This window comes from Pseudophryne corroboree, chromosome 9, assembly GCF_028390025.1.
Source record: "Pseudophryne corroboree isolate aPseCor3 chromosome 9, aPseCor3.hap2, whole genome shotgun sequence".
Classification (NCBI taxonomy): Eukaryota; Metazoa; Chordata; class Amphibia; order Anura; family Myobatrachidae; genus Pseudophryne; species Pseudophryne corroboree.
In genome coordinates this window covers 256,932,927-257,005,015 of record NC_086452.1, presented here as the reverse complement: position 1 = coordinate 257,005,015, position 72,089 = coordinate 256,932,927, and the positions used below count along the sequence as shown (strand labels likewise).

Below are 72,089 nucleotides of genomic sequence, written 5' to 3'. Positions count from 1 at the left end.
GTTTCAAGCCAACACAGTATCTCAATAACCAGAGCATATGGTATGCTGACTATGCTATCCTTCCAGAATCAGCACCACATATCTCATGCTGTCCATATGAGCCATCACAAGGCCAGATTACCAGGTACCCACAAGTATCAGCCTGCTATTGCTACAAGCACATGACTACAGTAACAAAAGGAAGTATGTTTTGACTTCTAACCTTCAGCAAGATGCATCATGTAAAACTACTATAATCTGTTATAAATCACCATCCATAAATGTATACCAGAGATGCTATGCTACAGATTGTCTACTGTTCCAATTCATTACAGATTTCATAGAGTATCATCACAACCATACAACAATCACATAACTGCACAAGCATCATTAACCTTAAGCCATTTGTATCTCCAAACTAACTATTCTATGCCAATCATTTCACAACTACTTTACCACAAACACATATTTAAACTATTCTATGCCATTAAGCCATGTGTATACAATACTTAGCCTTCGTAAGATCAGTCCTGGTGATGAGCCAGCCATGCTTCTGGGTGCTAGGTAGCTGTGTGCAGCTAAAGTACATCTGCCATCTGTGGTTTTGGGAGAGTGAGCTCTAATATTTCCAGTGGATATATCATACCTGCGTTCCAGCTATGGGGGTGTGTGATCCACAGGAAGTGTGTGTCTTTCACAGCATCTGGGCTAGCTGTATCAGTGAGCTGAGCTAGATATGTGATCTTGGTTATGCAAAATGTTGGGTGATGACTAACAAATTCCTGTCTTGTGGGAAGCTATTGTTTGGCGAATACTGTCTCACTGTCCACTTTCAGTTGAGACAATGACATCTCAGCAATCATTCTTCTGGAGACAAAACCAGCCCCATTCGTAAACAAAGTGCCAGCCCTCTTCATTGAATCTTAAAGCTTAGAGTAATTAAAGGCTATTGTATTCCGTCTGCGGGAAAGAAACTGACTGGTCTTAGGTGTAATTTATTCGGAATACAATTAATCTTCAATTACTACTCCTGTGCTTAACTATGCATAAGAACATGTGAAGCCCTCCCAACATGAAAGCTATTGTTTGGGGAATCTCTAAGGTCAAAGAGCCATTTTAAATATACCATACTTTGCTGAACTCAGGGGAATATTAACTTATAAAATACATTATTTTGATTAGATATGTAGCGATCGTGTCGCATGCTAGATGCGCACAAACTCTACCGTAAATGCGCACACCGTGCGCCCGTGACGGCGAGTGTGCGCACGCACGGGAGGGTCTGTGCACGTGCAGCGGGCACACGCATGAGGTGCATATATGGCAATGTGCAGCGTGATATTTTTCTGACTTTGACAGTCCACCCTTTGGCAGTCACCAATAACTGCCACTTCCTAAAACAGTTCAAAAAGAGAAAAAATATGTGTCATATGTAAATACATTTCTATGATTGGGTAAGGGAGGAGAGAAGAAGGTAGGAAAAGGGTATGACCTAGTGAGATAGCAGAAGCATATGTGTATGAATCCATGTTTGGGGGGTCATGTATCATCGTGCCGTACGTGTTTTAAATCAAGCTTCGAGGTATTGCGAAGTATACATTTGAATTCCTTCTTATCCCGTATTACGGGCCTGTGGATGGGCTGTCAAACTTTACCGAGCTCTTTTCGGCTTTTGGTTGCAACAAAATGGGGGAGCACATTTTAGTTGATGATACATGAATGGGGGGATATGTGAGTGCTGATATCTGTGCCTATATTCCCTATCGACTATGTGTGTCATTACCTGAAGGTTGTAGAGATGAAGATAAGAAGCAATTATGGTAAATGCAGTCATAAACTATGTGAGTTTAATATACATTTGCCGATTGAGGTCTTGTCTTTTGTCTTGTCTCGATATACATGTTGACTGTAGTCTCCCGATGCTCTTGCTATAAACAGTGTGCAAAAAGCTTTTTCAATGTCCATAGACTTACAAAAAATGTTGGGCTAGCGTAAAGTTAAAGTTACTAGGGATATGGGGGGTCTATGGCATAGTCCATCAGTTTTCTGTGTAAAAGGTTGTCAAATTCTTCTTCCAAGCGGATGTCTTTGTACCTTGGAGGAAAACAAAGGAGAAATGGGTGAAAGAAACAGGTCGTGGAATCACCTTTTATCACAGCGGGGTTTCAATGGTTGGGTCGTAAATCAAATCAATTTTGTTATGCGATACAGTCATTACTTCAGGCGGTACTTTTTCAATATAACATAATCCCTCTGAGTTTGGGGCAAGCCGCTCATACGCCTTTCTCCCGCATATGAAATATGCATCATCGGGGAGAACATATGGGACTGAATATGTCATTACCATGTTACACATTTTCCATGTGAACTCTCCTAACCCTAATTCTCCCATCTGTTTAGTACACCTATCAGTTTGTACGATCTGTGCACAGTATCCTGGTGATACTTCTCCAACTCTCATGGTCCTACTTCTTAGGGTATACCTATATCGGAATATTTTCCACTATCGGCTATGTGGCGTATGAGCTCTGTATCTGTAGGCATTCTATCGGCTCTATATGAAAAGGTCACGGTTTTGTTATTCCATGACACTTCCCAATTTCCCGGCTTTCGGGGATTGGAAATGTTAAAACACACTAAGGACCTATCCACATGGTATTGGTGGAGCTTCAAACTAGGAGGACTAGAGATATTAAACCTCTTGTCCACCGGTCTCCCACCACTTAACTCAAGTACCTCCCCTATCGTTAAAGGAAATGGTACTAGTCCTGGCTTGCTGTGACCTTGAGGTACTTGAGAGCATACCCAACAGTCTGTTTGGTTTAACACCTTACCCACTAATGAGTGATAGTCACCCAATGGATGCCGGTCCATGTTAATGTTAAAACTGGACTGATATTTCTTGATGCACCCATCCTCAACTAAGTTATCACAATGCCTACAGATGCAATTTTCTTCAGCTAACAATCCTTCACAATTCCTTCTATGGTCAATGCTACCAGATCGTTTTCTGATACTCGCCTTTGCTTGGTGATTATGTTGTTCTTGGAAATCTACGCCTCCATCTCTGTCATCAGAACCTTTCTGGATCCTTTCTCTACCTCACTGGTACTCTCACCGAAACAGACTGCTCTGGTCAACATCAGGGTCAACATGAAAACACGGATCACAGTCTCTTGAGGCGAGTCCATCTTACAGGAGGAGAAAGGAGAAATTTGTAATGGGGGTACAGGAAAACAGTTTGAGGGGGAGAGAAACTTGTTACGATAATTAGTTCTCTAGTCTTGTTGTTCTTCTTGTTCTGCTGTCATCTCAAAGGTGCTGTCTCTCAGTCTTCTAAACATTCTGGTGATATTTCTTCTAGCTCAGCGCTCTTTCTGTAAGGAGAATAAATCTTGCATTACCATTTGTCCAACTAATGTGTGACATACCATCTGTAACGTTATGAGAACATGAGAAAGAAGAGAGAGAAAAAAAAAACAACGAGAGAGAGAGAACCGTTCATATATATATGCATCACATAAATCAACAATAAACAACAGAAAAAAAACATTTTTCAAACATTTTTCAGGAGAGAAAAAAAAAACATTGTCAGATCTTCCGTTCACCATCAGGCTGTCACATCTACATGTCCAATGGTATCCTTGCATAGTCTCTCCCACCAGTATTTCCACACCTACCCTTTGTATCTGGCCAGGATACATCGATGCTGGTAGGTCATACTGGGGTTAGGTAGACTTCTGTAAGGACCAAATAGCCAAATAGCTATGTGATATTTGGGTCCTGCCGATGAACGTCAGAGATGGGGAAAAGAACATTTACAGATAAATTACAACGTCTACCCGGCCGTCCTTGTGCCTGCAAGGAACTGACCTCCCATTTCATTAACTGTTACCTCAGGCTTACCATCAGTCCTAATTATCACCTCTCCTGACTACATATCATGGGTGTGGCCCAAAATTCTTCCTATGTGATCCCTGATTATAATTTGGTGTGTCATAACTTTGCTCATATCTTTGTCTAGGGGGTTTATATGAATTTGGTCTACTTCTTGATCTACAATCTCTTGCAAAATGACCTTCCTTCTGGCAATTATAACACCTTTTCACCTTTGACTTACCCACAGGGATCTGGGGCTTCTTTGTTTCCCTGCGCTTGATGATGTTTTGCTCATGCCCAACAGCGGAGTTCCTTAATGCAGTTACTGAGTTATTTCTCCAGTTAGGTAGAGAGACTTGTATACTCGTTCTTAATACTTCCTTTAAACCATTTATTAACACATAAACTGCTACTTTCCTGTAGTGTACATTTGTTTTAATATATTGTGTTCACCCTGACAGGATTTTGTTCCATTATGCTATTTTGTGTTAACTCTTTGGTGTAAGATGCATTTGTCTGTGAGTAACATACAATACCGTACTTACCTGTTGACACGACCTCACCTGACCCTCCGTTAGGGGGTTCTGCTATTGCCTTTACCAACTTGGCCGTGTCCCTCTGGGTGTCTCGTATGATGACTGCTGGGTAGAGTGTTGACATCGTGTTGGTTTCACCTTCTCGCTGGTAATCCTGAGGGGAGTTTAACATGGGGTGCGACTTGCACAGGTTAACATTTGTAATTTTGACACTTTCATTTTTATAAACATTATTACATTTGTTACTTTCATTCTTAATACAGTTACTAAGTGCATTTTTTTTATCGTACACCATCGCGCCATTCTCTGCAGCCATAATCCTCTCCATTGCCATGTCTCTCCTCCCAAGATGAGAGTCAGATATGTAAGTTAAATTTCTTTGCATTTCACTTTCCTGTTGCCACAATTTTAAATAATCATAATGTCTAATACGCCTTTTTGAAGATTTAATCAGGCAAACTCTTCTCTTTAAATTTTTTGTAACACTTCTGGGTTAAAAGTACCTACCCGGGAAAACTTCTCCCCGTCATGCACAGTCATCCTTTCCCATTCATTGCATAACATTTCTGTGTGATGACCATCCTGGTCTGTTTTCTCACACATGACCTTGCCGACCTGATTGATCGGTTTCAAATCAACCTGAACCTCGGTTGATCGCCCCTTACCTGAACAAATGGCCCCCATCTCTGCAGGTGCTGCTTTCACTACCTCTGACTTCAAATCAGGGTCTTCGGCAACCCTTACAGAAACCAAGATGCTCGGGGTAAGGCTGCGGTGGGGGTTTTGCTCCGAAGTCCGCCCACTTAACTCCCGTCCACGCTGGCCAATACGGCGACCAAAGTTCCCAGAGGTTCCGTACCCAACCTAGGGCACCTAAGTACTTCTACTTGCTCGGGCGTGTGGGAGTGTCTTACCCTCCCCAGCAAGTGTCAGTCGCTGGAATGTCCCTGAGTGATCAGGCTACTTCCCTTAAAATAAAAAAAATTACACAAATCACGTTAACAATGTGCAAGAAGCGTTCTTCTGAATTCAAGACACGCTAATGCACACAATCACATGCGGTACAATCGTATCTGCACACAAGCAACTAATCTTATGTGCGGAACGATCAGTGGAATCGAAAATTTCTGCTGCGAATTCCTTCAGCCATGAGCTTTGTTGGCCTATATGGGTCTCGCACCAACCCTCTTCGGTTGTGCTTCTCTACTTCTAGTCTGCTGTACCTGAACCTCTTGTTCTGTGACCTCCTGGTCTGTGACCTCCTGGTCTGTGACCTCCTGGTCTGTTATGTACAGCAGACTCTACTGCTCAAAAATATGTCGAGATTAACAAGGGACGCCTCCCAAGCCACCCCACTCTATCACTCTCGCTGGTGTACCTCTTTCTACTGGCCTATGGTTCCCACTTCCGTAATAAAAGAGAAATCTTATATATACACACTCTTACATTCGAACACTCTTATTTCTGTACAGAATTCCTTTCATTCAGTATTAGCCTAACCCAGAAGAATTGCAATAGAGAAGGTTTTTTTCTTTTAACTTTAAACTTTTGGATTTGAGATAGATCTGTGTTATTATCGCGTTATTTCCTTATCGTCTACTAAACAATACTATCGTGCGGTTTGTATTATGTGGGTGTATCCGTACGCTCCGTTGCGTAATATACGCTCCATGCGTCGACTCTTGTTGCGTACGCCCTGCCCTTGTGAGGACACGTGTACACAGACCAAGTACATCCACAGTAACACACTACACGTTTATCAATGTGAATGATCTTTAACAGTAATCCTTCACTGAACACCACTCAAATCTCCCTTGTATTCTAGGCGAGATTGTGTGCGTGCCTTTTACAATTATTCCCTTAAATGTTACTTTTTATCTTTTAACTATTAATAACAACAAATGTCTCAGCACGTTATCACTAGTATGTGGCAATCAGGAGAATGATATGTGAAAATACACAGATGAAAATGCAATTCTAAATTTAATCTAATAACATACATTGATGTAAGCATACGCATATAGATATTACATATATGTACCAATCACTATTCCTTATGTGAGACCTTATTCAGTGCTTTTTTTTTTTAACTAACTCTGTAAAGGCGATTTCTTTCACTGCTGGGAGAGAAAAAAAAATCCAAAGGTTAATTTGCACTTCAATGGTTATCCTATACCAAGCAGAGTTAAAGCTCTTGAAGAGAGACAGTGACAAAACAAAAACAAAAACAAAAAAAACACTACGTTTTATTTGTGTATTTCCTAAATCAAATATTTCATTTATTATTAACTTTTATTAAACTGTATCTGAACCACTTATGATTGACTATGATATAGATTAAATAAATGCATTAAAAAAAACTCATTAAATGATGATTTCTTTTTGACAATGGATGGCTGATTATTTCCTGAGTCAACTGAAAATCAGCCGCTTAGGGGAAAAAATTTTTTTCCTTCCCAAAATGGCCGCTGCTCCTCCCCCTTCCACCTCCAAGAGGTTTACACAAAATGGGGGACAGACCTTTTGTCACAAAGAAAATCATCATGCCAGCTCCTTTTAGTTATCACGCTATGCAGAGCGATTAAAAATAATTTTAAACCTATTTAAACAGACAAACCATCCAATCTGCGTGTGTAGTTGGCACCAAATAGAAATAAGAAATAATAAAACCCGATTTACAAAGACAATAGCTTAATGTTCCTACCTCTGGTTCCGGATTCCTTCAGCACTCCTTACTAAGTGAAGCAGACGCTTATCTGGTCAGCACTACGAACACCTCCCTCACTTTGCTGACCGATAATGTCTGCTAAAATTACCTAGTGCAGATATGTGAAGAGCGGACGAGTTCCCCAATTGACAAAGCCTAATATATCCTATATTAAACACTCTAAAAGGTTAAGAGACACAGTACGCAATTGGCGCACAAAGTACCGCAAGGGTACGCCCTTAGCGTAGCAGACGCTGTGCACAGGGTGTGAACACAGGCGTCGCAGACACTTACAGAATTAAACTTTAATAACTATACCTTAAGGAATGTACTTATACTGTAAACCTTTGTGCAGTGATAATGTGTAGATGTAATGCAGTGTAACCTTGTCAGCTTAAAAGCTGTATGAGCGTCTGTGACGCTCTGAGAACCCTTTAGCAATATAATAAACACTCAAATACCGGTCTAAGGTTCTAACACCTTAAAGGGAGAGAATGAACGTTCAATTGCAAAAGAATACACAATACAAGTTATACACTACCAAAATAACATAAAATACCTAACCGAGTTACTACACGTTAAAATACAACAAAGACACAATTACATTTAAGGGGGAAGGAGAGAGAGAGAATGGCTTACAACATTAATAAGAGACAAAATGTCTGCAGAGAATTTACACATGAGGGGTAACAATCGCTGCGCAGTTAGTCAATGCTGAGAACCCTTGTGTTGAGAAACTTGAGCTCACCCAGGCTGGCTGTCCCTATATACACAACACACAGCAACAGCACAATGGTCCCTACAATACCGCATGGGACAGAAGCTAGACTCCATTTTGGGAAAAACTCCCATGATTCCAAAGTTTGTAACATATGATTTAAAAGGGAATGCTAGCAGCCATTTTAGATTTGCAAGTCCAAACACATGGCATTCTTTGATAATGCATATGTTCTGATTTTACAATTCCAAACCATCTAAATCACCTTTCACAATTTCAAGCCAACACAGTATCTCAATAACCAGAGCATATGGTATGCTGACTATGCTATCCTTCCAGAATCAGCACCACATATCTCATGCTGTCCATATGAGCCATCACAAGGCCAGATTACCAGGTACCCACAAGTATCAGCCTGCTATTGCTACAAGCACATGACTACAGTAACAAAAGGAAGTATGTTTTGACTTCTAACCTTCAGCAAGATGCATCATGTAAAACTACTATAATCTGTTATAAATCACCATCCATAAATGTATACCAGAGATGCTATGCTACAGATTGTCTACTGTTCCAATTCATTACAGATTTCATAGAGTATCATCACAACCATACAACAATCACATAACTGCACAAGCATCATTAACCTTAAGCCATTTGTATCTCCAAACTAACTATTCTATGCCAATCATTTCACAACTACTTTACCACAAACACATATTTAAACTATTCTATGCCATTAAGCCATGTGTATACAATACTTAGCCTTCGTAAGATCAGTTCTGGTGATGAGCCAGCCATGCTTCTGGGTGCTAGGTAGCTGTGTGCAGCTAAAGTACATCTGCCATCTGTGGTTTTGGGAGAGTGAGCTCTGATATTTCCAGTGGATATATCATACCTGCGTTCCAGCTATGGGGGTGTGTGATCCACAGGAAGTGTGTGTCTTTCACAGCATCTGGGCTAGCTGTATCAGTGAGCTGAGCTAGATATGTGATCTTGGTTATGCAAAATGTTGGGTGATGACTAACAAATTCCTGTCTTGTGGGAAGCTATTGTTTGGCGAATACTGTCTCACTGTCCACTTTCTGTTGAGACAATGACATCTCAGCAATCATTCTTCTGGAGACAAAACCAGCCCCATTCGTAAACAAAGTGCCAGCCCTCTTCATTGAATCTTAAAGCTTAGAGTAATTAAAGGCTATTGTATTCCGTCTGCGGGAAAGAAACTGACTGGTCTTAGGTGTAATTTATTCGGAATACAATTAATCTTCAATAACTATTCCTGTGCTTAACTATGCATAAGAACATGTGAAGCCCTCCCAACATGAAAGCTATTGTTTGGGGAATCTCTAAGGTCAAAGAGCCATTTTAAATATACCATACTTTGCTGAACTCAGGGGAATATTAACTTATAAAATACATTATTTTGATTAGATATGTAGCGATCGTGTCGCATGCTAGATGCGCACAAACTCTACCGTAAATGCGCACACCGTGCGCCCGTGACGGCGAGTGTGCGCACGCACGGGAGGGTCTGTGCACGTGCAGCGGGCACACGCATGAGGTGCATATATGGCAATGTGCAGCGTGATATTTTTCTGACTTTGACAGATCCAATTGGTTTGGCTTGGATATTTGGTATGTATCACTGGACGGCGCTCTGGAACCACCAACCCAAATGGAACACAGTAGGGGTCCGATGCGGGTCCGAGCTGATGAGGTCATCAGACCCTTGAGTGGGAGGTTTGGCGGGAATTCACGAGCGAGCACACAGGATGGTAAGTATGTCTATATATTCTGTTTCGGTTGTTATATAGTAAGGTCTTGATAAAAGGGACACGATCCCTGAAACGTTGACCATCACACCGTGACTACTGTGTTTCATTTGGGTTGGTGGTTCCGGAGTGCCGTCCAGTAATACATACTATAAATATGTAATGGTTAAGCAGTGCACTCCTCCTTGGTGAAAACAAGTGCTCCTGCTGCACAGAATAGCAAGGAGGGGGAGGGGGGTTAGGCTAATTATAGGAATACAGTTGCTTACTTATGTTAAATAACGCAATGTAAATGGAGTGGTCACTAAAATGCTCTCCGTATTGTCTATTGGTCACACTAACGCCCTCCATATTGTCTGGTGGTCACAATAATGCTATCAATATTGTCTGGAGGTCACAATAATGCTCTCCGTATTGTCTGGAGGTCACAATAATGCTCATCGTATTGCCTGGTGTGTAGCGGTCACTGAAATGCTCTTAGTATTGTGTAGCTGTCACTAATATGCTCTTAGCATTTTCTAACGGTCACTAACATCTTCTTAGTATTGTGTTGCGGTTACTAAACTACTCATACTTATTGTCTTAATTAATACCTCAGTTAATTTGATTGAACTTAAGCATGGATATCCTTAAACCTGGACTGTAATGGTAGAGTTTGGAAAACTCTGATCTAGTGCTATAAGCAAAGATCTGAGGGTGCATGAAGGAAAGTCATTCTTTAATTGTTGAGTAATGTACTATATAACATTGTAGAAGATAAGGATTATGAGCATTTGGGCAGTCTAGTTCCACCTATGGTGGTCATTCCGAGTTGATCGCTTGCTAGCAGTTTTTAGCAGCCATGCAAACGCTAAGCTGCCTCCCACTGGGAGTGTATTTTAGCTTAGCAGAAGTGCGAACGAAAGGATCGCAGAGTGGCTACAAGGTTTTTTTGTGCAGTTTTAGAGTAGCTCAAAACCTACTCAGCGCTTACGATCACTTCAGACTGTTCAGTTCCTATTTTGATGTCACAAACACGCCCTGCGTTCGCCCAGTCACACCTGCGTTTTTCCTGGCATGCCTGCGTTTTTCCGACCACTCCCTGAAAATGGTCAGTTGACACCCAGAAACGCCCACTTCATGTCAATCACTCTGCGGCCAGCAGTGCGACTGAAATGCATCACTAGACCCTGTGTGAAACTACATCGTTCATTGTAATAGTACGTCGCGCGTGCGCATTGCGCCACTTACGCATGCGCAGAAGTGCCTTTTTTTGCCTCATCGCTGCACAGCGAACGAATGCAGCTAGCGATCAACTCGGAATGACCACCTATGTTCTGTGTTCAAAGTGCCTTTCTGTAAATTACCATTATGTGTCACCACCCTACTTTAATTTGATACATGCAAGTTTATGACTGATGTAAGTTATGGCTTAATGACAACCTAAATGTATTAAACGTCTTTATGAAGACATGATTCTGTTGTTTTAGCTAAGGATCCTTTGGTTCGAATACTTTTTATCTCTAAATTCAAACAGAAGTACTGTGAGATGATGCCCAATGCTCCTGATTTAGAAAGTATAAAGCTGTTGCTTCTGCAGTTGCAAAGTAAAAAAAGGAATAAGCAAGGGAAGTGCTCATTTTCTTTATTCATGGGGGTTTATTTACTACTATACGTGTTTGAGTCGGTTTGGGTAGAGTTTAGACTAATTTTTTATCGGGTGCATTTTCCTGCAACTTTTTGAATCTATCTACGGTAATTTACTAAGCTGCCAAGTTTTCTAATTTCGTATTTTCCGATGTCGATGTGATTCGTATTGTCGGGCAGTGTTTTACGGGAGTGATTAGTAAAACACTGCCGGACATAACACAATGAATCCCGGCCGGATCTGTGAGATCCATGCAGGGCTTCATTATGTGCATTATGACAAGTGATGAAAGGGTTAAAAATAAAAAAATAAAAATAGTGTGAGGTTCCCCCCTCCTAAGCATAACCAGCCTCCGGCTCGTTGAGCCGGTCCTGATTGTAAAAATACAGGGAAGAAAATGCATAGGGTTCCCACATATTTAAACACCCAGCACCGGCGACCCCAATTAACTTGCGGTTAACAGCAGACCGCAAAGTTCCCACCATTGGTTACAATGGAGCACCGCTACGCTACATTGTAACCAGTGCGCTCCTCCTGATTGACAGAGCAGGAGCACATAGCCAATCAGGAGAGTGCCATGATGTGGCACTCCCTGATTGGCTGGCGGGACCCTCTTTGACAGGAGTCACGTGGGGGTCCCGCCAGTCGGGGAAAGGGGTTCCATGTGTTAACATGGGACCCCTTTCAGTTTGTGGTTCGGGTATTTCGTTTTTTTATTTTAACAAGTACGTGGATTACAAGGAGAAAGAAGAGGACCGATCTACACAGGATTGTTTGTAAGTATATATTTTATTTACAGGTACCCCATGGATTCTACTGGAGAAGAGGACAGAGGGGCTCCGTGTCAACATAGGTAAGTATGTATGTATGTAAGTAAGTGTGCATGTATGTACATTAAAGTTGTACTTTCACGGTGTCTGTGTAGTGTTTTTTTGGGGTATTTTTTTGTAGTAGAACTACAGGTACCAGCGGACCCTTTCCCCCCGCATGCTTGTACTTGTGGTTCTTCAAGTACCAGCTTGCATGGGAGGCTTGTTGGGACTTGTAGTTCTGCTACAAAAAATAATATTCTTTTTTTATACAAAAGGCTATCAGCCTCCCATCCACCGCCCACGGATGGGGGGGACAGCCTCGGGCTTCACCCCTGGTCCTTGGGTGGCTGGAGGGGGGGACCCCTTGATTTAAGGGATCCCTACTCCTCCAGGGTACCTCGGCCAGGAATGACTAGTTGGGGATGTAATGCCAGGGCCGCAGGGACCAATATAAAAGTGTCCCCCGGCTGTGGCATTATCTCTCTGACTAGTGGAGCCCGGTGCTAATGTTAAAAATACGGGAGACCCCTACATCTTTTGTCCCCCATATTTTTGGCACCAGGACCAGGCGCAGAGTCGGTGCTGGTTGTTTAAATATGGGGGAACCCTATGCATTTTTTCCCCTGTATTTTTACAACTAGGACCAGCTCAAAGAGCCTGAAGCTGGTTATGCTTAGGAGGGGGGACCCCACGCAATTTTTTTTTTACATTTGTCACCTAAACAGACACTTTCCCACAGATAACCATGCACAGATCTCACTGATCCGTGCATGATTATCCAAACTTGCCAGGAAAAAGCAGGTGTTTTTTTTTTTTGCTGCTTTTTTTAACGATTCGCGAAAAAATACACCCGCAATTGAGCATTCAGAGACAAACACCCAAATATGAATGAACAGTAAATTCCCGTGTTGTATGAACAAACAGCAGTGTTTGACCAATGGTCTATTCATTCGTATTTCTGATCTCTGCCATGAAAACCATTACGAATAGCCCCAACACTGCCGAGATTTGTGCGTAGTAAATTCCCGTGTTGCCACTAAGAAAAAATAAATAAATCTGACAAAATCGGCACTTACATTGCAATTTGATGAGTTTGATGACGCCTCTCTCAAATCTAAAGCTCTCTCTGTACATTTTAAATCTCCCCCACTTGCGGTTGATAGACAGTGTCTAGTTAGACAGTCAATAGATAGACACCATATGTTAGACAGACATTAGGTCGACAGGGTCAAAAGGTCGACATGAAAAAGGTAGACAGTACAAAAGGTCGACAGGGTCAAAAGGTCGACATGAAAATGGTCGACATAAAAAAAGATAGACAAATGTTTTTTTTTATTTAACATGTTTTTGGACTATTTCATACCTTCTCTATCCATGTCGGCACAGAGTCGGTTATAAACCTTGTGGCGAGTGCAGCGAGCCACCGAGGCCGAAGCGTGGCGAGCAAAGCGAGCCCCGCGAGGGTATGCCTTTCTACAATTGGAGGTCCCAGATGATAAAACTATCCACAATAACCACAAAAATGCAAAAAACTTGGCCAATATTTACTAAAAAATCGAGTTTGTCCGATTTGTATTTTTTTTTCAAAGTCCCAATCCGGGAATTCACTAAGCACAAATCTCGGCAGTGTCTGGTCTATTCGTAATGGATTTAACGGCAAAGTTCTGAAATACTAATGAATAGACCATCGGTCAAACGCGGCTGTTATTTCATACAATACGGGTATTCACTATTCATTCGTATTTGGGTGTTAGTCTCTGAGTGCTCAATTGCGGGTCTATTTTTTTGTGAATCGTTAAAAAAAGCAGCAAAAAAATAGACCTGCTTTTTCCAGTCGAGTTTGGATAACCATGCATGGATCAGTGAGATCTGTGCATGGTTATCTATGGGAAAGGGTGTGTTTAGTGTAAAAACAGAAAAAAAAATTGCGTGGGGTCCCCCCTCCTAAGCACAACCAGCCTCGGGCTCTTTGAGCCGGTCCGGGGTTGACAAAATATGGGGGGAAAAATGACAGGGGTTCCCCCATATTTCATCAACCAGCACCGGGCTCTGCGCCTGGTCCTGGTTCAAAAAATACGGGGGACAAAAAGCGTAGGGGTCCCCCGTATTTCTTAAACCAGCACCGGGCTCCACTAGCCAGGTACATAATGCCACAGCCGGGGGACACTTTTATTGTAATCCCGGCGGCCCTGGCATTACATACCCAACTAGTCACCCCTGGCCGGGGTACCCTGGAGGAGTGGGAACCCCTTAAATCAAGGTGTCCCCCCCTCCAGCCACCCAAGGGCCAGGGGTGAAGCCCGAGGCTGTCCGCCCATCCAAGGGCGGCGGATGGGGGGCTGATAGCCTTGTGTAAAAAATTAGAATATTGTTTTTAGTAGCAGTACTATAACTTCCAGCAAGCCTCCCCCGCAAGCTGGTACTTGGAGAACCACAAGTACCAGCATGCGGTGGAAAACCGGGCCCACTGGTACCTGTAGTACAAAAAACAGGACACACACACCGTGACAGTATAAATTTATTAAATACATGCACACCTCCAAACATACAAACTTACCTATGTTCACACGAGGCTCGGTCCTCTTCTCCATGTAGAATCCTTGGGGTACCTGTGAAAAAAATTATACTCACATAATCCAGTGTTGCTTGTTTTCTTTGTATAATCCACGTACTTGGCAAAACAAAAAAACGGAAACCCGACCACGCACTTAAAGGGGTCCCATGTTGACCGAAAGTGACCTCACCGCTGACCGCAAAGTTCCCACCATTGGATACAATGGAGCGCATAGGCGCTACATTGTATCTCTGCCGTGTGCAGCCTCACAGACACTACAGGAGCACACAGCCAATCAGGAGAGTGCCACGACGTGGCGCTCTCTGATTGGCTGAAGGGACCCTCTTTGACAGGAGTCAGGGGGGGTCCTGGCAGTCGGGGAAAGGGGTCCCATGTGTAAACATGGGACCCCTTTCAGTGCGTGGTCGGGTTTCCATTTTTTTGTTTTGCCATGTACGTGGATTATACAAAGAAGACAGGCAACACTGGATTATGTGAGTATAATTTTTTTCACAGGTACCCCGAGGATTCTACATGGAGAAGAGGACCGAGCCTCGTGTGAACATAGGTAAGTATGTATGTTTGGAGGTGTGCATGTATGTAATAAACTTATACTGTCACGGTGTGTGTGTCCTGTTTTTTGTTGGGTAATTTTTTAGTAGTAGTACTACAGGTACCTGCGGGCCCGGTTTTCCACCGCATGCTGGTACTTGTGGTTCTCCAAGTACCAGCTTGTGGGGGAGGCTTGCTGGGAGTTATAGTACTGCTACTAAAAACTCATTTTTTACACAAGGCTATCAGCCTCCCATCCGCCGCCCTTGGATGTGGGGGACAGCCTCAGGCTTCACCCCTGGCCCTTGGGTGGCTGGAGGGGGGGGGGGGCTTGATTTAAGGGGTTCCCACTCCTCCAGGGTACCCCGGCCAGGGGTGACTAGTTGGGTATGTAATGCCAGGGCCGCCGGGACCACAATAAAAGTGTCCCCCGGCTGTGGCATTATGTACCTGGCTAGTGGAGCCTGGTGCTGGTTTAAGAAATACGGGGGACCCCTACGCTTTTTGTCCCCCGTATTTTTTTAACCAGGACCAAGCGCAGAGCCCGGTGCTGGTTGATGAAATATGGGGGAAACCCTGTCATTTTTTCCCCCATATTTTGTCAACCAGGACCGGCTCAAAGAGCCCGAGGCTGGTTGTACTTAGGAGGGGGGACCCCACGCAATTTTTTTTCTGATTTTTTAACACTTTAAACACCTTCTTAAGGTACACAATGAAGCCCTGCACGGATCTCACAGATCCGGCCGGGATTCTTTGTTTTTTGTCAGGCAGTGTTTTACTCATCACTCCCTTAAAACACTGCCTGACATTACGAATCACATCGACATCGGAAAATACGAATTTGGAAAAATCGGCAGCTTAGTGAATGATCGTATCAGAATTCAAAAAGTCGCAGTAAAATGCACCCGATACCATTCGAGTTCAAACACCCTTAAAAACGGCAAAAACACGAATCTTTGTAAATATACCCCCTGGTGTCTACCTTTATGTCGACCATTTTCATGTCAACCTTTTGACCCTGTCGACCTTTTGTACTGTCTACCTTTTTTCATGTTGACCTTTTGACCCTGGCGACCTAATGTCTGTCTAACATATTGGGGTAAATTAACTAAAATGGGAGTTCTATTTAAGATGGGATGTTGCCCATGGCAACCAATCAGATTCTATCTAGCACCCTCTAGAAGATAATACCTAGAATCTGATTGGTTGCTATTGGCAACATCCCATCTTAAATAGAACTCCCATCTTAATAAATGTACCTCCTGGTGTCTATCTATTCACTGTCTAACTAGACACTGTCTATCTTTTATACCACACCCTTGCAATGCAATGCATTATGGTTTTGCCAAGGTGCACAGTTTGCCTTGCTCCCAACTCAGCGCCCCTGTATGACTGATTGTATGCATACTTACCTACTCTCCCGGAACGGCTGGGAGGCTCCCAAAAATCAGAGGCTCTGCTGCCCCCCCCCCCCCCCCCCGCGTGAAAGAGTGGGCAAGGCTCCCAGGCAGCGACTACACCCCAACACCCACACTTAGCCCCTCCTCCCTCAGTCTGAAAGGGGGCGATGACGCTATTCAAGCTGAATCGTGTCATCATGGCCTTGCCCCCCATCCCACAATGCCGGTAATCTCAGCATTGGGTAACGGGGCCACAATGATGCAATTTTGCAGGCATGCCCCCCACTCCACCATGCCATGTCCCCCGCAATGCCAACCCGGCTGCCTCCTCCTGGCATCTGCCGAGCAGCAGCAGTAAACTGGCAACTACTCTGTTTATAGTGAGTGAGTACTGTCTGTAGTGACACAGGTGTCACAACTGAGGGCTGAGGCTGACCTGGGGAAGCTCAGACGTAGGGGCTGGCGTGTATGTGAACCGTCGTGGTTGAATAGGGTTCTTGGACATACAGGATGTCCAAGCACCGTTTGCCGGAAGGCGTGACCACAACAACGGAAAATATGTAAAACAAAGTCTGTTTTATTGAACACACAGTTAGACACCTTGGCAGATCAGATAGGTTCTACAATGGATGTGCAGGATAATATAGCAGCACAGTTCCAGGAAGCGCAGTGGTAACGAGTACTGTGGCTATGCAGGATGAGATGTGACAAAGTCCTTGCGAGACCCGGAGTTGGTAAATCCGTGGGCCACAGCTAACCACTGTCACAGGGAACGAGCTGGTACTGCAGTGCTAAGCAGATGACACTCTGGAAGCTGGGGTTGACACAAATGCACAGACGTTGAAGTGAAACTTGGAAGAACTGCCAGGGATGCTGGATGGTACCGGTGCAGAGGGAAAGGTGTATTGAACTCACCGCTGAAGATAGAGTCCGATGGTGAGTATCGATGGTGAACTGTGGTTCGATGTTTTGTGGTTGATGAAAGCGGATCGATGCTGGAACACCGCAGGAGATGGAGAGCGATACAGAACACCGCTGAGAGCTGGAAGTGACTCAGAAACACAGCTGGAAGCAATGCTGGAACAATGCTGGAAGCTGGAAGCTGGTGATGTAGTCACTGTGGAACACGGAGAGCGATGTTAGTAGGCAATAAGAGCTAGCAGTGACCTGGAACACCGCTGGAAACTGGAAGCGATTCTGGAACAACGCTGAAAGCTGGAAGCCGGTGATAGAGCACTGCAGATCACAGGACGCAATGCTGGAACACTGCTGGAGTCAGGCAGCACCGCAGGATGGTAACTGGTGCGAAGTCTCTTTAAGTGGAGCAAGGTCACAGGAGCTGGAATACCTGGAAGCACAAGCTGGAGAATCCACAAACCGGGGAAACATGTATCACTGGGTTAGACAACCAAAGCACTGACAATTAGGCAGCCTTGATGCAGGATATTTATACCAGCTGGGAAGCAGGCACTGGCTGGGTAATCAGGCAGAGTCCAGAGCGCAGAGGATAGGCTGTAAAGTGTCATGTGATGAATCCAAACATGGCTGCACCCATGTTTGCTTCTGGAGGGAAAGTCTGTTTGAATTTAGCATGTGAGAGTCTGTGGGAATGGCGGCCGAGGCCGCGGAGGGCAGGAGATGCTACTCGTTATGACAGGATGGATTTGCTGTGTAGTTGCTATGACAGTGCTGCCGGGATCACGGAGGAGAGACTGAGGCAATGATGTACATCGCGCTGCAGGCAAACAACGCAGGTGGAATCCAGGCTCGGAGCGCTGGGCCAGTCTCATGAGACATTTGGAAGGTAAGAAGTGGTGACTAATTTCCCGGATCGTGACAACAGGCTTCTGACTGAGCTGACTTGCCCTACTCAGCTGCATAATATGCGTGATAAAATGAAGAGAGATATAGTGCCAGCCAATCAGCTCCTAACTGCCATGTTTCAGGCTGTGTTTGAAAATGAATGGTTGGCAGTTTATCTCTCTACACGTTGATACATCTCCCTTTTAATCACCAAAATCTAGCTCATCTCAATGTTATACCAGCTTCAATCCCATGTCCACTCCAATGCCCAAACTCATGCACACTCCAGTGCCCAAATGTAATAACCTGTGAGTTGGGGCAACAGCAAAGATTTGGGTAATTTATCTAAGATTTAAAGTAGCTATTTCTTATAGCAAAACCAACATGGTTGCAAGTATTATTAAAAGTGCTCCTGTAAATCGTGTGGCTTATCACCAAAATCTTGGCACTTGTTGCAACTAACAGCATAATACATTTTGGCTGCCCAGATCTCACTTCTCTGTGTGAGCAATACTCAATCAACCTTGTCTGCAATTGTTCTATTTTTATGTGCAATTGTATTTGCGGGGCTGTAGAGTTTTGTGACGTTGGTGCCCACTGTTAAGTCACTTATTTGCAGACACCATACCTGTAGCTTTTCTACATGAATACTGCAAATGTAGTGTTTATAGGATATACATTTGAATACTACATACTGTATCTATTTGTGGGGAGATGAGTTGAGCTATATGTTGATAAACATAGATCGCTTTGGTTGCTTTACAAGAACCGTTATTGTAAAGATACATGGAAATGGATATAATTTAACATGTTATCATCATATAGATAATATCCCCCAAACTCAACCTTGTCTGCAATTGTTCTATTTTTATGTGCAATTGTATTCCTGGGGCTGCAGAGTTTTGTGACGTTGGTGCCCACTGTTATGTCACTTATTTGCAGACACCATACCTGTAGCTTTTCTGCATGAATACTGCATATACTGTATAATGTTTATAGGATATACATTTTAATACAACATACTGTATCTATTTGTGGGGAGATGAGTGGTTGACATGGCCGGCAACAGAAATCTCGGGGGCCCGGCACACTGACATCTTGTACACAGAGTTGTGCGTTGCCAGGCAACCGCATACGCTGCTCAGGAAGGGGAGAGAGTGCATGAAATAAATTCTTCAATATTCTGCCTCAATATTTTATCTTTAGTATTGATTTTTCACCTGTGCGATCTGATTTCATATGCTTACCCATTTTTAATTAGTGGATACTATTGTTTTGCTCATTGTTTATTGTTTCACTTTTTATTTATTTCATGCACTCTCTCCCCTTCCTGGTTTTCAGACAGCGCTGGCAACGGTGAGCTGCGTATTCGGTTGCCTGGCAACGCACAACTCTGTGTGCAGGTGACATCATCCGGCAGCGATGCCCACGTGATCTGGCCGCCCGCGCTCCCGGTTTAGGCGCTGCCTGTGTGCATAGAGAGAGAGGATGAACCCTTGGGGATATAAGGTTAGCCCAGCACTGTGTCACTTTATGTATGTAATTGTTGACGACGGGAGTACGGATCCTGAAATGTTGAAGTAAACCTGCTTGATATTTAAAACCTGCAGTGCCGTGTGTCTTTCTCCCTGGCTGGGAGTTAGCTTCTTTTGGTTTATATAAATATATATATATGTAATACCCTGAAGTTATTTAAAAAATTGGGACCTCCTTTTTTTTACATTGTGGAACTACAAGTCCCAGAGTAGATCATGGGCTGAACTGTGATGTTCCGTCAGATTGGGACAGGGAGTTTGGCGCCACTGTTATTGGAAGAATTCCCCCCTCCTCAGCAACAACAGAGCCCGGGGAATGGGAAGGCTACCTGTGAGGAGTGACATCATGTAGCCTGCCAGATAGCCAAGAGGTCCGGGTGTGCCTGCTGGGGATTGCCTGCTGTTCAGCCAGAGGGAGATGAGCCATCCGCCAGGACCGAAAGGTGAAGAGCCACCTGCCATGCCGTGGGGTTCGTCGGCGCTGAGGAGGACCGGAGACCCTGCCTGAGGAGAAGAGCTGGCCGTGTCAGTGCCAGCGGGGATAGAACGCGGAGAAGAGCCGCCGCTGCTGAGAGACTGGAGTACTGAGCTGGAGGAACCGCAGCCCATCCAGGTATGCAACGAAGACCCCTATCCCCTGGATCCGGCAGAAGAGCGGCTGCTGGAGTGGCGAGAAGTGCACAGGCACTGCTGAGGACGTCCCCGGGAAAGAAGAAGACCCCTGGCGAAGACCCCTGGTTGCTGAGTGACAACGGCGCGGACGGACAGCTGGAGTGCGGTACAGAGGAGAGGATCCCGTGACCAGTGGCGCGGACCGGTGGCTGCGGCGAGGAGAAGACCCCAGCGTGGAGAGAACGGCGCGGACCAGATCCTGCAGCAGGAGGAGGGAGACATCGGACAGCAGCGCCGAAGACACCAGAGACCGGATCGGAGGTGGCAGAAGTGCCGCAGCAGGGGGTGAGATCAATGCAACACTCTGCCCCTGTTTTGCCCTCCATTGCTAAACTCTGCATTAGGGACATATTATTTTAAATAAAGGGGGTAGGCTCCCCTATATTACCTGTGCCCGCAAGTTATGTTTGTTAAAAGGGGGTAGGCTCCCCTTAGCAGTGCCCCGCAGTACTAGTTAAATGATGGAGGGGGTGAGCCCCTCATCACCTGTGCCCGCATAATATGTGTAGAAAGGGGGTAGGCACCCCTAAGCTCCCTTGTGTCCCTTTATTTAACCCCTTCCGCTGCCAAGACTCTGCAATGTGGGGGCAATATACTGTATGCCAGAGGGAGAGCTCCCCACTAGTGCTGTGCCCTGCATATTTGTTTTGGAATGTTGTAAAAGGGGGTAGGCTTCCCCTATATATTGGAACCCACATCTGGGATTGTTTGGTAGGGGGTAGGAGTGTAGACACCCCTTGGTAAGTGCTGCGGAGATATTGAAAAAGTATTGGTTATATGTGCTCCCAGCAGCTTACATTACAGTTAAAAGTTTAATGTATTGATCTGCTATTGAGGTATGCTGGCACTTATAGTTCTCTTATGCAAGCTCCGCTCAGCAGTTATAAAGCTAATGTGAATGTATTGATCTGCTTTTGAACTATGCTGGCACTTATAGTTATTTTATGCAAGCTCCACCCAGCAGTGTAAGGCTGATGTTAATGCAATATACCTGCTACTGAGAAACGCTGGTATTTATGGTTCTTTTGAAATGCTTATATTTATTGTTATCTTATGCAAGCTCCGCCCAGCAGTGTGAGGCTGACGTTAATGTAATATCTCTGCTACTGAGAAATGTTAAGACTTAGGGGTATATTTACTAAGGTCCCGATTTTGACCGAGATGGTGTTTTTTCTTCAAAGTATCATCTCGGGAATTTACTAAACTCAAATCACTGCAGTGATGAGGGCATTCGTATTTTTTTGGAAGTCCAAGTAAAAAAATACGAATGAATACACCATCGGTCAAATACGCCTGTAATTTGGTAGAACTCGGTCATTTACTAAAAAGTGTAATTCACAAACACTGCCGACAATAGCCAAACACTGCCATGAAAAAAAACCAATCGTGAAAAAGTGCTAAAATAAAACAGACCTGCTTATTTTTACCGTGTTCTGATAGGCATGCACGGATCCATGAGATCCATGCATGTTTATCAGTGGGAAGGGGTGGGAAACTGATAAATTTGACATTAAAAAATGCGTAGGGTCCCCCCTCCTAAGCAAAACCAGCCTCGGGCTCTTTGAGCCGGTCCTGGTTGAAAAAATATGGGGAAAAAATTGACCGGGGTTCCCCCATATTTAATCAACCAGCACCGGGCTCTGCCACTGGTCCTGGTTCCAAAAATACATTAAAGTTATACTTTTAAGGTGTGTGTCTTATGTTTTTATTGGAGTATTTTTTTAGTAGTAGTACTACAGGTACCAGCGGGCCCGGTTTTCCTCCGCATGCTGGTACTTGTGGTTCTCCAAGTACCAGCTTGCGGGGGAGGCTTGCTGGGACTTGTAGTACTGCTACTAAAAACAATATTCAAATTTTGACAAAAAGGCTATCAGCCCCCCATCCGCCGCCCTTGGATGGGGGGGACAGCCTCGGGCTTCTCCCCTGGCCCTTGGGTGGCTGGAGGGGGGGGACCCCTTGATTGAAGGGGCCCCCACTCCTCCAGGGTACCCCGGCCAGGGGTGACTAGTTGGGTATGTAATGCCAGGGCCGCAGGGACCAATATAAAAGTGTCCCCCGGCTGTGGCATTATGTATCTGGCTAGTGGAGCCCGATGCTGGTTTCAGAAATACGGGGGACCCCTACGCTTTTTGTCCCCCGTATTTTTGGAACCAGGACCAGGCGCAGAGCCCGGTGCTGGTTGATTAAATATGGGGGAACCCCTGTCACTTTTTTCCCATATTTTTTCAACCAGGACCGGCTCAAAGAGCCCGAGGCTGGTTATGCTTAGGAGGGGGGACACCACGCTTTTTTTTTTTAAATTTTTAACAATGTTTTATTTTTTATGAAAGGTGTACAATGAAGGCCAGCACGGATCTCACAGATCCGGCCGAGATTCATTGTGTTAAAGTCGGCAGTGTTTTACAATTCACTCCCGTAAAACACTGCCAAAAAATACGAATGACATCGACATCGGTAAATACGAAAATGCAGAATACGACAGCTTAGTAAATTAGTCGTAATAAATTCAAAAAGTTGCAAATTTACACTTTCGATGTCATTCGTGTTTGAACTTTAACCTCATTCGGAAAAATACGAATTTTAGTAAATATACCCCGTAGAGTTCTTTTGTGCAACTCCACCCAGCAGTGTAAGGCTGAGGTTAATGCAATTTATCTGCTTAAGTGTCCACCCTGGTGTTACGAGACTGTGCTTTAAAGAGCCGCCAGCTTGCTCACCTGTTCCCGCAATATATCTGCTTAAGCGTCCACGCTGGTGTTACGAGACTGTGCTTTGTTTTAGCCGCCAGCTTGATTGCCTATTCCCGCAATATACCTGCTTCAGTATCCACGCTGGTGTTACGAGACTGTGCTTTAAAGAGACGCCAGCTTGCTCACCTGTTCCTGCAATATACTTGTTTAAGTGTCCACGCTGGTGATACGAGACTGTGCTTTAAAGAGACGCCAGCTTGCTCACCTGTTCCCGCAATATACCTGCTTAAGCGTCCACGCTGGTGATACGAGACTGTGCTTTAAAGAGACGCCAGCTTGCTCATCTGCTCCCACAATATACCTGCTTAAGTGTCCACGCTGGTGATACGAGACTGTGCTTTAAAGAGACGCCAGCTTGCTCATCTGCTCCCACAATATACCTGCTTAAGTGTCCATGCTGGTGTTACGAGACTGTGCTTTAAAGAGACGCCAGCTTGCTCACCTGTTCCCACAATATATCTGCTTAAGCATCTACGCTGGTGTTACAAGACTGTGCTTTGTTTTAGCTGCCAGCTTGATTACCTATTCCCGCAATATACATGCTTAAGTGTCCACGCTGGTGTTACGAGACTGTGCTTTAAAGAGAATAACCAGCTGGCTCACCTGACCCTGCATTATACCTGTTGAACTGTTCACGCTGGTTGTACGAGACTGTGCTTTATTTAGTAACCAGCTTGCTTACCTGTCCCTGCATCATACCTGCTGGAGTGTCCACGCTGCTTTTATGAGATTGTTTATTTGCCCTAGGAGAAAATTTATTAAGCTACTTCGGTATCAGTTGCATTAATGCTGTGAATCCTGTTAATTTTGTTATAATAATAAAATGGAGTTGGATACTGTACGATGTGTTTGTCATTGTGTCTGAGGGGTAAAGCGGGTCTGCCGCTCTGATCACCCGAACCTGATTCATGTCATCACCCCCACAATTAGTTTAAGTTTCCGGCACCGGATTTGTGGGTGTTTCATATCACTACATACATATATATATATATATATATATATATATATATATATAAAATAACAACGAATGGTGAACAAACTGGTGATTAATACCAGCGTTTCAAGGTCTATCTCTTCATCCGGATACACGAGGTCCTGATGAAAGGGGAGACCCCGAAACGTTGATATTAAACACCAGTTTTGTTCACCTGTCGTCAGTCTTGGAGTGCCATTCCCATTGTTATTTTTTGTGCATTTGGGGTGTGCCATCCCCAGGAAAGGGAACATTGCAGTGGTTACACATTTTAGAGTGCTGGATTGTTACCGAGGTGTAAGGACTCAGGAGGGACTTACTTCTGCTGGGTTGTCTCTCCTTTCTGTAGGGATAGTGGTTGATCTGCGGGACTGCTTCTGCTGTCTGTTCAGAAACTACCTATGTGAGTGAGTGCATACACTCAGAGGCTGAGCTGCTCCTGTGTAGTGGCGGTGGCAGGTGTATCGCGGCACCAGTGCCATGGCGTCACAATGCCGACTCCACAGTGACCAGACCAACTGAACGGTGTGGGGGGGTGGGGGGTGGGGTTTCAGGAGAGTTTGCGGAGGCTGAGATGCTCCTGTGCAGTGGTGGCGGCAGGTGCAGCGGCAGGTGTGGGGCTACTTCAGCACCATCGCGTCACAACGCCAGCTCCACAGGGGCCAGACCAACTGAAAGGTAATGGGGGGAAGGGTTTTGCAGGGGAGTTTGTGAGGTCAGCCGTTTCAGTAGTCAGGGCCGGATTAACAATGGGGCGGATGGAGCTGCAGCTCCAGGCCCCCCATTGAAAATAGGCCCACCGCCCGCCACAGTGAAGAGGCCCATAACCGCCGGCATTACAATGAGTCATAGTGACTCATTGTATGCCGCCGTCAGATGTGCAGCTCTCCTCTCGAGTGCCTCCCCCCCACAGATTGTGACACGAACGGCAAGGCCGGGGTGGAGAAGCCACTCTTCCCTCTACTCTCAGCTCCTCCCCCCAGACTTTAGTGCTGATGATGAGGACAGCCAGGTCGGAGGAGGGGCACCGCAATGTACGGCCGCACCACCTCTGCATCCACTCCCGTTGACCGCACCCCAGCCCCACACTGCGCTGGCCGCCTCCAGCACCCCACACTGCGCTGGCTGTCTTCCGCACCCCATACCATGCTGGCTGCCTCCCGCACCATACACTGCACTCGCCGCCTTTCCCACCGCACATCGCGCTGGCCGCCTCCTGCACCGCACACTGCTCTGGCCAGCACCCACCAGCCACCGCCCATTGCCTGCTCCCCACACCACGCTGCCTCCCCTCCATCCTGGCTGTCTCTCACCCCCCCCCGCTGCTCACATCTGCCCTGCTTCACGCTGGGCAGAAGTAAATTCAAAGAGCACATGGAGCCAGGGGGACAAACTGGAGCGGCGCTGATGGTGGTAAGTGATGAGAACACACTCTTTCTCTCCCTCTCGATCTCTCTCCCTGTCTCAATCTCTCTCTCCCTCCTTCTCTCTCTCTCTCTCTCTCTCTCTCTCTCTACCGCCCTCTCTCTCTCTCCCTCCTTCTCTCTCTCTCCCTCCTTCTATCTCTCACAATGTTTAAAAGGGGCTACCTGGTTCAGAGTATAAAACGGGCTACCTGGTTCAGTGTGTATACGGGGCTACCTGGTTCAGTGTGTATAAGGGGCTACCTGGCGTAGTGTGTATAAGGGGCTACCTAGGGTAGTGTGTATAAGGGGCTACCTGGTTCAGTGTGTATAAGGGGTTACCTGGGGCAGTGTGTATAAGGGGCTACCTGGGGCAGTGTGTATAAGGGGCTACCTGGGGCAGTGTGTATAAGGGGCTACCTGTTGCAATGTATATAAGGGGCTACCTGTTGCAATACGTATAAGGGGCTACCTGTCGCAATGTGTATAAGGGGCTCTGACTGGCGCAATGTGTATAAAAGGGGCTCTGCCTGGCACAATGTGTATAAAAGAGGCTCTGCCTGGCACAACGTGTATAAAAGGGGCTCTGCCTGGCACAATGTGTATAATTGGCTCTGCCTGGCACAATGTGTATAAAAGGGGCTCTGCCTGGCACAGTGTGTATAAAAGGGGCTCTGCCTGGCGCAATTTGTATAAAGGGCTGTACCTGGTGCAGTATGTATAAGGGGTTCTTTCTGGCATGTATAAGGTGTGGTGTAATGTGACTGATAGACACTACTGTGTGGTGTAATGTGATTTGGTACAAGTCTGTGGCCATGCCTCTTCCCATGAAGCCATGCCCCTATATTTTTGACACAAGCCTTCGGCGTGCACTATCCCTGTTTTTAATGGGGAGAGGGGGTCACCAAAAAAAATGTTTGCCCTGGGCGCCACAAGGTCTAGAAGCAGCCCTGACTACAGCATATACAGACTATTAGGGGAGGGGAGCACACTGACGCATATAAAGACTAGGGAGGGCACACTGACGCATATACAGACTAGGAGGAGGGCACACTGACACATATACAAACTAGGAGGGGAAGGGTAGCACACTAATACACATACAGACTAGGAGGGGAGGAAGGCACACTGATGCATATATAGTCTAGGAGGGGGCACACTGACGCATATACAGACTAGGAGGGGAGGGCAGCACATTAATTGGTAGCGCCTAGATCCCCTTTGCTAAAAGGATCTTTCCCATAATACACTGAGACGTAATCATCTATTGCAATAGTAACCTGTGCTGAGCAAAGTGAGACTCCGGCCCAAAGTGTGGCGAGTGAAGCGAGCCTGCGAGGGTACAGTGGAGCCCAAAAAAACCTCCAAAAAATAACTTACAACAAACCTAGATTGGAGAAAAAAATTCAAATGCTGTAACGGCATAAGACAACTTCCGCCCTCAGCTAATGTCACATCTTGGTCCTTATGGCGATGGGGATATAGATTCTACCCACACTAGTGCATATACAGACTAGAAGGGGAGGAGGCACACTAATGCATATACTTTTAAGGACACACTCCTTTTCAGTAGCCATATCCCCTTTTTAAGCGCATGCAACAGTAATCCCGTTTCACCTTCCATACCTCCACTTCAAAATTCCCACTTCGACAACCACTGTATGTATGGGTCTGTTGTTCTGCTCCTCTATTAAATGGTTGAAGGTAGGCACTAGCTATGAATTCCATGGAGATAGCCACACCCATGGCACAGACCACACCCCCTATTTAGACCACCCCCACCGCAGCACTTATCACACCTCCTGCCAAGGCACACAATATGCCCTTCATACATTTCAGCTCCAGGCCCATGTGGACCTTAATGTGGCACTCTCCGTAGTTATGTGGTGTGCAGCAGAGCGGCAGTTTAAAAGTATTAATAGGTGCTGCTGGCAGCTCCTTTTTTTTGTGTGTGTCCTGGATCCTCTGGGCCCCTTTAACCCTTGGGTGTCCCCTTTGTCCCCCCTGTCGCCGGGCCTGGTGGTTGATACACATAGGGCGGGATTCAAATCTTGCAGCTGCCCTCCCGCCCGCCAGCAGTATTCAAATGTTACTGCCGATGGGGTGGTGAGCTAAAATGCACGAAAAGTGACCCGTTTGGACGCTCAAACCTAACTTTTCGCGATCGCACCCATGACTAGAGTCGGATTTTGCTGCTTTACGCGGCTAAACCCGTCTCTTCTGGGCGCGATCAGCGCGATAACAGGGGGCCTTAGAATATTGCCCCACGATCTCCCGCCACTTTAGACGGGAGATCAGGGGCAATGAAAAATTTGAATCCCACTCACAGCGTGCTTTGGTCTGCTTTAGAAGAATGGTTATTATAAAGGTACATGGATCTAATTAGACATGTGCTCATCATATAGATAATATCCCCAAACATCACATATTGAACTTTTAATAAAAGTATCACTTGTTAAATGTTATTTAATTAGGACAGTGTCTACTTTCGTTATTAATTATAGCCAAATGAGAGCTGTGTTGATTGTACAACTCACATAATTCAAGTTTCTCAGAAGATTTAATGAGTAAAATATTTATTAGGTAATAAAATTGTCTGACATACTGTATGCGTCAGCCCACGGTATACTAACATCATAGTTACATCAAAATGGTTGCACCACGCTTAAGGGTATGACACTCTTGTTTTGAATTCATATAAATCTGTCTAATTTCTATATTATAACACTAATAGTCAAAATGGGTTATATTGTAATTTATAAGAGCTAAAACATTCAAAATCAGTGGTACTCCAGATTACAGTCTATGGTACAGTCTTCACTTAGGACATACTCCTCATAATTCTCTTTATCTGACAGTGATGTTTGTGTGAAGGTAGATGCTGTATTTCATCAGAGGTGTGAAGGACTGGTTAAACAGCTCTACAATTTATTTTAAAGCACCAATTCCACATACAGTAATTTATTATTTAAGCACTCATCTTAGCTGTCCTACTGCAAATCATTATCTCCTAGTCAAAATCCCTCTGGAGGACAGAAAAATATGACTGCCAGTCATACTCAGACATGTAATGTGGATGTAGAAGGGGGGGGATTTTGCAATAGAGACAGAATTCAGAAGGGCGTTTCAAAGTTTCTGTTCACTGCATCATCTATTAAGTGACTAAGGTTATCATGGTAGTCACATGACACTGAGACCTGTGCAGAATTATAAATGATTATTATAAATGATTATTACAGTAGTCTAAAAAAAACTACCCAGGATCAAATATTATTACCAAGCTTCTATGTGTAGCCTGGCACAGCAATATATGTTAAAGAGCACACCTCATTTTTTCATGGAATTGCTGCTATTGTATATGCTTACTAAATGTTGGGCATCAAAAGAAAGGTAACAATATATTTCACTATGGTGGACATTTTAATATACATGTCTTCCAAGTCAAGGAGTGACACAAATAACATACTTCATATGTGTTCACATACACTGTGTTACAAAATTATTATAATTTATATGGCACCTAAAGGTGTCTTTAGAGCTTTACAGGGATCGAACAGTACAATTATACATCAATACAGTATAACTATTAATACAGCAATTAAATAAAGTACAGGGTGGAGCGTAATGAGAGAGTGAAGGGTAGGTTAAAGCTACTCACTATGGTTAGAAAAAGCAAGTAATGATAATTGGGCAGATAGAAAGGATCACAGTTGCTATTAGGAACTGATTCAGGTTTGTTAGCAAACCAAAAAAAGCACACAACTGCAGGTGGGGCACATGTAACATATGCATAGTGTTCCTTCAAGGCTGTTTCAACAGGGTGCTGCACCCTGCCCATTTTTGAAATGTGAAAAAGCACCCTACCCTTTTTCAGTGTACCCTGCAGGACAGGGACGTGCGGTGAGCTAACCATAAATCACCCCCTGTATACAGAATGCAACAGTCAGAGTGCATGATACAATGTTATTGTCTACTCCTTGCTCATCTCTCAAATTGGAGCACAATTTCTATCCTTTGCGAACTGGATGGCAGATGAGGGACTGTAAATGACATCACTGCTGTGGCTGCCTGCATAACACAGTGCTCTGATAAAGAGGAAACGAACAGGGTAAGCAGTGAGCATGTACTGCTTACAGTATTTCCCTAGTAGAACAGACTTTTTTTTTACCTATGTATTTGAACCCTCTGCTTAACTTTTCTGTTTTGTAACACATATGAATTATAACCACTTCAGCACTGGAGCAGACATTTATTATTACCTACTTATATATATACTACAGCCAATCTTTCACGAAGACTGGACATATACAGTATGTTTCTCAGAACAGATGTTGGATGTTACATAGGTGTCCTGTATATATGTATGGGCATATGATATACTAAGTGAAAAATGTATGTACAAAAACTATAAACATTTGCGCTATGTTTTGTGCGCAAAGCGTCACATCAAAAATGTGCCCTTCAAAATAAAAATGTGCCCTCCTCAATGACCAGCACCCTGCCCTAAAAAAATCCTAGAGTGGACACTATATGCACTTTAAAATAAAACATATGGAAAATACATTTCAGCCAAGGACATGTTCAGGAACCCTGTTCCTGATTATGTCCTTTTCAATGAGAGGTTCAGGAGTTGCTGCTGAAGAATCTTTATATATGACTGTATATACTATTACTTCTGTATATTGGAAGTCACATCAAAGTCTTGTGGTCTCTATAAAGGTATTTGGCAACTTGTGCAGTTATATGTTCACAGAACTCTTCTCATACTTACCTACATTTTTGGTCTCCTCTCCAGTAGAAGCTCGGAGTTGAGACAATCACTGCAGGACACTTTGGGGGGCAGGGCCGGTCTCGTTGCTAAGCCCCACCCCATTGCAGCAATATGCTGCGATTTGTGGGTTCCAAACTTGAATCATTTAACCCCGCCTGCTCTTATTTAGCCACAAATCCCAGGTATAATCTCCTCATCCTGCCTGCTGAACTAGGAAGCGGATGGTATGTAGGAAATTTGCCCACTTTTCCGTGGGTGTGGGGGACTGCCCAAAAAGTCAGGAGTTCAGAAGGCAAGCATGATTTAACTTTCACTTCTTATTAGAGATGAGCAGTTCGGTTCTCCAGAAAACAAAATCCACACAATTTTTGTGGATCTGAACCAAACCAAAATTTGGTCTTGATTTCCCAAGAAGAACTGATCAAAACCATTTTGGATCTTCCGGTGGCTTGTAATTTTCAATTTTAAATACAAATTTTAGGTTTGAAATGCAAAAATGTCATGATTTTAGTTGTTTTCAATGATTTTTATTGATTTCTATCAATGATTATCTTTTTTTTTTTTAATCAGTTTTTCACCAAACAAAAAATACTAATCTGAATCAAAACACTTGAGGGTGGTTTTGCCAAAACCAAAACAAAATGATAAATTAGAATTACAATAATGATAAATAAATTAGAAACCAAAACACGTGGGTCTGCGTACATCTGATATTTTATATTTTAGAGTTGGATTATTCTGCATATCTTTTTTTATTGAGTCAAATACAACTAGTGATGTGCACCGGAAATTTTTCGTGTTTTGGTTTTGGATTCGGTTCCGCGGCTGTGTTTTGGATTCGGACGTGTTTTGGCAAAACCTCCCTGAAATTTTTTTGTCGGATTCCGGTGTTTTTTTTCAAAAACCCCTTAAAAACAGCTTAAATCATAGAATTTGGGGGTAATTTTGATCCCATAGTATTATTAACCTCAATAACCATAATTTCCACTAATTTCCAGTCTATTCTGAACACCTCACAATATTATTTTTAGTCCTAAAATTTGCACCAAGGTCGCTGGATGACTAAGCTAAGCGACCCAAGTGGCCGGCACAAACACCTGGCCCATCTAGGAGTGGCACTGCAGTGTCAGACAGGATGGCACTTAAAAAAATAGTCCCCAAACATCACATGATGCAAAGATAAATAATAAAAAAAAGAGGTGCAAGATGGAATTGTCCTTGGGCCCTCCCACCTACCCTTATGTTGTATAAACAGGACAGGTTCAGGAGTTGCTGCTGAAAAATCTTTATATATGACTGTATATACTATTACTTCTGTATATTGGAAGTCACATCAAAGTCTTGTGGCCTCTATAAAAGTATTTGGCAACTTGTGCAGTTATATGTTCACAGAACTCTTCTCATACTTACCTACATTTTTGGTCTCCTCTCCAGTAGAAGCTCGGAGTTGAGACAATCACTGCAGGACACTTTGGGGGGCAGGGCCAGTCTCGTTGCTAAGCCCTGCCCCATTGCAGCAATATGCTGCGATTTGTGGGTTCCAAACTTGAATCATTTAACCCCGCCTGCTCTTATTTAGCCACAAATCCCAGGTATAATCTCCTCATCCTGCCTGCTGAACTAGGAAGGGATCGTATGTAGGAAATTTGCCCACTTTTCCGTGGGTGTGGGGGACTGCCCAAAAAGTCAGGAGTTCAGTAGGCAAGTATGACTCAACTTTGACTTCTTATTAGAGATGAGCAGTTCGGTTCTCCAGAAAACAAAATCCACACAATTTTTGTGGATCTGAACCAAACCAAAATGTGGTCTTGATTTCCCAAGAAGAACTGATCAAAACCATTTTGGATCTTCCGGTGGCTTGTAATTTTCAATTTTAAATACAAATTTTAGGTTTGAAATGCAAAAATGTCATGATTTTAGTTGTTTTCAATGATTTTTATTGATTTCTATCAATGATTATCTTTTTTTTTAAATCAGTTTTTCACCAAACAAAAAATACTAATCTGAATCAAAACACTTGAGGGTGGTTTTGCCAAAACCAAAACAAAATGATAAATTAGAATTACAATAATGACAAATAAATTAGAAACCAAAACACGTGGGTCTGCGTACATCTGATATTTTATATTTTAGTGTTGGATTATTCTGCATATCTTTTTTTATTGAGTCAAATACAACTAGTGATGTGCACCGGAAATTTTTCGTGTTTTGGTTTTGGATTCGGTTCCACAGCTGTGTTTTGGATTCGGACGTGTTTTGGCAAAACCTCCCTGAAATTTTTTTGTCGGATTCCGGTGTTTTTTTTCAAAAACCCCTTAAAAACAGCTTAAATCATAGAATTTGGGGGTAATTTTGATCCCATAGTATTATTAACCTCAATAACCATAATTTCCACTAATTTCCAGTCTATTCTGAACACTGAACACCTCACAATATTATTTTTAGTCCTAAAATTTGCACCAAGGTCGCTGGATGACTAAGCTAAGCGACCCAAGTGGCCGGCACAAACACCTGGCCCATCTAGGAGTGGCACTGCAGTGTCAGACAGGATGGCACTTAAAAAAATAGTCCCCAAACATCACATGATGCAAAAATAAATAATAAAAAAAAGAGGTGCAAGATGGAATTGTCCATGGGCCCTCCCACCCACCCTTATGTTGTATAAACAGGACATGCACACTTTAACAAACCCATCATTTCAGCCGCAGGGTCTGCCACACGAGTGTGGCTGAAATGACTGGTTAGTTTGGGCCCCCACCAAAAAAGAAGCAATCAATCTCTCCTTGCACAAACTGGCTCTACAGAGGCAAGATGTCCACCTCCTCCTCATCGTCCGATTCCTCACCCCTTTCACAGTGTACATCCCCTTTCCACAGATTATTAATTCGTCCCCACTGGAATCCACCATCTCAGGTCTCTGTGTACTTTCTGGAGGCAATTGCTGGTAAATGTCTCCATGGAGGAATTGATTATAATTCATTTTGATGAACATCATCTTCTCCACATTTTGTGGAAGTAACCTTGTACGCCGATCGCTGACAAGGTGACCGGCTGCACTAAACACTCTTTCGGAGTACACACTGGAGGGGGGGGGGGGCAACTTAGGTAAAATAAAGCTAGTTTGTTCAAGGTCCTCCAAATTGCCTCCTTTTCCTGCCAGTATACGTACGGACGGTCTGACATGCCTACAGTGATGCTGTCACTCATATAATCCTCCACCATTCTTTCAATGATGACAGAATCTTATGCAGTGACAGTAGACGACATGTCAGTAATCGTTGGCAGGTCCTTCAGTCCGGACCAGATGTCAGTTTTCACTCCTGACTGCACTGCATCACCGCCAGTGGGTGGTTTTGGAAATTTGATCCTTTTCCTGGCAGCTCCAGTGGCGGTAGAAAATGAAGGAGGAGCTGTTGGCGGGTCACGTTCCGCTTGACTTGACAAGTGTCTCACCAGCAGGTCTTTGAATATCTGCAGACTTGTTTCTGCCGGAAAGAGAGATACAACGTAGGCTTTAAACCTAGGATCGAGCACGGTGGCCAAAATGTAGTGCTCTGATTTCAACAGATTGACCACCCTTGAATCCTGGTTAAGCGAATGAAGGGCTCCATCCACAAGTCCTGCATGCCTAGTGGAATCGCTCCATTTTAGCTCCTCCTTCAATCTCTCCAGCTGCTTCTGCAAAAGCCTGATGAGGGGAATGACCTGACTCAGGCTGGCAGTGTCTGAACTGACTTCACGTGTGGCAAGTTCAAAGGGTTGCAGAACCTTGCACAACGTTGAAATCATTCTCCACTGCGCTTGAGTCAGGTGCATTCCGCCTCCTTTGCCTATATCGTAGGCAGATGTATAGGCTTGAATGGCCTTTTGCTGCTCCTCCATCCTCTGAAGCATATAGAGGGTTGAATTCCACCTCATTACCACCTCTTGCTTCAGCTGATGGCGGGGAATGTTCAGGAGTGTTTGCTGGTGCTCCAGTCTTCGGCACGCGGTGGCTGAATGCCGAAAGTGACCCGCAATTCTTCAGGCCACCGACAGCATCTCTTGCACGCCCCTTTCGTTTTTAAAAAAAATTCTGCACCACCAAATTCATTGTATATGCAAAACATGGGACGTGCTGGAATTTGCTCACATGTAATGCACGCACAATATTGGTGGCATTGTCCAATGTCACAAATCCCCAGGAGAGTCCAATTGGGGTAAGCCAATCTGCGATGATGTTCCTCATTTTCCGTAAGAGGTTGTCAGCTGTGTGCCTCTTATGGAAAGCAGTGATACAAAGCGTAGCCTGCCTAGGAACGAGTTGGCGTTTGCGAGATGCTGCTACTCGTGCCACCGCTGCTGTTGTTGCTGTGGGAGGCAATACATCTACCCAGTGGGCTGTCACAGTCATATAGTCCTTAGTCTGCCCTGCTACACTTGTCCACATGTCCGTGGTTAAGTGGACATTGGGTACAACTGCATTTTTTAGGACACTGGTGAGTCTTTTTCTGACGTCTGTGCACATTCTTGGTATCGCCTGCCTAGAGAAGTGAAACCTATATTTATAGAGCAAAAAGAAAAAAAAGGGCACAACAAAGTATAAATATAAATAAAAATAAAAATAATAAAAAGAATTTTTTAATAAGTAATCTAGTAGCGCTTTCTGTTCTTTTTTTCTTGTTTTAGAGAAGTGGAACCTAGATGGTATTTGGTACCGGGGACACACTACCTCAAGAAATTCACTAAGTCCCTGTGAACTAACTGCGTATACCGGACGCACGTCTAACACCAACACAGCTGTCAAGGCCTGAGTTATCCACTTTGCAACAGCATGATTGCTGTGATATTTTATCTTCCTCGCAAAGGACTGTTTGACAGTCAATTGCTTACTGGAAGTAGTACAAGTGGTCTTCCGACTTCCCCTCTGGGATGATGATCGACTCCCAGCAGCAACAACAGCAGTGCCAGCAGCAGTAGGCGTTACACTCAAGGATCCATCGGAGGAATCCCAGTCAGGAGAGGACTCGTCAGACTTGCCAGTGACATGGCCTGCAGGACTATTGGCGTTCCTGTCTAAGGAGGAAATTGACACTGAGGGAGTTGGTGGTGTGGTTTGCAGGAGCTTGGGTACAAGAGGAAGAAGGGATTTAGTTGTCAGTGGACTGCTTCTGCTGTCACCCAAAGTTTTTGAACTTGTCATTGACTTCTGATGAATGCGCTCCAGGTGACGTATAAGGGAGGATGCTCCTAGGTGGTTAACATCCTTACCCCTACTTATTACAGCTTGACAAAGGTAACACACGGCTTGATACTGTTAGGTGCGGCGGTCCGTGGCGCCGCTCCAACTGTATCCGAGCGACGGTCACGGCCGCCGCACCTCCCTCTTCGCCCGCCCGGCGCCTAGCAACGCCAGGACGCAGTGCGTGCTGTAGCCGCCGGGTCCATGGCAACGGGGACGCCACTAGTGGAACGCGTTCCCCGTTGCCAGACACTGATTGTGCCTGATTAGTTGTTTGTGCAGCAGGGCAGCTGCACTACAACTATCAATTAGGATCTGGGGGCTGGTCTTGCTGGCTCTCCTGTTATTGGCCAGCAGGGCCTTTTTATTGGAACCAGCACATTGCAGCCTCGCCGTTGATAGCTTCCTGTATGCTGTTCCTGCCCTGCAGAGTTCATTGTCCAGCGTGCTGTTATCTGCTCGATCCTGCTCCCTGTGGTCCTGAGTCCTGGAGTTCTGAAGCCGGTCGTGGGAATCTTTCCAGTTCTCTAGTCGAGTGTACCTGTAACAGTCATCTCGGGGTTCTCGCTCGTTGGGGTTCTCTCCCGGTTTCGTGAGTAGCGGCTCCTGCCACGCCTTGCGGCCTAGGTCGCTGAGTCCTTGTGTTTATTTTGTTGCTGGAGTTTTGCGGAGGTTTCCGCTCTTGCTGTCCTCCCCGGTACACGACGGTGCCGTGTAGGGTGTGGACAGTGGAACCTTTGTTGTTCTTTTTCTTTGGCGGCGTGCCACACATTTATTTAGTTTTGGGTTTCTTGGTAGTCCCTGGCTCTCTGTTTTGTTTAGTTAGAGGTCCCCTTGTTATCATCCCGTCTCGGTTCACGCCTTGTCTCACATTAAGACCTGGGGGCATCGGAGTTGGGCAGACCTAATCCGCCCTTCAAAAGCGGCTGCCGGAGGCCCAAGAAACCATAGTCTCGCAGGCGTGAACTGACCACGCGGGTGAAACAACGGAGGTAGGTTGCTAGGGGTTACCATCACACTTGGCCATTACTTTAGCGTCACGTTCTGGTGCTTTGGGGTTGCTACACTACACCTCTTTGTTCAGAGCAACAGGAACGTAACATTATCACCGGCCAAACACAAAAAAAAAAAGGGTTATTTGTATCTGGGTGGCCTTGAAATTCGGCCTCATGAATCCAGCAGGATTAGGACCGAATCCTAGCCAGCTTTTGGCCAATCAGATTCAGGAACTCACTCAGATGGTTCAGGATCTTACCCTTCGGGTGAGATTGCAGGAAGATCTTTTACGAGCCTCCCCGGGTATGATTCCTGAACCAAGGATGCATCTTCCTGACCGCTCTTCGGGTAACCGAAAGGATTTTTTTTAATTTCAAGGAAGCTTGTAAACTTTATTTTCGTTTAAGGCCCCGATCCTCTGGTACTGAGTCTCAAGGGGTCGGGATTGTGATGTCTTTGCTCCAAGGCGATCCGCAAACCTGGGCTTTTGGGTTAAAAGCCGATGACGCAGCCTTGCTGTCAGTAGATGCCTCTTTTAAGTCCTTAGGCCTTTTTTATAATGACCCTGATAGAGAAGCGTCGGCTGAGAGCCACCTGCGTGCACTTAAATAGGGAAAAAATCCCGCAGAGGCGTATTGTACCGAATTTCGCCGTTGGTCGAACGACTGTGGCTGGAACGACCCGGCTCTGCTCAGTCAGTTTCGCCTCGGTTTGTCTGAAGTTATCAAAGACAGTCTCCTTCAGTACCCCGCTTCAGAGACTTTAGATAAACTCATGGAGCTTGCTATTAAAGTTGATCGTCGTCTCCGAGAGCGGAGGGCTGAAAGAGGAGCTAATTTCAGGACTAGTCCATGTGTGTATGCTTTCCCTGAGGAAGTCGACGAGCCCATGCAAATGGGTCTCTCCCGGCTGTCCCCAGAGGAAAGAGCCTGAAGGCTAAATTCTGGACTCTGCTTATATTGTAGTGGCAAGGGACATGTTGCGCGTAATTGCCCAAATAAGCAGGGAAACGCTCTGACCAAGTGAATTGTGAGAGGGTTCACTTGGGTCTGCAATTAATCTCCTCTAACGATTCCTTGTTAATTCCTGTAAAAATTTCCTTCGGTAGTCTCAGTTCATTGGTGTCGGCCTTTGTTGACAGCGGAGCTGCAGGAAATTTTATGGATCTTGTTTGGGCTCAGGCTTTGGGCATTCCGCTGATACCTTTGGATAAATGTATCACCATGCACGGCTTGGACAGTGGTTCACTTTCTAATGGGGTAATTACTCACCGCACACCTCCAGTACATCTGACAGTGGGGGCCCTACATTCGGAGAAAATTTAGTTCTATCTTACCCAATTGTCCGGCTGTTCCCGTCGTATTAGGTCACCCCTGGCTTGCCTTTCATAATCCCACCATAGATTGGCGGTCTGGGGAGATTTCCCGATGGGATTCCTTTTGTGTTAAGGAATGTATTTCCCGTCCAGTCCGGGTTGCGGCTGTCACCCCAGAGCTTATTCCTTTGGAATATCAGGACTTTGCCGATGTTTTTTCCAAAGGTAATGCGGATATTCTGCCTCCTCATCGGTCCTATGACTGCACCATTGACCTAGTTCCTGGTGCCTCTCTGCCCAAAGGGAGACTATATGCCCTGTCTGGCCTGGAAACTACGGCAATGGATGATTATGTTCAAGAGAGCCTGAAGAAGGGCTTTATTAGGCCCTCGAAATCCCCATTGAGTGCAGGATTCTTTTTTGTTGAGAAAAAAGATGGGTCGCTCAGACCATGTATTGATTATCGGGCGTTGAATAAGATTTCTGTAAAAAACACCTACCCCTTGCCACTAATTTCGGTACTGTTTGATCAGCTCCGTACTGCCGTCATTTTCTCTAAAATTGATCTTAGAGGGGCTTACAACCTCATCCGAATAAGATCTGGGGATGAGTGGAAGACGGCTTTTGGCACACAGTCGGGACATTAAGAATACTTGGTAATGCCATTTGGTCTGTCTAATGCTCCTGCTGTATTTCAGGATCTCATTAACGATGTCCTTCGCAACTTTCTAGGAAAGTTCGCAGTCGTCTATTTAGACGACATTTTGATTTACTCAGAGTCCTCTGAACAACATATTATCCATGTGCGACTGGTCCTTCAGAGGTTACGGGAGAATCATTTGTACGCCAAACTGGAGAAATGTGATTTCCACATCACAGAAGTGTCCTTCTTGGGGTATATTATTTCTCCAAAGGGGTTTTACATGGAACCAAAGAAACTCCAGGCAATCCTAAATTGGACACAACCCACAAACTTAAAGGCAATCCAGCGCTTCTTAGGGTTTGCAAATTATTATAGGCGTTTTATTCATACCTTCTCGGATTTAGTTGCTCCTACTGTGGCGTTGACTAAAAAAGGAGCGGACCCTTCCAATTGGTCGCCTCAAGCCAAGTCTGCCTTTCTGGCCTTAAAACAGGCCTTTGTCTCAGCTCCAGTACTTAGACACCCTAACCCAGATCTCCCCTTTATTGTCGAGGTGGATGCCTCAGAAGTTGGAGTGGGAGCCATCCTTTCTCAGGTAGACCCGGAGTCTTTGGAATTACACCCATGTGTCTTCATGTCCAGAAAATTCTCCTCCGCAGAATCCAACTATGATGTTGGTAATCGAGAATTGCTGACAGTTAAATGGGCCTTCGAGGAGTGGAGGCACTGGCTGGAAGGAGCAAGGCATACCATTACTGTGTTCACTGACCACAAGAACCTGCAGTATATTGAATCAGCTAAACGGCTAAATGCTCGACAGGCATGTTGGGCGCTGTTTTTTACTCGATTCAGGTTTATCATCACCTTCAGGCCCGGTCCCAAGAATACGAAGGCTGATGCCCTGTCAGATTGTTTTCTTCCGGTTCACAATAACCACCCGGCTACAACCCCCATTGTCTCATCGTCCGTCATCCGGGCTGGCCTCACACAGGATTTATTTACACAGCTAGTCCAGCTTCAGCAGCAGGCTCCCAGTGTCACTCCTGCGGATCGTCTCTTCGTCCCTGAATTTCTGAGAGGCACTGTTCTTGCTGAATTTCATGATAATAAGGTTTCTGGTCATCCGGGTATTACTAAAACCTTGGAGTTAGTCTCTTGCTCAGTGTGGTGGCCTAATCTTTCTAAGGACGTAAGGGAATTTGGCCTTTCTTGTCAGGTTTGTGCTCAGCACAAGATATCCCGATCATTGCCGGTTGGTCAACTCATGCCTCTAGCCATCCCTCTCAGGCCATGGTCACATATTTCCATGGATTTTGTGGTCGACCTTCCTCTTTCAGCTGGATTCCGGGTCATTTGGGTGGTAATAGACCGTTTTAGTAAGAGGGCCCACTTCATTGGTCTTCCCCGATTACCCTCCGCTCAAGTTTTGTCAGTTTTGTTTCTCCGCCATGTCTTCAGGCTCCATGGTTTACCCGTGGATATTGTCTCTGACCGGGGACCACAATTCATTGCCCGTTTCTGGAAACGTTTTTGTGCCTCATTAAATATGAAACTCTCTTTAACATCTGGATACTATCCGCAATCTAACGGTCAAACTGAACGGGTTAATCAGTCATTAAAACAGTATTTACGGCTGTATTCAGCCAAACTTCAGAATGATTGGTCTGAATTTCTTCCTTTGCCTATAATAACTCTTGCCATTCTTCCACCAAGGAGTCTCCTTTCTTTTCAGTCCTGGGCTTTCATCCTAGAGCCAATTCCTTTTATCCTCATTTTCCAGTCTCTTTGTTGACCTTAACTTCCCATCTCAGAATGATTTGGAAAAAGGTGCACCTTGCTCTTAAGAAGGCTGCCTTCCGAGAGAAATTTTTTTCGGATAGGTTCCGACGCCCGTGCACTTTTAAGGTGGGAGATAAGGTGTGGTTGTCAACCCGTAACATCAAGCTCAGACAACCCTCGGCTAGATTGGGACCCAAATTTATTGGACCGTTTCTTATTGTAAAGAAAGTCAATCCAGTGGCTTTTCGGTTACGGTTGCCTAAATCACTCAAAATTGGCAACACTTTTCACTGTTCTCTTCTGAAGCAATATATTTTTTCCAGGAGATTCCTTCGGAAGACTTCCCATGGTAGGCCTCTGGTGGATCTTCAGGGGCAACAAGAGTTCCTGGTGGAGAAGGTTTTAGATTCCAAGGTTTCTCGGGGCCGGCTTTATTTTTTGGTTCACTGGAAAGGCTATGGCCCGGAAGAAAGGTCTTGGGTCCTGGATAAGGATTTACATGCCCCTAAACTTAAGAGATTATTCTTTCAGGAATTTCCTCAGAAACCCGGCTTTAGGGGTTCTTTAACCCCTCCTCAAGGGGGGGGGGGGTACTGTTAGGCGCGGCGGTCTGTGGCGCCGCTCCAACTGTTTCCGAGCGACGGTCACGGCCGCCGCACCTCCCTCTTCGCCCGCCTGGTGCCTAGCAACGCCAGGACGCCGTGCATGCTGTAGCTGCCCGGGTCCCTGGAAACACTAGGACGCCGGGCGTCCACAGCCGCCGGATTCATGGCAACGGGGACGCCACTAGTGGACAGCGTTCCCCGTTGCCAGATACTGATTGTGCCTGATTAGTTGTTCGTGCAGCAGGGCAGCTGCACGACAACTGTCAATTAGGGTCTGGGGGCTGGTCTTGCTGGCTCTCCTGTTATTGGCCAGCAGGGCCTTTTTATTGGAACCAACACATTGCAGCCTCACCGGTGATTGCTTTCTGTATGCTGTTCCTGCCCTGCAGAGTTCATTGTCCAGTGTGCTGTTATCTGGTCGATCCTGCTCCCTGTGGTCCTGAGTCCTGGAGTTCTGAAGCCGGTCGTGGGAATCTTTCCAGTTCTCTAGTCGAGTGCACCTGTAACAGTCATCTCGGGGTTCTCGCTCGTTGGGGTTCTCTCCCGGTTTCGTGAGTAGCGGCTCCTGCCACGTCTTGCGGCCTAGGTTGCTGAGTCCTTGTGTTTATTTTGTTGCTGGTGTTTTGCGGAGGTTTCCGCTCTCGCTGTCCTCCCCAGTACACGACGGTGCCATGTAGGGTGTGGACAGTGGAACCTTTGTTGTTCTTTTTCTTTGGCGGCGTGCCACACATTTATTTAGTTTTGGGTTTCTTGGTAGCCCCTGGCTCTCTGTTTTGTTTAGTTAGAGGTCCCCTTGTTATCATCCCGTCTCGGTTCACGCCTTGTCTCACATTAAGACCTGGGGGCATCGGAGTTGGGCAGACCTAATCCGCCCTTCAAACGCGGCTGCCGGAGGCCCAAGAAACCATAGTCTCGCAGGCGTGAACTGACCACGCGGGTGAAACAACGGAGGTAGGTTGCTAAGGGTTACCATCACACTTGGCCATTACTTCAGCATCACGTTCTGGTGCTTTGGGGTTGCTACACTACACCTCTTTGTTCAGTGCATCAAGAACGTAACAGATACCAGTCGTCCGCATTTCTGTTGAAATAATTCCACACCGAAGAGGTGATTTTTTGGGTATTTTGACCAGGCCTGTCAATGGCCTTATTCATCCCACGGACAACAGGTGTCTCCCCGGGTGCCTGACTTAAACAAACCACCTCTCCATCAGAATCCTCCTTGTCAATTTCCCCCTCAGCGCCAGCAACACCAATATCCTCATCCTGGTGAACTTCAACAGTGACATCTTCAATTTGAATATCAGGAACTGCACTGTGGGTGCTTCTTCAAGCACTTACAGGGGTCGTGCAAATGGTGGAAGGAGCCACCTCTTCCCGTCCAGTGTTGGTAAGGTCAGTCATCGCAACCGACACAATTGGACTCTCCTTGGGGATTTGTGATTTAGAAGAACGCACTGTTCTTTGCTGTGCTTTTGCCAGCTTAACTCTTTTCATTTTTCTAGCGGGAGGATGAGTGCTTCCATTCTCATGTGAAGCTGACCCACTAGTCATGAGGAACATAGGAGAGGGCCTTAGCCGTTCCTTGCCACTGCGTGTCGTAAATGACATATTGGCAAGTTTACACTTCTCCTCAGATGCTTTTAATTTAGATTTTTGGGGCATTTTACTGCACTTTTGTTTTTTTTATTTTACATGCTCTCTATTATGACATTGGGCATCGGCCTTGGCAGACGACGTTGATGGCATTTCACCGTCTCTGCCATGACTAGTGGCAGCAGCTTCAGCACTAGGTGGAAGTGGATCTTGATCTTTCCCTATTTTACTCTCCACATTTTTTGTTCTCCATTTTTTAATGTGTGGAATTATATGCCAGTAATATATCTGGAATTAGACAGCAGTAATGTCTGGAATTAGATATTACTAGATAGATACCAGATACCACTGTGACTGGAATGATGATGACCTATGCACAGTGACAGGACACTACCACAGCACCCTACAGCAGCAAGATGCAGCACAAGACACTGGACTTTTAGTCACCACAATGCAGCACTGACACTGAGCACAGATATTAAGCACTGTTCAGGATACTAGAAGTGACACGGAGCTGCAAGATACAGTAATGGACTACTGTACTGTAGTACTATATACTGGTGGTCACCACAATGCAGCAACGTACTACTATATACTGGTCACCACAATGCAGCACAGATATTGAGCACTGGTCAGGAGAATATAACTGAGTCTGACACGGAGCTGCAAGATACAGCTGTGGACTACTGTACTGTACTACTATATACTGGTGGTCACCACAATGCAGCACTGTACTACTATATACTGGTCACCACAATGCAGCACAGATATTGAGCACTGGTCAGGAGAATATAACTGAGTCTGACACGGAGCTGCAAGATACAGCTGTGGACTACTGTACTGTACTACTATATAGTAGTGGTGGTAACCACAATGCAGCACACTGAGCACAGATATTGAGCTTTTCAGGCAGAGAACATAGCCACGTCCTCTCCGCTCAATCGACAATGCACGAGTGAAAATGGCGGTGACGCGCGGCTCTTTATATGAAATCCGAATCTTGCGAGAATCCAACAGCGTGATGATGACGTTTTCCCCCGTTCGGGTTTGCGTGTTAGGTGGGAAGAACCGAGGCTGCCTCGGACCCGTATAAACCACGTGAAGTTCGGGGGGGGTTCGGATCTCGACGAACCAAACCCGCTCATCTCTAGATACAACTGAATTGTTTTGTTCCGTTAGTATTTTAGATGGACAGAACTATAATACACTACTTCTTACCAATTCAGTTCCATGTTCTAAATTTTTGGAAAAGTTTGTACTCCTTGAAGTTATGCAGTGAAAAGAGGCGAGCCAGTCATACCTTGCATTGGGGTCAAAACATTCAGAAGCACTACCCTTTAACCTATAGTACTGCATAATTGCATACTTTTCCAGAATGCCTAGGAGACTGAGAAGACAGGCCTACAAGATTATGCTCATTTTCCTAATAAAGTGGGCAGTGCTGTAATTATGTAATTTGCTACAAATCATGTTTTCATTGCCAAATATGTACCTCCAACACCTCTCACTCTAACCTCCCCCTTCCTGAATCACCTAATTTTCATCTTAAAAACGTAGGTACAGTAAGCAAGCATTAGTGAATAAATCCCTTTGAATAATTAGTAGCATGGATTCTGCAAAATATAGTGATTGTATCATGCACATCATCCCACTGTATATAATAAAAGGCTAACATTGCTCCTCACGTCTATGTGGGGGTATTCAAGTGTTTTTCACGGCGGCAGCCACAAGATGGCACCCCCAATGGTGCAATTCAAGTGTTGCTCCTTAAGGGCACGGGAAAAAGAGGGAATGTTCCTGCACAACTAATTGTAAAATGTAAGTCAGCGGTATCACAATATGTATGTTAGACCAGCAATAAGGAAAGTAGTTAATGGAAATAATCCAGATTTAATTAACCTGCTGGTGGTGCTCCCCGAGGTAAATGACAAATAAATCACTGAAACAAATTGTTCCTAGAAAGGGATCAGGGAACAAAGAAGTAAACCTCTTTGTGGGGGCACTCTTTAAATATTAATGTAATTATTGTTTAAAACGTAACTTTTATTCTTTTTCAAATAAAATATAATGTTTATCCTTTCCTTAACAGGGTTTTTTTGTGATTTTTTAGATATTTTTGTATATTTTTATTTATTTAAAAGTAATAAAGAAAATAAATCAAAAAACAAAAGGTAGATATTTTAATTCCCTTACAGTAGAGGTTTATATTTTAATAATTCAGACCTCTATATGCGGGTTTACCCACGGGTGAAAATATAAGAGACTGTATAACGAATAAGTAATTCACAGCCAATCAAAAAAAAAGGGAATAATAGAAAAATTTATATTTGTTAAAAAAGTGGTCAGGAAATAATAATCTTATGACCCAGCTGCCGGCACTGACATAAGTGTTATGTTGTTCTGTAATTTTGACGGGTTGGTAATTAGTTTTGTATAATGTTCACATTCTTATTAATATTATTCATAAACAGAGGCAGTGCCATTTTGAGCGGCGGGCCAGCTGTGCAATCGCACGGGGCGCACGCCACTGCACTTTTCTGTGTCAAGTAACGCTCCCCCTCCTCCCTGTCATTAGTACTCCACTCGGGAGCTGTACACAGCCCAGGCCTGGCATTACACACCCCTGGCACTATACACCCCTGGCCTGGCATTACACACCCCTGGCACCCATGGCATTTCACACCACTGGCCTGGGATTATACACCCCTGGCATTACACACCCCAGACACCCATAGCATTACACACCCCTGGCAACCATGGCATAACACACTCCTGGCAACCCTAGCATTACACACCACTGGCACCTCTGGCATTACACACCCCTGGCACCCCTGGCATTACACACCCCTGGCAATACACACCCCTGGCATTACACATCCCTGGCATTACACACCCCTGGCAACAAGCATTACCACTGGCAACATGCATGACACCTGTCTCAGAGCGTGAAACCCATGGCAACGAGCTTGGATCCCAGAGCATGAAACCCCTGCCAAGGAGCATGACACCCAGCATGTGAAACCCTTGGCAATGAGCAGGTAATTTAAAAGTAATTAGAAGCTTTACTGTAGGGCATAATGTATCACGGCATTGCAGTGTGTGGCATAATATGGTGCAAGGGGCATTACTGTGTGGGGCTTAATATGGTGGATTTTTTTTTCTTTCCCTGTGGTGGCTGAGGTCTGTTGGTGCAGGGTCAAAAACTGGGGTGTATGGTAGTATTTTCCTGTGAGACCACGCCCATTTCTAGCTAGACCACACCCATTTAGTGAGGTCACATCCCCTCGCCGGGAGCACGTGCGCACATTTGTGTTTTTTATATTTATGGGGGGGGGGGGGCATGCATTTTTGAAAATTAATTGGGGATGGGGGTGGGGGGAGCACATTTTTAAGTCTCGCACTGGAAGCCAAATTGGCTAGACAGCCCTGAACAGAGGCATTCAATGAAAAGCAGACATTTTCACATGTAAGTGGATTTGTATTGTCTTGGTTGTAAGAAAATACTTTATGTAACTGATGTCATTTTATATGAGTTTCTCTCATAACTATAAATGTAAAATATGACGTATCATCTTATATGAGTTTACCTTGAATCAGTCCTATGACCTCAAAAACTGATGTCAGCAGTGAAATTATAAGGCAATTATACCACATTATAACACCACATTATTGTGCATCCTGCTATTGTCACACTTTCCCTAAGCATTCTGGGAATTTGTTTTAATGATATTATTTTGAATTATGATTGGACCAGGAAATAACGTGCTCTTTATCAAAAGATCTATAAAAAAACAAAAAGCAATAAACCAGCACTGTCACTGTTGCTCTGCATAGCTCGGCATCTGTTCACATTGCTGGGAAATCCTCTGCCCCCTTTTTGGGTGCTCGCACAATGTTAGGAGGTATGGTTCCAGGGCCGGTGCTAGGGTGTTCGGCGCCCCCCTGCAAACTATAAAATTGCGCCCTCCCATATTCCGTTGGCGTGCGCTGGGAAAAGGGGTGTGGTCTCACAACTAAGGGGCATGGCCACACGCTAGTAGCCCATTTAAAATTACGCCACAATGTAGCACAATCTTATTAATCTTATACGTAATGCCCCACCCGTAGTAGTAGCGTCCTTATATGTAATGCACCTCAGTAGTAGTAGCATCCTTATACGTAGTGCCCCCCCAGTAGTAGTAGCATCCTTATACATAATGCACCCAGAGTAGTAGTAGCATCCTTATACGTAGTGCACCCCCAGTAGTAGACGCGTCCTTATATACGTAATGCCCCCCCCAGTAGTAGAAGCGTCCTTATACGTAGTGCGCCCCCAGTAGTAGAAGCGTCCTTGTACGTAATTCCCCCCTAGTAGTAGTAGCGTCCTTATACGTAATGCCCCCCCCACAGTACTAGTAGCGTCCTTATACGTAATGGCCCCCCCAGTAGTAGCATCTTTACATGTAATGCCCCCCCCCCTGTAGTAGTAGCGTCCTTATGCATAATGCCCCCCCAGTAGTAGCATCCTTATACGTAATGCCCCTCTAGTAGTGGTAGCATTGTTATACGTAATGCCCCCCCGAGTAATAGTAGCATCCTTATATATAATGCCCCCAAGTAGTAGTAGCGTTCTTATACGTAATGCCCCCCCCCAGCAGTAGTAGCGTCCTTATACGTAGTGCACCCCCAGTAGTAAAAGCGTCCTTATACGTAATTCCCCATAATAGTAGTATCGTCCATATACGTAATGCCCCACAGTAGTAGTAGCGTCCTTATACATAATGCACCCCCAGTAGAAGCCTCCTTATATGTAATTCCCCCGTAGTACTAGTAGCGTCCTTATAAGTAATGCCCCCCCAGCAGTAGTAGCGTTGTTACGCGTAATGCCCCCCCTGTAGTAGCGTCCTTATACGTAATGCACCCTCCCAGTAGTAGTAGCGTCGTTACGCGTAAAGCCCCCCCTGTAGTAGTAGCATCCTTATACGTAGTGCACCCACAGTAGTAGTAACATCCTTATACGTAATTCCACCCCAGTAGTAGCGTAGTTTCACGTAATGCCCCCCTGTAGTAGTAGCGTCCTTATACGTAATGCCCCCCCAGTAGTAGTAGCGTCCTTGCATGTAATGGCCTCCCCCAGTAGTAGCGTCATTATACGTAATGCCCCCCCCCAGTACTAGGGTCCATAAAGTGCGCGTACGCAGACATACCTCACACACACAATTCACACATATATACACACACATACACACCCACCATATGCACACACACACACACACACACACACACACACACACACACACACACACACACACACACCACTTACCTAAGCCAGTCTCCCTCTGTACTGCAGCCTGGTCAGTGTAGCTCCGCCCCTTCTGTCCTGTTTAGCCCCGCCCCGCCCCCTTTCGGTCCGTTTAGCTCCGCCCCCTTCTGGCCCGTACTCAGCCGCTGTCACACAGGGAGGGGAGGCAGGAGGTTTTAGATTCTGCAGGCGCTGCTGCCAGTGACTGTCATACAGTGACAGACACAGCAGCAGCAGGGGGAACAGGACGGCGCAGCAGTGAAGGGATTCAGAGCAGGGAAAGCGCCTCTCTGTCCCAGCGCCTCCCTGCACTGCATCCCTTCGCTGAGCGGGTAGCGCCGGGCCTGTATGGTTCCATAAAACCACTGACAAATATGCTGCCAAAAGGCAATGTAGCTCAATTATGTAAGTGGTGATTTTTAAATTACAGTTTTCAAGACCTTCCCTCACTAGAGGGATATTTATTAAATCTACTGTATGACCCCCAAAAAGCATTCAGTCAATTAACAAGTGACATACTATAATGGGTATAAAGTGTGCGTTGCAGGTTTGGTATGATTGGTTGACAGATATCATATTGATATTCACCATTTGAACATGGTCGAACTGTCGACATGCTCAGCATGTGACAGTGATCATGTCACCATACATCATGCATACATAGATGATATATTGACACGATGAACTCTCGACAAATGTTCCCTGGTAGTCTAGTGGGGAAGCAGTCAGGATCCCGGCTGTCGGTATCCCGGCAGTCAGAATACCGACACTGGAACACCGACCCTATTCTGAATGTCAACACCGGCATCCAGAATGGGTGCACCATCCTGGCGCCGTAATCCCGAACGAGGACAGACCGCGGCGCACCACAGGTAAGCTGCGGGTGGGGGGGTGTTAGGTTTAGGCTGCGGGGGGAGGGTTAGGCTGCGTCCTGGTCGGTTATGGATAGACAGTGAGGAGGCGGCATTAGAGTTAGGAACCCCCTCGGAGGGTTAGGCTGCACGGGGGGGGGGGGGGAGGGGTTTGGTGTACGCAGCAGGACACAGGGTTAGGTTTAGGCACCACCGGAGAACGGTTAAGGTTAGGCACCAAGGGGGTGGTTAGGGTTAGGCTGCGGGTAGAAAGGGTTAGGGGGTTGGGGAGAGGGGAGAACACCCCTTACTCACCTCTGTCGGCTTCTTCCACGTCGGGATCCTGGCATCAGTATTTTGAGCGCAGGGATACCATGCGCAAGGATCTTATACTGATCCAGTCGAGTGTTGTATTACCTTCTCCCGACTGCTGAAGTGGCTCCAACATCTTCTTCTGGGTCCCAACGGTTACGTGAGATCAATTCCGGCAGTGATGTCTGCGCAGCAGCTTTCCTGTATTTTCACCACTATCCTTAACCACTTGCCTGGCATGGTTGCATCAGATGCGACCATACCAGCAAGTGCTTTATCTGACCTGGTCGCACAGGATGCGACCAGTCAGATAAACAGTGTTAGCAGCTGCAGGGAAGGAAAACTTCCCTGCACTGCTGCTCTTAGAGGGACCGGAAAGTTCTCTCTGCCTCCCTGCACCCTACCCTCAGAGTTACCGTGCTGCCGATCATTGCTGATCAGTCAGCACGGCAGGACTCCCCACACAGTGGCTGCAGACAATAGCAGCCGCTGGGGAAGTGTAAACCAACCCCACCAAGCCCCCTCCTGTCTTCCTGGCAGCTGTCTGGGGTGTAAAAAGTAATGTCGCAATGTAACCGATGTTCCTGACCGATGTTCCAATGTTTGGGGGGAAAAACAAAACATTTTTTAAAATTATTTATTTTAACTAAATCATTTTGGATAAGGCTGTTCTTCACCCAATTCACTAATAAAAAAACCTCGACAATTTCTGAGCATTTTTTTTTGGGAAAAAAGCGTAAATTAAGTGGTTAATCCAGGGGTGGATCATTAGGTTGACCAACATTAGGTCAACAGTCACTAGATCGACCCCATGTGATCAACAAGCACATTATCGACATGGTCAAAAAGTCAACAGGGTCAATAGGTTGGGTAGACACCTGATAAGGTCGACAGGTACAAAATGTAGACACAGTTGTAGATAAAAGGTTGACACAGGGGTTTTTTTGGGTGTCAATTTGTATGTTTAACCACGTGTGACCCCAATTAATGTACCGTGTCCCCCCGCATGGCTAGCTTTGCTTGGTTACTATTTTCAGTCGTGGTCCATGTGGATGGTAAAGTATAAAAAAAGTAAACCCCAAACTTGTGTCAACAATATGTGTGTCAACCATTGTCATGTCGACCATATGAACCTGTCAACCTTTTGTACCTAACAAACAAGGAAGAAAAGAAAGACTCTATCCTGGGGTATACTTATGACTATACAATATTGTTTAAAATTAAGCTTTTATAACTTATTAATTGAAATTATCACACGCAGAAAAAATAGACTTCAGTTCTCTATATAGTGTATTAGATGTACATCACATATGGTTAATAGCCACAAAGGGCTACATATGAACTTATTGGAATTATTTTTACTTGTTATGCATTTATCCTCCTGGTACTTACCAATGAAATTATAAACCAGATTACTCTCTTTTATCTCTTCAATTGATAAACTATATTACTCTCCATGTGTTATTGTGCCCCAGCTCCCTCACCCACTGTCTGATATATTTCATCATATATATGACAGTGGACAGCAGAAGTGACAGCCCATCACAGTCTGTAACATCTCCACTATTTCTGTACTCTCTCATCTAAAACACTAGTTATCAATTTCTGCAATGCAAACGCAACAGAGAACCTGTGCATTTTAAGAATTGGAAAGCAGAAGTACACATATCCTTTGGCAATTGTTGAAAACCACACTGTCTCATTTGTGGGAAATAGGAATTACTGCCATACTTCACTGGCCACACCCAGTCTCGTCTGATCTTGGAAGCAAAGCAGTGACAGCTCTGATCAGTACTTGGATGGGAGACCACCTAGGAATATGAGGTGCAGTAGATACCTACATTTAATCACAAACAGCAGGAGTGATGGAGCAACCTTCAACCTGGGCCACTCTTCTTTCCCGTTTGACATAGGGACATTACAAAAGACTTTGCATTTATGTCACTTTTTTTTCATGTCAATACTTAACAGGAGGATCTTTTGTCTGATTTGATTTGTTCTATCCGATCTATTTGTTATGCAAGGTTTATACTCTGACCCAATTCATATGCTAATTTGTATTAAGATTGGGGTCATTTTTCCCCATAGCAAAATTACAGTTCCAAGTACACCCCAAGGGATAGACAATCTTTAACACATCTCAATGAGGAGATATTTGTATCAATATTGATGTGTTAGCCAATGGTTATAATATTTTGACCAAACGCTTATTTACTTATATCTATGTAACATTGTTGGGGATTCAGAACTGGTGATCCAAAATACTCTTTTTCAATTGTTAGCATAATTATAAAGATTCCCTATCCTGAGTACAGATTCTTGGATCAGCACTTAACAGTTCCCCACTAAGTGCTCACATGCTTAAATGCAATTTTAATAGAGAACTGGAGTTTGTTTTTTCGGCATGTGATAATTTTAATGAATAATTAATAAAAGCTTAATTTTAAACAATATTGTATAGTCTTAAGTGTGCCCCAGCATAGAGTCTTTCTTTTTTCCCCTTGTCTGCTACTGAATATTACTCACTCTGAGAGCGCCACCAACATGAGATATAATTAAAATCCCACCAGGGACATGTGACACAGTCGTTGGTCACAAAAGAAGCTCTAACAAGAAGCTTTTGTTATCCATGATCCAGTGCGGGACCCCCCCCCCCCCACACACACCCACACCCACTCCCACAGATACATTACCTTTTGTACCTGTTGACCTAAAGCACTTTCCACCTATTACATGTCGACCTATTGACCATGTCAACCTTGTCTACCTGTTAAGCTAATGCATGTCGATCATATGGGGTTGACCTCTTGACTGTCCCCCTAACCCATAATCCTACTACTTACCCTAACCTTCCCCAGCAGTCTAACCCTAAACCTCCCAGTGGCACCTAACCCTAACCATCTGCATCCTCACACTGTCAACATTTTACATACTGACAGTTCAGGTGTCGACATCGTGAATGATTTGACATTCTGGGGATGTTGACAAGGTGCCTGGTGACAGTTATGACTGACCGGATATCATGCAGCGCACTCTGGAACCTGGATCCAGGGGACCCACACTACACACCACGCACCCCTGTTCAATACTTACCTTTCCAGAGTACCTGGTCAGCAGCACTGCACAAGTTACCAGGAAATTGGTGCAGTGGCTATTTTTCTGGTGATTTGTGTTTGCACAGTAGGAGGATCACTGGAAACATGACTAGGACACCATGTTCCCCGGGACATGCGTACGGGCAGTAGACTCACTCACTTAAGTATGTGCAGAGTTTATTAATTTGCACCGCCAGCTAGAGAAGAGGGGGCCCAGACAAAAACTGCAAGAGGAGCCCCTCCCATCTGAATACACCCCTGAATTCAACTCATTATTTGTAACTATTGTTATACTGCTTACATAGAAGTTATCATTTTATTGGAAACAATGTACAGGCAATGTCAGCTATTTGCCATTGTTACGGGAGCCTACATCACCTCTACATCATGCATTTTACCTTGCAGCTTCATAGGGTTGTGAAGAAAAATACAGGATGTAAGCCTGAGGTATGTAAGGGATTTGTGTGCAGCCGTATATTACTCTGGGACATTCATTACCACTAATTGAATTGACATCTTAAAGACATTTACTGCAGTATAACACAGGGCACAGTAGTTGTATTACTCTACGGTAAGTTTGTGTGCTATATCTTCTACTTTATCATATATCCAGTATGATTATACTGCTTTTGTGAACAACTGTGCTGCCTAATTTACAGCTGAGCAGACAGATGCATGATGAAATAGCTTTCTGGCATGTACTGTAAATACAGATGTTGCTTGGGTAATAAATCACTTACTATATATGGTCAGGACTTCCTTACACCTCCCTGCTGCTAGATTACAATGCATTCTATGTTTTACTATAGTATGGTATTTCTTCACTAAGTCATTTTATAAGTTGTAATATTCTATAAGTTCAAAAATAAAAATGATGCTTAAAATGCACTAGGGAAATAAAAATATCTAACAGCATTTTTAATCACTAATCTGCTTGGAATCTGTAAACGTTTAGTATAGTAGATTGTATGAAAATGTAGTATTAAAGTGTAGTTGTTATCATTGTATGAATTTAGAACATGGGGGGTAATTCCAAGTCGATCGCAGCAGGACATTTTTTAGCAATTGGGCAAAACCATGTGCACTGCAGGAGGGGGGCAGATATAACATTTGCAGAGAGAGTTAGATTTGGGTGGGTTATTTTGTTCCTGTGCAGGGTAAATACTGGCTGCTTTATTTTTACACTGCAATTTAGATTGCAGATTGAACTCACCCCACCCAAATCTAACTCTCTCTGCACATGTTATATCTGTCCCCCCTGCAGTGCACATGGTTTTGCCCAATTGCTAACAAAGTTCCTGCTGCGATCAACTCAGAATTACCCCCATAATGCATTACTATTGTACTTGTGCTCAGTACACAAAGACTATAACTGAAACACTATAGGATATGTGTATCAATAAATTTTACCAAATTTACAAACACTTCCAATTCATTTTTAGAAAATTATTATTAACAACAATAATGTGTTAAAATTAGGTCTTATTACTCACAAGTACACAAACACAATACGTTCAAAATGACTAAAAATAAATGAATAAATAATTCTTTAAATGACAGATTTTAAAGATAACCATCTAAAGAAATCATTAGCACCCGTTGAATTGCTTATTTTACTTTGTATTGGGTGCAGTTTATAAATATGAGAGACAAAGAGATGAGAAAACTCTTACAGAGCAGAAATCCTTCTCAATAAATTATAGTGAAGGGTTGGTTTGTATTCAGGGCCAGCTCTTCCATTAGGCAGCTTTAGGCAGCTGCCTATGGGCGCCAGGACCTGAGGGGGCAGCAGTGGCGTCACAAGCCAGGTGCAGCGTGTGGGGCCCACACCTGGGTGTCACCCTCAGAAGGAGTGACACCAAAGTGCCAGCTCTTCTGCAGTGACAGGAGCCGGGTGCTGCAGTGTGAAAGTCACCTGCAGCACTCATCTCCTGTCACACATGAAGAGACGGCACTGCACTTAGCCCAGTCTCCGGGAACAGCCAGCATCTCTGGGGATGCTGGAGACGTGCCCGGAGTGAAGAATCAGAGATCCCGCAATACCACACCCCATTTCATTAGGACATGGACCCTTTTCGGGCGACAGGGAGGATAGTGCAGAGTGCACATCGGGTGTCACCACACCTGGTGATGGCTCCGGGGGGCAGCACACTGGGGCGGCATGTGAGAAAAATGAAGGATATCTCTGACATCCTTATTATGCTTACTACCGGTGACAGTCACTGCCGCAACTGCACCACCTATTATTTATGTATACCTGCTGCAGTCCGCTCCACTGGCCATCAGTGTCATCAGCCAAGTGCAGCAGGTAGTCGCCAGCATGGGCACCCTGTCCCTTTCCTTCTCCTACCCTTCCCAGAGAGGGAGGTGAATGAGTGCTGCGGTTGAATGGATTAATAAGTGCTGTGAGAGGGATATTAATTGGTGCTGAGAGTGAATTGGTTAATAGGGGCTGTGTATGAGGTAGTAACTTGTGCTGTGAGAGGGATTGCTGACAGGGTGTACAGATGACTGCTGAGTGCGTGAATTGATTAATGGATTCTTGATGATAATGGGTTAATGGGTGCTGGATGAGAAAAGTTAATGGATGCTGAGTGGTGTAGATGCGGGCAATGGTGAATGCGCATTTTGGGTGCTCTGGTTCTGCAACAAAGTGTACCACATTTACATGAAAAATAACTCTCATCATAGACTTTAATATAGATGTAAGTGTGGTTTTATGTAAATGGATGGAAGGAGTGCATTGGGAAATTAGGGGTGATAATGTGAGGCTTTGCTTAGGGCACCTAAAAGCCTTACACTGGCCCTGTTTGTATTATAATAGCTATAATTACTAAACTGAACATGAGGCTGGGAAGGGTCTTTGTGACTATAAGAAAACCCCTAACTGAATGATTTTTTTTCCAGTGTATGTTGACATGCTCTACAGGGGGTACACATGGACTAGATTGCTTAGAAATTAAGCATGGATCTCTCTGTGTGTATGCCCCAAAGCGATAATGATGTGCGATCCCGTGCCAGATTGGCCTGCATGCAGTCACAATCTTGTAGATCGTTCACTTCACCGCTGGGTGAAGTGAGTGCCCCCCTCGCTCAGCACACATCTCCCCGTGTGTACCCTCCTTATATTTAACCTCAAATTGTGCCAAATGGCCCCGTTTGGCGCACCACAGACTCTGCGACTAAGCTGTGCCATGCATCTCACCATAGACTTGATTCACAGAATTTGCAAATAATGGTCTATTTCAGATTTACGGAGCTGAGTGATTATCGTCCGGCTGCACATGCATCACAGTCACATTGCATATACACCAAGGTACCATAGTAATGTTCCTCGAAGTGAGGCTTTCTTTGCAAAGTAATTGATAGTCAGAGGTGATTTGGGGGAGTTAACGAGGAGTCACGGCAAAAATGCAGGTGCGATGTGACCGTTTATGGGGCATGTCTCAGCCAACAACTGACAGAAAACATGGCATCAGCGCCACTCTACATGACCATAGGGTTCTCCTGATGGACAATTATGGAAGGATCACAGCTGCGTTTGTACGCAGTTATTTGGATCTGTGAAGCTACCAGTTGGCATCTCAATATATTTCCAAGTGGCTACAGCATTAGCAGATTTTCACACATTAGCTGCGTACATTTCGATTCAGTCCCAAAATTACAATACTCAGTTACCCTAGATTCCGGCACTGGCATTGCATGCAGCTGCTGTGTGTGGCTCAGATGCTAAACGGTGTACAAAGGCAATGTTAATGTGTGACTTCATAACAATGCCTTTGTGACACATATACAGAGGTGTCACTCACCTCTTTTGTACCCGGTGTGGCAGGGGGCGTGGCTTCACGGAGTGACATGTGTGAGGGGCGTGGCTTCATGGGAGGGTGCGTGGCTAAGCGCCCCAACCCGCATTTTCGCCACTCCAGGGGTCCGGGAGTTGCGGCCTGCCCCCGGAGACTGACGTGTCTGCAGTGCCAGCTCCTACATAGTGACAGGAGCCGGGTTGCTGCATGTAATGTCACTGAGCAGGAGCTGGCACTTTGGTGTCAACCCCCGCCGGATGAGACCCGGGTGCGGGCTTCACCCCCGCACCCACCTTGTGACGCCACTGCACATTTACTAACCTAGTGTGCTCAGTATTCTATATGCAACTCTGTATGTGACAACTATGCAATTAAGATCCTAAATTTAGGAAAAAGTACAGAAGTCTAGTGATTCTCCTCCAGAGTGAGGGGCAAAACAACCCCAACCTAACAACCCCAACCTAACGACTGGTGGCGACCCCTGACAGCCAGCAGATCACAGCAGTAAGTGAAGTTGGCGCATGCCCCCTGTCACCCCTATAACGATACCGCTCTTATGGGGGTGAGATACAAATTTTTTGTCTGGTGATCATCAGGCAATGGGGTAGATGAACTAAGCCTTGGAGAGTGATAAAGTGCGGCAAGATAAACCACCAATCAGCTCTTAACTGCAACTTTTTCAAACAGTCTGTAACATAGCAGTTAGGAGCTCATTGGCTGGTACTTTGGGGTCTAGAAAGAATAGTTATGAAAAGCGCTGGTATTTACTAAGACAATAATGTTTCAAAAAAAGTTTCTGTTTTATTAAAACTCACTGTTATTAACAACACATATATCACATAAAAAATAGTAATAAAGATCACCGGCCAGTGATTAACAAGAAACAATACAATACAGTTATTGTTTAAATAGATCCCTACTTCAGGATTACATAATACCAGCGCTTTTCATAACTATTCTTTCTTGATTCCTTTCACGGAGTGGGTATACCCGCTGAAGAGCAGCAGGTATTTGGTTACTAACAGGCGCTGGGTTATATATATTTTTTATTCTTTTTATACTTTGGGTCTACTTACTAAGCCTTGGAGAGAGAGAGAAAGTGGAGAGAGATAAAGTACCTGCAAATCAGCTCCTAACTGCTATGTCACAGGCTGTGTTTGAAAAAATGTCAGGAGCTGGTTGGTCGGTACTTTATCTCTCTCCACTCACTTTATCTCTCTCCAAGGCTTAGTAAATAGACCCCTTTATTTCTCTACACTTTATCACTTTCCAAGATTTAGTACATATGCCCCATTAAATGAAATGGTACATAAAAAATACAATTTTCTACAGATGGAGCGGATCTTCTAAAGTCCATATCCCCCCTATCTTGTGTCAAATAAAAAAGTTATCCAACATTTAATGTGATAGGTTGTCTAATTTTTAAAATGGTAGGCCCCGCAGATCTACCATATTCTTCATACACATACAATAGTAAGCATTTAAATTGAGAGAGCGAAAATGTGAAGAAAAAAAATCATACTTTTTGGTGAAAAAGTACACACAGAATTCTGCTTTTTATTATTTTGGAAAGATGGATAATTGGCGAAACAAGAACCATAACGTATTTCTTTCAGGTGTTTACGAGGTTAAAATAAATCACATTCACTTTTAGTTATCTTTCTTGAAATTTTAATACATTTTATTTTTTCCCTTTAAGGTTAAAAACATTTTTTGACGTGTTGTAATAAGTAAAAAGACTAATGGTAATTTCTAAAAATACAAAGTCTTCTGAAAAAAAACCCCAAACCCTAAGGTATAATTTGTGTAGTTACCCCATAAAAATAATAATCATTGACATCGATGTTGGAATGTGACATGCGCAAAGGGATACAGTTATTAGGTCGGCAGCACTTAGGTCGACCACTATTGGTCGACATGCATTAGGTCGACATGGTCAATAGGTCAACGTGGTCAATATGTCAGCATGTACTAAGTCAACATGGAAAAAGGTCGACATGAGTTTTTCACATTTTGTTTATTTTTTTTACTTTTTCATACTTAACGATCCCCGTGGACTATGATTGGGAATGGTAACCTGTGGCGAGCGCAGCGGTAGTGGAGTGAGGCACCTTGCCCGAAGCATGGCGAGCGGGCACGGTGCACTAACTGGGGTTTCCCGTCACTTTATGAAGAAAACTCATGTCGACCTTTTTCCATGTCGACGTAGTACATGTTCGACCTATTGACTGCGTCGACCTATTACATGTCAACCAATAGTGGTCGACCTAATGACTGTCAACCTAAGTGCTGTCGACCTAATGACCCATACCCTGTGCAAATGTGAATAACCTCAGCAGCAAAAGGGTTAATAGTGCAAAAACACATACAGGTAATCAAACACTGTAATAGAAGATAAATGGAAAGCCTGATCCACACATATATTTTATTATATAACAAAAAATAATATTGTAACAATATTATATATATATATATATATATATATATATATTTTTTTTTTTTTAAATCATCCAGTGTATTCAGGGGTTTAAATGATAGTAGGTATTGCCAATCATGTCTGTATTACTGTAATCCTCAAAATAGTTTTCCGTGGCCCTCGTCACGATGTCTCACCCCCCCCCCCCCCCCCCCCCCCCCCTTCTCTTCCGTACCCCTCTCACTTTCCTCACACAGTCTTCCGCTAGCAGTGTCTATGGGAGAGAGAGATGAGCTAACCCTGTGCACACGTAGTAGTGTGGGCGGGAGTCTCTATAAGATCGCAGTCAGGCTCTGGGTGCTCAGAGAACTGCTGCAGTGAGAGCACGGAGAGGTCTGTCTGGCACGTTACCACCCACGTCTGCACGGAGCACAGGCCACTCACCACTGGAATGATCGCACACGGCATCGTGTTCTGCTTACTGCTGCTCTCCTCCTATGCAGGTATGTCTGTTCTCTTCAGCAGGGGAGCAAAATGAACTGGTTTATTATAGACGACCTGCTGCAGTGAGAGAAGAATAGTGGGAGCTGTTTTTCTGTATTACTATCACTTTTTATTACTTTTACCAATTTTTAAAGCACTATGTACCAACTTTTTTGTTATGTCCTTGTAAAATAGTTGAAGACTTGTAGATCAAATCTGAAATTCCATATATTTAACCTAGATATAAAATAGATCACTTTTGAATTCAGATGTTATGCATTATTTTTATTTATTTATTTATTGTTATTATTTAAATTTCTAGCAAATCCATGCTGCTCTAACCCATGCCAGAACAGAGGTGTGTGTATGACTGTGGGCCAAGAACGATATGAATGTGATTGCACGAGAACGGGATACTATGGAGAAAACTGTTCCAGCCGTAAGTGTTTCAGCACCAAAGTCTTCTTTTTCTGTGTCATTGTGTAAAATAGATCCAAATCTTTATTTTTTAACTTTTCTCCCCACAGCTGAATTTGTAACATGGTTGAGAATTACCTTGAAGCCCTCACCCAATACTGTGCACTACATATTAACTCACTTCAAAGGCATCTGGAACATAATCAATAATATTTCATTCCTGCGGGATAAAATCATGCAGTATGTGCTAACATGTGAGTAGTTTGATGGTCTTTGTATATCATTGTTCACGTCTGATACAAATAGTCAAATTCCAGGTTATGTGAATAGTTTCACAGGAACTTCCATGCTACACTATAAAGATAAGAACTTGAGATAAGCTTATCTTGTGTAACTGAATTCACGCCTATGTTTTTATTATACATTTGAAAGGCACAATAAAACATGCAACCTGTTGTCTGCTCTATACAATGAAACATTTGTAAATGTTGTGCCTCTTATTATGTACTGTATTAGTAGTTCAGTTGCCTGGGGATCTCTATTAGAATACTCAGTTTCTGCCTATTTTCATGTGTGTTGGAACCCCATTCACTGCTATAAGCATTATCCAGGATTAGAGAGTCAAAACATGCTTCAAAAAACATATTTTCTGACTATATATCCATGTTTTTAACATATGTAATATGTTCTAAATGTTTTTGATACTACCTTTATGAAACTTGATATTCTATTTAACTTTATATTCTATTTTCAATAAGCATTATCAATACAGGTCATTTTAGTTATGCACAAGACATGTATCAAAATTGTGAACCAAAAATATGATAGATAATAAGAAAGGAAAATGTATACTTTTAACCAAGTAGCGTAATTTTCATGACTCTCCCACAACAATATATTTTATATTTCATTTACTTTTACAGCAAGGTCACATCTGATTGATAGCCCGCCCACATACAACAGCCACTACGACTACAAAAGCTGGGAAGCATACTCCAACCTTTCGTACTATACGCGGTCCCTGCCGCCAGTGAGAGAAGATTGCCCAACTGCTATGGGAGTTAAAGGTAATACTTTACCTAAAATGTTCATATAAGAATTACAAAATCAATTTAGTGTACTAGTCTGTTATCGAAGTCTGTGTTCCACTCCATGTTGGTAACTGAGGCTCCAAATTCTCCAGATTTATTGATGAATATCATTTGTACTAACAACAGTAATATATTTTTGTAAAAATAAGAGCAGTCCTGTAACACATTGTGATAGGAAGATATTCTAGAGTCATTGGGGCAAACATACATTACAGTTTCATGTTGACAACAGATAAAAAGCTAAATCGCATGTTCATTTTTTTTTCTTTTTACATTTCTTGAAGACATGTTTGAATCAAAAGTTTATGTTTGGAACTGGTCAGACTCTAACACAGGGATAACATATATTTTTAACTTGATTATCAGTGTTCTTTGGATGGGGAATTATGTACATTCCTCCTTTTGAGAAGAACCCATTTCACAAAAGCCAATGTCTATACTGTCTATTTACAGTATATCTATTGCCTTTCTTACAAATATATTAATTACTTAGCGAAATGATAGCCATATTCAAGCACATATATTATGTTCTGAGGTTAATATCTAGATAATACCATAACTTTATATTTGTGTTACAGGAAAGAAGGAGCTCCCAAGCGTCAAACTAATCGTAGAAAAGTTCTTACTTAGAAGAAAGTTCATTCCTGACCCACAAGGAAGTAATGTCATGTTTGCTTTCTTTGCTCAACATTTTACGCACCAGTTCTTTAAAACTGATACCAAAAGGGGAGCCGCCTTCACTAAAGCACTCGGGCATGGGGTAAGAATATCTATTTTGGCCTATATTTCATACTGATATTCTAAAAGTTTGTAGACTAAGTAAAATTACTTTAAGTTTTTACATCATAACCAATAACTGTTTCCTACATTATTTTTTACCAGGTTGATTTAAACCATATCTATGGAGAAAGCTTAGATAGACAACATAAGTTACGTCTAAAAAAGAACGGAAAATTAAAATTCCAGGTGAATATCTTTTAATTTTATTTTGAATCTCAGATTGGGAATAATGTTAATTAATGTATATTTCAAAATATTATTCCAGTTATAAAACTACATGCTGTATATCATATACATACTCTTTCTTTATTTTAGATTATTGATGATGAGATGTACCCACCAACAGTAAAAGATACAGGGGTTGACATGATATATCCACCACACATGCCGGAACATCTTCAATTTGCAGTTGGGCAGGATGTATTTGGTCTTGTCCCAGGATTGATGATGTATGCTACTATTTGGCTAAGGGAACACAACAGGGTCTGTGACATACTGATGCAGGAGCATCCTGAGTGGGACGATGAGCGTTTATTCCAGACTGCAAGACTTATATTGATTGGTGAGTACAGAAAACTGCACTGTAATAACTCTGCTGTGTTACATGTCTCATGAAATTCTATTTAGCACTAATCTTATTCTGTGTGCTACACATTCTGCATACAGTACCTACGAGTTGATACATGTGCTGTTACCTGTGCGAATCAGACATTCTTAGAATATGTAGGAACTAGAAGAATATGTGGAACTTTACAGTTAATAATACCCATCACCATCTAAGTGCAGACATACAGTATCTGTACGAGTGGAACACAACGGGATCCGGTCTGAAGATCGACAGTGTCTAGGTCGACAATGTTTAGGTCGACCACTATAGGTCGACAGTCACTAGGTTGACATGGATGGAAGGTCGACAGGGTTTCTAGCTCGACATGTGCTAGGTCGACAGGTCTAAAGGTCGACATGAGTTTTTCACTTTTTCTTTATTTTTTCATACTTAACGATCCACGTGGACTACGATTGGAACGGTAAAGTGTGCCGAGCGAAGCGAAGGCACCATGCCCGAAGCATGGCGAGCGAAGCGAGCCATGCGAGGGGACGCGGTGCACTAATTTGGGATCCCGGTCACTCTACGAAGAAAACTACACAAATTTTTTTAAATCCTCATGTCGACCTTTAGACCTGTCGACCTAGCAACTCTGTCGACCTTCCATCCATGTCGACCTAGTGACTGTCGACCTATAGTGGTCGACCTAAACATTGTCGACCTAGACACTGTCGATTTGATGAACCACACCCGAACACAACATCAGTGAAGTCATCTGTGCTTTTAATTACATTAGTAAGGATAGAGGGTGTACCTTATGAGTTAAACTTGTGATCCGTGACACTATAAAGGGTCAGTCCAGTATTCTACCTAAAAGAAAACAGCTTCACTACATAACTTAATAAGACATATGAAACACTTTTTTTTAATGATTATACTGTTATCATTAATTTGGTGAAAAAGTACACAGTATATGTAATCCTAAATTCAGTTTTTACAATGGGCATTTTAAATGCAACCTTTTGTTCAGAGTAGCTTTAGATTCCGTTTAGAATTTAATTACCTATATTAGTATCAAAATCCTATACATATCACAATTTTTCATTCCTTGTAATTAATATAAATTGTAAAGTAACATGTTGTTATATTATTTCTAAAGGTGAGACCATCAAGATTGTAATTGAAGATTATGTGCAGCACCTCAGTGGATATCATTTTAAACTGAAGTTTGACCCAGAATTGCTGTTCAACCAGAGATTCCAATACCAGAACCGAATTGCGGCCGAATTCAACACCCTGTACCATTGGCATCCTCTTCTGCCTGACGCATTCCAGATACACGAGAAAGAGTATAACTATCAGCAATTTCTCTATAATAATTCTGTCATTCTGGAACATGGAATATCACAGATGGTTGAATCTTTCACCAATCAAAATGCAGGAAGGGTAAGCATTTAATAAGTTCTTATTACTACAGTAGTGGGTTGATGGGGCTTGTTTGAGCATAGAGGGGACAACTGCAGGCTCCATATTCCTTGTAAAGGCATACATTTTTTTAAGAATACATTACAGAATGTAAGCATCCAGTGCGATTGGTTATACAATATCTGTTTCATAGAAATTAGTTTCTTAAGCAGATAGGTAATGATTTAAAGGTCCACATACTTATCACAGATAACTTATCACATGTGCATGTGTGGTTCTCTAGTTTGGTAGCACATAAGGACACGTTTTGGCTGCACTGGAATGTATTATATGATGCATAGAAAAGCAATCCTGGGAAGTACAAACCAGTTGCTTGCTACAGTTTAGGCTATAAATTATAATAAAGTTAGATTTGGTTACACTATAGCTGGTGTAATGCACCTTGTAATGTAAAATGTAAGGAAATCAGTCACTGTAGGTGTAAAAAGGCACAAAGTGTCAGGCAGTCTGTTTATACATGTCACAGTAAACCAAGGAACTTTGTGTTAATCCTTGTAATACACAAGTTTTGTGTAGATATTATTTACAGGAGATTATATGCACGTTAATATCACTTACTATTGAATTACTTGAATTGTTATTTCGTAACACTGGTATTCAAAAATAAATAAGAATACTGACGCTAATAACTGACTTTGCAGAGATGATGCTTAATCCTATTTTATCCTGGTTCTTGATAGGTGGCCGGAGGCAGAAACTTCCCAGCAGCGGTATTCAGAGTGGCAGTAGCTTCAATAGAGCAAAGCAGGGAGATGAAATATCAGTCCCTTAATCAGTACAGGAAACATTTCATGCTAAAACCTTTCAAATCCTTTGAGGAGCTGACAGGTGAGACGTGTTTACAATATTGTGTATACAGTGTTTTTATCTCATTAGAGCAGGGAGCTGGCTGAGATGGTAGAGGGTTAATTGTGTTCTTGTGTTTGGTTTCATAAGTCACAGGGAGTCCACGTTCTTATCAAACAATGTTAACAAGTGACAGTGTGTAGTGAAAACAACAATGCTGAAATCGCAGACGTGCACAAGAGATTACAATGTACAGCTCCGGCATAAATTAACCTTGCGTTTACCAATCACACAACATAGTACAGTCTTTTGCTTTGATTTCAAGGAAATGATTTCCAATCTTTTATGATTTAGTTAGGTTGAATAAAGAGATACACTGTACCAATGTTGACAAAATACCAAATTGTTTAATATACTGGGCCTAATTCAGATGTGGTCGCAAAGCTGCTATTGTACGTAAATTGGCTGATGTTTACTGCACATGTGTCTGAGCCGCAGTGTGTATGCGCAGCATGTGAACTGCGATTGTGGTCGCATGGAGAAATGAGTCACATAGTGAGTGACAGGAAGAAAGCGTTTAGGGGTTGGTTGGGTAAAAACAGGCATATTTGCAATGATGGTACCGATGTATCAGCAAATATACACCGTTAAATGGAAATGATGCGATAGCAGTGGATGTCCCTATGCTCAGGTTAGCTTCTGTCCATATTACCATATAATCGCAATTGTGTACGGCAGAAAAGATGGCAACAGCAGCAGCAAGAACATCCACATCTGAATTAGGCCCACTGTGCTTAGATTATACTAACACAAATACTTGCAGAGAATAATAACATAATAGATGTTTATCCAACATCTTAAAACAGAGTTTCCCAAACTGCGTCATTACAGTCCAGGTTTTAAGGATATCCATGCTTGAGCACGGGTGACTTAATTAGTACCGCAGTCCATTTGATTTAACCATCTGGATCAAGCATGGAAATCCTTAAAAATGGTCTGTAATAGAGTATGAAAACCTCTGTGTTAAGACATCTTGTAACAATCTTTAATCAGTCAGTTCTGAATCAGAGAGGCCGGCTTCAGTGTCCATCATTAAGCTTTATTGCCCCTTTAAATACAGCATCCAGAACTGCCAGATCCTGTACGCAGCTGGTTTGTAAAGCAACTCATAGTATATGTACCCCTAGAAATCATCTGTGCATAGAGAAAAGTTCCACCCCCTTTTTCCAGTACTCAAGATTAATAGATTCACAATGTTGAATGATGTTTTACATCAATCTTTTTACAATTATATTACTTCACATTTGGCTATTTAAAGTTAACTTAGATAATATTTTTTTTTATTTTAGTTTCTAAATCATATTTAAGGCCATCTATCTCTCTGTGCTGCAATTCCCTGTTCTGACAATCCAATATGCTGATTGCGAACATTGACAATCAGCAATCTGTTGGGGAATTGGGGAAATTCAACATGTTAAAAATCCCAGACTCGCTGATTCCTACCATCTTCAGGTCCGAATCAGGGAATCGAGATTGTCCAGCATGTAGGATTTTTCCAGTTCCCCAACCCCCCGTCTGCAGTATGGGAATTACCCCGATACAGGCTACACGCATGGGCCCCTTTAGTTACAAAGGTTGTTCTGTACTGAATTACATTGCATATGGTGTCCTGTTACACTTGTCATTTTCTTTAACTAGAATGTATGGCATATTCTTACACTGGTTTTTATGACAAACCAGATTAACAAGACTGGTGAGTGTTAAACCGTTTCAGGGCAGCAGATAATACCTAAAGTGGTATAAATTACAGTGAATAGGCTCAAAATAACAATGGGATATTATGTGTGAAGTACAGTAGAGTAAAGGACAGGCTATCACATATGGTGCAAGGATCTTGTTCCATCCTCATATAATGTACCTTGGTTTTATTCTAACAATATCTTTTTATTTATTTTTTACTTTAGGTGAAAAAGAAATGTCTGCTGAACTTGAGAAGCTGTATGGCGACATTGATGCTATGGAATTCTACCCAGGCCTACTGGTGGAAAAGCCACGTCCAGGAGCTATATTTGGGGAGACCATGGTTGAAATTGGAGCTCCTTTTTCTCTGAAAGGTCTATTGGGGAACCCAATTTGTTCTCCTGAATACTGGAAGCCTAGTACTTTTGGCGGAAAGGTGGGCTTTGACATTGTGAATACTGCTTCTTTACAAAATCTCATCTGTCACAATGTAAAAAACTGTCCAGTTACATCATTTCATGTATTAAAGAGCAAGCCTGCTGAATCAGCAAGCATTAATGCAAGCTCAAACTCTGCATTGGACGATGTAAACCCTACTCTTCTACTGAAAGAACGCTCATCGGAACTGTAAGACCCTGAAAGCAGCATTAAAAATTCCAAAGAAACATGCAGAAGAGCAATTAAGTGCTGTTTAATAGTCTACAATCACTGATAACTGGACACTTTCTGTATAAGTGCCTCAGTCACATTATACTTCCATGAACATTTTCTATATTACAGTCTAAACTTTGAAACTTTTTTAAAGATTCTTCATGTTACAATGTTACAATGGGGATAAATGTTCATTATTTATTAATTTATTCATTGAGACCACTTTTTTTGCTAGTTCTGGTAGTGGATGACCTGGAAAACTTGTAGACGTGCCTGTCGCCACACAGAAGAAGACGGGAGCTTGTATCTTACTTGAGGAATAGAGATTGTGTGTGGCACATGTTATCATCTGTACTGTAGGGAGAGAGAGAGGGAGGGGGGGCTTAGAGATAGATAGATAGATAGATAGATAGATAGATAGATATCACCTATATACTGTACGTGAGAGGGGCATTTTTTATTTTAATACGAGATAATGATTTTTATATGTTCTATGCTGCTACAGTACTTGAATCTTTTGCTGCTCTTACTTTCTGGTTGTATAAATTGATGTATCTTTTTTGCCATGGGATACTGGTACTGTACTCAGTTTTGTAATACTTCAATTAAAGTAGGAACATTTTATTTTAAAAATTACTTGAATTTCCATCCCATATGGTAGTGAATTAAACGTCATTAAGGCATAATGAAATGGCTTTGCATTCAAGGTTTATATACCATTAACATTGAAAAAAAATTCTCTGTGCTGTTATTCTTCATTATGATTTAATATTTGCTTTCTATAAAGAGCAAATATTGAAGTCTTTAAAATTGTGTTAATGAGAGAAATAAAGTTACATGTTGACAATAATTTGTTTAACATGCCATGCCAGGTTCCATACGTACCATATGGAATGTCCACTCATAAAACTTGCCTTCCCTTGGGGTGTCCTAATGACACACTAATGGCAATATTAAACATTAAATCGTTCATGTCAGCACATGTTTCCATGTCATATTTATTTATACTGGAAACAGAGGTAAAATTATATTCACTTTTTTATAAAGCAGGAACAAAGATATTTATATTTTTAACATTTGCACTGACTTAAAAGAATTATGTTGAGCAGGGGCTACGGCCTTTATGGACACTTCTGGTAAACTTGTACCAGGCTGGATGGCTGTTCCTGTGTAAGTCATTTTATCTCATGTACCAAAATTACATTGCAAACAATGGAGAGCTGGGACTCTTAAATGTATTCTATGTAATTTCCAGTACTATAGAAGAGTATAGATAAAATTGTATGATATTTAAAAAAATATTTTGTATGAAATTTTGTTAATGTTAAATTAATTTAAAATATTTATGCTAATTTATTCCTATGTTTTTATGTACTCTTTTATATCTATTTTTGTAAGTTATTTAATTGAATATAAAATAAAATTTTATGATACATTACAATATATTTGTCTATTTCTATTTGATATATCAATGTGAGGTACTTGTGTACTAGAGCCAGGACTCACTAGGTAAAATAGGGAACCTTAAGGCTATAGATTGCACAGACAAGACAACAGGGGAGATGCAACTGTATCATTATTACAGTATATGGTATTGGTATAATGCAGTACAACCACAAAACATCAAATAATGTTCTTAACAATTGCCAGATTAATCACTAGCTCTCTTGCTGAGGCCTTCCCCACACAGTTAGGCTGTGAGGAGACAACACTCCACACCCCGGTGTTCTGACAGAGGAAATGACTCCCCTTTTTGGCTACCACTCTTGTCACTTTATTCCCACTCATATTTCCATGATGTTCTGCCCAACCTCTGTTCGTGTTGTAGATTAACAATATTACCTATGATTGGTCCTCCTGGAAAAGTGTCTGTATGAGGCATTTAGAGGGCTCCGCCCTGTTTACCTCTCATCCTCTCTGGTGTGGCTGCCACCGTGCACATTGTGTAGTGTGTATGGACTATTACTCGCTCCTGCAGGTCGTTCATTGTATCTTCTGATTGGCCTGCAGTGCTGACAGCATGCTTCTGGATGTGGCCACTGAACGATATATTGCGCGATCATGCGCTATATTGCTCAGTGTGTACAGAACGGCCAATGCATGAATACATCGGTCATCCCGTCAACCGACAGCCACATCATCTAGTGTATACACATTTTAATATTTTCCATAATGCAAAACAAAAAGGGATTCACCAATCTTAATGAAAAGGGGTGTTTAAGCTAATGAAGAGACCCTGTCCAATTAAACCAGTCTCATTGATTTACAATGGAAATGAATGCCCTGATGAAGAACTACTTTCAGTGCCCCAATACATTGAGACAGCCAGAGCCCAATGCACACATATACAGTTATGGGTCTGATAGCGATGACATTTACCTGAAGCCAGATTTCAGAATAAACAATGGCAAAACATAACCCAAACAATTTACCATAGTATCATAACCACCCCTGGACGCCTAAATGAGTCATATATCTATAACACTCTGTGCATATCAGAGAAACATTAAGTCTGTATTTGGGCACATGGCGACATGTCATCGCCCTGGCTTGCATACATATACATGCATGCACATAGTGTTGAAATAAAGGGTTTTCCTCCTCTATGAGTGTATTGAATAAACATATAATCCAAGATATGCAAGATATGCTTGTTACTGATAAGGAGGGCTATACTGCAGCTAATACAACATGTGTGTTACTCAGCCATGGCTCTCCTTCTCTGAAGATTAGCGATGACAGCTCATTGTGAAAGGTAGATGACCCATATGTTTGTCGTACATGGGCAGGAAACAAGGAATGTCAATGCCAAACTGGCTGGATGATATTCCCACCATTAGCAGCATGTGCAGAGTTTTCATTTGTTACAAATGCACAGCTGATGCTAACAAATTAATTCTTCATTGCTATGGCTTATATGAAGGGTCCCTTTGTGTTTCGGATGGAGATTTGTGTCTACAATATTAGAGAGGTTTTTTAAGTTTTATTGCTGCCTAATAGTTTATAAATGTTTTGCACATAAAAACATTGTAAAACACACGAACATATGTGTATATGATCTTTGCCTGGCATAAATTGTATGCACGCAATGGTAGATATTTTAACAAACACATTTTGCACCTGCGATGTAAGGAGCTATTGCATCCAACTTCATTATCCCCTATATGTTACCACATTTAAAAGGTGGGGATTTACAATTTTGGGGTGATTTCCTAGCTGCTACACCCACATATGATAGAGTGTCAGAAAAATACCATAAAGTTGTATTATAGATTTGAATACTTTCTAGCCAGGAGCCTCCTGAGCCATTTAGCTCACCGCACGTCCCGGTTGAATACATACATCTTTGCGGAAACCACACTAGACAGCCATCCTTAGCATGGTACAAAACTTGCAACAAAGTCATGCCAAGTTGCAGGATACCGGCATTTGGCATCCCACCAGTCAGAATGCAGAAGCTGGTATCCCGACACTGCTCGTCATTGGTAAGCCGCGGGGATAGAGGGGTAGAAGGTTAGGATTAGGCTGTGGGGGAGGGTCAGGGTTAGGCTGGGGTGAGGTGGGTTAGGTATAGGCTGAAGTGGTGTGGGTAAGGGTAAGGCATCACCTGAGGATCGTTAGAGTTAGGCTGCAAGGAAGGGAGGGATAGGTTTAGGCTGTGGGAAGGGAGGGTTAGGTTTAGGTTGTGGGAAGGGGGGGGTTAGGTTTAGGCACCAATGGCAAAGATTAGGCTTAGGCTGTGGGGGGAGTGAATAGGGTAGGGTTAGGGGTTATACATACTTACCTGGCCCCTGTTGGGTTTCTCTGCTTCAAGATGCCGGCGGTGTTGGTCCTATGACCACCGGCATTCCATCCATCGGGATATCATATGTATCCCTGCACCAGAGCCGGAGTGGCCAGCTGGAGTGCGGGGCTGGCAGATCAGCACAGCCTTCTGGCTCTCTATTCGATTGCCCACCCACCAGTAGCTGACATACAGATAGGTGGGGGCATGCTGCGAGGTAACTAGATATTTTTCTCCCCCAAGCCAAAAAATTCTTCGGCGCCCCCCCCCCCCCCCCCTATCCCTCATCCCCCATAATTGGCACTATTAAAGGGACAAACATGCGTGCGCCGCAAAAAAGGTGTGTGGAATGGGCGTGGCTTCGCATAAAGGGGCATGGCATTACAGGAAAAGACTACCTTATATCCCAGTTTTGCAACCTGCACGCCCAGACGTTGGCCACCACAGGAAAGAAAAATAATCCTGATTTATGCCCCTTACATTATTTGTCATTTTTCCTCCTTATAGTAATGCCCAGTATACATTATGCCACATACTGCAATGGCCCTGAGACATTATGCCACACACAATAATGCACATGACACAATATGCACACACCGTAATGCCTGTGACACATTATGCCACACACCATAATGCCCCCGACACATTATGCCATACACCGTAATGCCCCCGACACATTATGCCACACACCGTAATGCCTTTGACACATTATGACAAGAATCGCGATGCCCGTTATACATTATGCTACACACTGCAATGCCCCTGATACATTATAGCACATACAATGCCTGTGACACATTATGACACACACTGCAATGACCCTGAGACATTATACCACATACCACAATGCCCGTGATATAGTATACAACACACCGTAATGACTGACACATACCGCAATGCCCGTTATACCCTATGCCACACACCGCAATGCCCGTTATACATTATGCCACACTGCAATGACCCTGAGACATTATACCACAATGCCCGAGATATAGTATACAACACACCGTAATGCCTGACACATACCGCAATGCCCATTATACCCTATGCCACACACGGCAATGCCCGTTATACATTATGCCACACTGCAATGACCCTGAGACATTATACCACCTACAACAATGCCCGTGAAATAGTACACAACACACCGTAATGCCTGACACATTATGACACACACCGCAATGTCCGTGATACATTATGCCACACACTGCAATGACCCTGAGACATTATACCACATATCACAATGCCCGTGATATAGTATACCATACACCGTAATGCCTGTGACACATACCACAATGCCTGTTATACCCTATGCCACACACCGCAATGCCCGTTATACATTATGCCACACTGCAATGCCCCTGAGACATTATACCACATACCACAATGTCCGTGATATAGTATGCCACACACCGTAATGCCTGTGACACATTATGACACACACCGCAATGTCCGTGATACATTATGCCACACACCGTAATGCCCATTACACATTAAGTCCTACAGTAAGGCTTCTAATTACTTTTAAATTACCTGCTTGTTGCCAGGGGTTTCATGCTCTTGGTTCCATGCATGGTGCCAGGGGTTTTCATGCTCAGGGTGTCATGCTCGTTGCCAGGGGTTTCATGCACTGGGTTTCATGCTCGTTGCCAGGTGTTTCATGCACTGGGTGTCATGCTCGTTGCCAGGGGTTTCATGCACTGGGTGTCATGCTCGTTGCTAGGGGGTAGTGCTTGTTGCTAGGGCTGTGCTCCCAGTGCCACATATGTCCCTAGTGCCAGATATTACCCCACGGTGCCAGGTACTCACATGCCCCCAGTGCCAAATATAGCCCCCCCCATGTGCCAGGTACACATATACCCCCCCAGAGCCACATATGCCCCCAGTGCCAGATATTCCCCCACAGTGCCAGCTACTCACGTGCCCCCAGTGCCATATACAGCCCCCCCCTTGTGCCAGGTACACA

At 43.7% G+C, this 72,089-nt stretch overlaps 1 protein-coding gene and 1 pseudogene across 1 annotated transcript; both read left to right on the top strand.

The window, feature by feature from the left end:
- Window positions 1-50,762: 50,762 nt before the first annotated feature.
- On the top strand, window positions 50,763-50,881 carry LOC134964359 (5S ribosomal RNA; annotated as a pseudogene).
- A 7,863-nt stretch (window positions 50,882-58,744) lies between these two features.
- On the top strand, window positions 58,745-67,602 carry PTGS2 (prostaglandin-endoperoxide synthase 2). Its single transcript, XM_063940240.1, has 10 exons — window positions 58,745-58,862; window positions 59,165-59,281; window positions 59,370-59,513; window positions 60,183-60,326; window positions 60,929-61,110; window positions 61,233-61,316; window positions 61,446-61,692; window positions 62,837-63,123; window positions 63,843-63,990; window positions 65,913-67,602. The coding sequence occupies exons 1-10, from the start codon at window positions 58,811-58,813 to the stop codon at window positions 66,317-66,319; spliced, it is 1,812 nt and encodes a 603-aa protein (XP_063796310.1). The 5' UTR covers window positions 58,745-58,810; the 3' UTR covers window positions 66,320-67,602.
- Window positions 67,603-72,089: the final 4,487 nt, after the last annotated feature.

Coding starts and splice junctions, on each gene's coding strand:
- PTGS2 (XM_063940240.1), top strand. CDS start 58,811: ATGATCGCACACGGCATCGTGTTCTGCTTACTGCTGCTCTCCTCCTAT. Junction 59,282..59,369: donor TGGAGAAAACTGTTCCAGCC/GTAAGTGTTTCA, acceptor TTCTCCCCACAG/CTGAATTTGTAACATGGTTG. Junction 61,693..62,836: donor TGCAAGACTTATATTGATTG/GTGAGTACAGAA, acceptor TTATTTCTAAAG/GTGAGACCATCAAGATTGTA.